The sequence below is a fragment of the Electrophorus electricus genome, chromosome 6 (assembly GCF_013358815.1).
Source record: "Electrophorus electricus isolate fEleEle1 chromosome 6, fEleEle1.pri, whole genome shotgun sequence".
NCBI classification, from domain to species: domain Eukaryota; kingdom Metazoa; phylum Chordata; class Actinopteri; order Gymnotiformes; family Gymnotidae; genus Electrophorus; species Electrophorus electricus.
This window is the reverse complement of record NC_049540.1, coordinates 13,305,799-13,357,668: the sequence shown is the minus strand read 5'-3', so window position 1 is coordinate 13,357,668 and position 51,870 is coordinate 13,305,799. Positions and strand designations below refer to the sequence as shown.

Sequence of the window (51,870 nt, the reverse complement as noted above, 5' to 3'; positions counted from 1 at the left end):
GTTATTGAGCTAGAGAGAAAACATAAATGGATACATAGATCACTGAGCTCACATGGATCAGCCCTGACACATCACGGCTAACCAAGCTGTGGTGGCGTTTTAAGAACCGAGAACGTCTGCTGTTCACAGAGCAGCTCAAGTCGAGCGCGGGGGTGTTTTAGCATCAAAGGGGATAAAATCTAAGCCTTCAGCTAATGTTGCGCAGACATTCTATGAACATTTTCAAAGCATTTCTGAAAAGTTAAACTGGATCAGATTTTTCAGTCAAAGGCATGGTAAGATGAACCTGAAGGTTGATTTTTTTTCTTAGCTAAAACATGACAGTTAAGGATGGATTCCAGAGTACCGAGTTAACATTCCACATAAAAACAAGTTAAATGTTGAATAGCACCCCTTTGGCCATTTGGCAAAATTATGTGTTTAGGAACTTCAAGTATGCTTGAAAAAACAAGTACAACTCATTATCTTAAAATGTTTATTACCATCGGTTAGATTCATGATGAGAACAATGAATGAGTGGCAAGATTTCAGTTTTTTGCCAACACACTGGAAAAAAAGTGTTTATACACATGTATAAACACACAAACGTCAGTATCCCCATACAGACATGCGTGTTTGTATACGTGTCATTTCATATGCATGGCACACAAATTATGATACAGATATACAAAAACAAATTAGGGCTTGTATCCATTTCTATGGGTTTAAATTCCTGATGATAAGCTGGAATCTCACTGCAAAGAATTGTGACCATGGTTGCCGACCCATATAAAACAATTGTCAGGCCTACTTCCTGTGTGCCATAAGGTATCTAATCATGATCAAACCTGATCTGACAGTGCCAGAACTCGAATGTCTACAGTTCCCCCTTTTCTTTATATTTTAAAGTTCTTCTTGTAGACTCCTGCGTCACATCTGTACTTAACAAGTACAAACATTATTCTGCATCTGGTGGGGTTTGTGTGTGCCTCTGAGATGATCACTTGAATTTATTTTTAGTTTTCTTCCACAAAGTAGCTTAAATGTGAATCAAGAAAAGTCAGGGAAGGTCATATTCTCTTTGATCAGCATGAAAGGTTGTCATTTTTAAAACCGCAAGAGTTACTGTTATCTAGTACCACAGATAGAGTCCTCTCAAAACTCCACACTATCTTTACCTCTTTACAACATTGCTGGAATTTTACCATGTAGTTCTAGAACAAAGAAACCATTTCTCCATTCACAAGTTGTGTCTCTGCAGGTCCAGTAAATTCACCCAGCACTGAAGGAGCAAAAATGTCCAATCAGTGGCTCCAAATTCTAGGAATGCTACCAACTGTTTGGCTGTTTATAGTGGTATAAGGTTTGTTAGTAACAACAACAACAAAAAATCTATAGAAATTTACAAAAAAAAAAAAAAAAAAAGAGAAAAAATGCAAAAGAGCAAGCAAAAACAAAAATACCCCCTCAAAAAACAACAAAAATCACACCAACTTGTCTGAGAGACTGGCAGGAGAGCAATCATTTGGTCAAATGGCAGCCAGGCTGTCAATCAAGAGGAGCAAGAGGACATGACTGGATGCTCAACAGGAGAGGGGAGTGGTACTCCAGAAGAAATTCCTGATGTCAGAACTCTAATTCAGTGATATGTGCTTACATTTTCAAATGCATCATTTGATTTTTGACTGCCATCATCCTCTTTTCTGTTGTTGGCACAGTGGCATGTCACAGATAACTCACAAAACGCACAGCTGAAAAAAGGAGCAGATAGGCCTGACCTTACTTATCCCAAACATGGTGATGGGTTTCAAAAATAAGGTGTATGTGTTTGTGTGGGGTTTGGTGTGAGGAGGGTACGGGGCCAAAAAGATGTAAAAAGAAAAGTCCTTCCCCTTTAAAAAGTTGTGGCATTGGTCTTTCAGAACCATTGCAGAAAGAATACGGGCTGCCACCCAATTCCGCTCTCTCACAGATCTGTACATTTTGAGTCTGCGATGCGTCCTTTTACGAATTTTCCCAAGTCCAAAAGGGCTTGTTATCGATTTCATTAGTAAATGTACATATAGATACATCTCTTAAGGTTTAGCGCCGCTAGACTCCCTGGGGTTGTTGCTTGTGGTGTTTTGCGGCTCGACAGTTCAGTGGCGTGTGCGGCTGGACCACCGGGACCGCTCGGGCTGCTAGCAGCACTTCTTCTTGCGCTTGCTGTTCTTGCTGAGCTTCACCACCTCGCTCTGCTGCTGCTGCTTGGCCACAGACTCTTTCCTTGCCTTCAGAACCAGCTCAGTAATGCAGTTGAACATCTGAGGAGGGTTGAAAAATGAAACCCCCCCCCCCCCCCCACACACACACACACACACACACACAGGAGGGTGGGTGGGGGAATAAAAGATTAGAGGCACAGCTCTGAGAGAAAACACATTCTGGCAAAATCTGTGCATGTGCCACAAACACTTGTGAGAGAAATTTGTGAGAGAAATGTTTACAACGGCTTGCATCACTGCTTCCTTTTTTTTGGTGAGAAGGCTGCAAAAAGTGGTTCAATACTTCTTGTCTCTCATCATCTCAGCTTTGGACATGACCTTGCACTGGCCTACTCTATTCAGCCACAACATGTCATACAGATTAGGGTTTAACTCAAAATTCCAACTGAAAACTTGCAACTATGTCTCAGTTAGGCAAGGTAAATTGTGGGGGGGAAAAAAAAAAGAAAAAAAAGAAATGTTTTTATGGTGGTAAACATCTTCGTGTCTCATGTTTTAGCACACATCTTCCAAGCTGTCTTGGGCCCAGCCTCTAACACACCTCCAACAACATGCTTTAGGCTTAAGCCCGACTTGTGGCTCCCTCAGCACTGCATGATTGGCTGTCGCTGCTACCCATACAGTACAAACACAGCAGTTTTTCTGCTTACTTACATCTTCCACGTTGATGTTCTCCTTGGCACTGGTTTCAAACAGCTGGATGCCCATCTGCTCGGCGAACTTCTGCGCGTCGTTCGTCTCCACCACCTTTGAGCCAGGGTCGTCGTTCTTATTGCCCACTGTGCCATAACGAGTAGGGAGCCGTTAACAGAGCTCTGAACACCAATAGTGATGGCGATTAGCAAAAGGAAAGAACGTCACGGTAATGTAAGGGAGAAAATAGCCGAAGCATTGTCACAGCAGGTAACTTGGGCGTTACGTGAATGTGTTTAGATTTAATTGTTTTCAATTTTAACATTTCTCACACACCCAACAAGCAGACACATTACATGATGGTTAAAGTCAGAGAGTCCATGAAAATTACATTTTAAAATATTTTCCTGTATGTATGCCAGCCCAGAAAGTAAGGAGCAGAAGCAGTTACCTAATATTCGACAAACATCGTCACAGTTCTGGTTGATTTCATGAAGCCACCTTTTGACATTTACAAATGACTCTGCACTGGTGACATCATAAACCACTATCACCCCATGTGTGCCTCGGTAGTACCTGCAGAGAAACAATTAAACATATGCTGATTCTCTCCAGTGATACTTTTATCCCAGATTACAACCTCCAAAAATGTATTTCATCTTTGACTCATTCATGCATGTGTTTAATGAGCACATCCTTGGAAAACACAGTTCAATCACAATTTAAACAACCACCAGGTAATGCAGAGATTACCAGAATGTTCTATAATAAGTAGAATATCACAGTCATGTGCTACAATGATCCAGAGGAGTAGGAAGAACTGATACTGAAAAAATCCACCACTTCATTCTGATGTGATTGGACTACTCTCAGGTTGTTGAGTGGAACAGAGTGTGGTGGAGGGAAAGGCATAGTGACCGGCAGCATCACTTCCTGTGACCAATTCCACACACAGGAAGTGGCCTCTAGTGACAACCCAAAAAAGCCTACAGAACTCCACTGGTTTCTGTGTGAAACGGCAACTTTGTTGTTTACTTCACAAACACTAAGAAAACATATTTGATCCTGCCTCATTTACACAGCCTGTCACTTTTGGAATGAAGAGAGGAATGTGCTCCAGTATGTTTTGGCCATGTCAGCAAACTCTGTCTGAGGCTAGTACTTCTTCCTTGACGCATCGAGACAGAGACAGGCTGCAGAATGGTGGGGACTGAAATCTACTTACTTTAATGAGAAACCACACTACTGCACTCTTGCATACCAGCAGGGCTCTCCCAAAGCTAGCCTCTGTCCACCTCAATCAGCTGTGTGTTTTTCGCTAAAGCGTTTAGTGTATTTGTTGCTGCTTGAAAGTCCAAGAGGGAAAACAAAAACAGCAGCACATGTCAACTTAAACTATGTCAACAAGATCCAAACCCTCCTCAGCTGCACAGGGTCTTGGATTATCCAACTATGGCCCCTTTAATCATATGGTTGGTATATCTCTATCCAAAAAACTGATCATCAGATCATAATGACAATTTCTGTAGTTGTGTGGTCAAAACAATTTCCCAACACAGAAACGTGTTTAGAAAAATAAAGCCATTACAAATTATAACCTTTAGTGTGGGGTGACTCATTACTTCAAGAATAAACACAACCTATGTGTTAAGATACATTAAGATAGGTTGTTATAACTGATACTGATCTGTCCGACACACAGAGAACCTGACCCCCCCCTTCTAATCCAGTCTGCAGGTGGATGCTTTTCAGGTCAAAGCTGGGAGTTTGGGTACACATTAAAAATACAACAAAGCTGACTAATTCCATTCCATTCTGTATTTTAAAGCTCCGATGATGGGGCAGACTAAAAGGAAGGTAGCTCAGACTTGCGGTTTTACTCTGTTAGTAGGAGGAAGTCAGACTACTTTGAACCTCAGTTCCCTCCATTTTCTTGCCTGACGAGATGATCACATAACATTTACCATGCTGAGCAAAGCCCATGTAAAGCACTGCATGCAACTCTGACAGAAGATGTCAGTTTTCAAACACAAGAACCTTTTAATGAACATCTAAAAGATAAGTTGAGGCATGTTCAACTACAAATGATTGTTCATTCGAAGATTCTTTAAACTGTTAAGAAGCATCAGTAATCAACACTGCTGTTCACAACAAACTAGCTTCTCTCATTCTTCCACAATCTCAAAAGTAAATAACCTGTTCATAAAAACAAGAACTCCATCTTTCAGCTTTATTTGCTCTGTAATGTGCACTCATAGGCTCCTCTCAACATGCACCCACACCTGCAACAGAGTGATTGCATCTGAGATGTTCAGTACAACGAGCTACACTTCACAAACCACCTCACAGACAGTTAATCTCAAGTTTGGCTTTCTTTTGGTGACTAAAACAAAAATGACTCGGAAGAAGTGACTCCCTTTGCTGTGTCCAGTCGACAGAGTGCGTTTCGAATTTGGAACAGAATAGAAAAGGGTGACATGTAAACATGAAACCGGCGGTAAAATGCCTGTTGGTGGTGTGGCTGGGAACTGAGGCGGGGCAGACTCACGTGGACGTGATTGTGCGGAACCTCTCCTGTCCCGCCGTGTCCCAGATCTGCAGCTTTACCTTTTCCCCATTTATCTCCACCGTGCGGATCTTGAAGTCCACACCGATGGTGGTAATGTAGCTGCCTGCAACACGCGCATAGTGACATACTCAGGCACAAAGCCACAGCTCGGCTGCTGGTGGGCATGTCAGCCCAACATCAGGATGACCAACAGTGGAAGTAAATTGTCATAATCTTAATACAAACTATATTTGTTTGAGTAATATACCACGAGACCTGACTAGTGTGTGCTTGCAAAGTGTTCCTAAGTAACTATTTGCACACTAGGCCATGCAATTAGTTACCTGTTGCTATTATTTACAGGATGCTGTTGGTTGCAAAAGAGGGGGCAATGAGCTGTCTTACCTGAAAATGTGTTGTCTGCAAACCTCAGTAGTAAGCTGCTTTTCCCCACACCTGTGGAAATAAGCCAAGGAAGGTGTTACAGGATATATATCAACAAACATCCCAAAGTAACACGTATTGGACTCAATGTCGTTCTGTATCGCACAGATAAACAAAGCTGGCGCACAGTAAAATCACTGACTTGCGTAAGGAAGCTAGGTAACGAAAAAAACAAGTTAACTCACTTTAACACTCAAGAGCCAACTTTTGCTAAAGAAATATAAGACAGACATTTCCAAATAAATTGCACTTTATGAACACTTTTAACCCGGACACTGACTATCTAGCCAGCCAGAAAGTTACAACGAAACAGGTACGGTAGCTATCAGCAATCTTTATTTCTTAGTGACTAAAATGTTAGCTAGTGTTACGTAAACATCTTAACGTTACAAGCAGTTGAACTGCACTGTACGTGGACATAGGCACAAGTGCTAACAATTGTGTCCAACGGCAATTTACACAGCTATGCCAGTTAGCTATGAAACTACACAATGAACAATAAACCGTTTCTCCTGAAAACTTGGTAAAAAACAAACAAACACAAAAACGTCTAAAGGCATACTGCATATACAAATTACCATCCATAGTTAGCTGTGAACAAAACTCAAACTAAGGTACCGGCGAATGTGTCTTAATAAATAAGCACTAGGAAACAGCAAGTACATTTGTTGCGCACCCATACCTTAAGCACAGGTGAGGTTCTAGCTATCTAGTGACCTTCCTGATTCCAGCATCAGACGGCGAACTGGTTATCACGCCCAGTCCGTCTATCTCGACGGTTTGCTTGCTAACTAACGTTAGCCAGCAAGCAAGACTGGGCAAGCGGTTAGCGCAGTTTTAAATTAGAACCATTTCGCTAGCTAGCGGTTAATAGGGTAGTTAAACTAGGACACCAGCGGTAGCTATAAAACAATCTCACAATACGTGAACCTGTCTGCCTAACCGAACAAAGATTCTCACAATACGTCCAACGTACGACTGACAATCGCACCAAATCGGCTCGGGGCTGGTCGGCCGCGGCCCGTTTCCGTCCGCGTCCCCGTCCTCGCTTACCGCTGTCCCCGATGATGAGCAATTTGAAGAGGTAATCGTAGTCTCGCGCCATGGCAGCGGTTGACAACTCTCCGTCTTTTCACCGTTTCCCGTGCCCAAATCTTTTATGTCCGGCGAACGACCGCGGAGATGTGGTATGCCAACGTCACCCTCCACCGGCTGAGAGGTAGCCGTCTTTCTCCTCGAACGTTTCCTCTTAGCCGGCGGGTTTTTTTTTTTGTTTTTTTTCCTTCTCCCCTCCAAGTTTGTCGTGTCAGATTCACAACCCGTCAAGGCGTCGGACGCTTCGCGCACAGGACGGCTAAGCTAGCGCTAACAAACCCCACCCACCCTGCGCAGGCGCAGCAGGAGACAATCCCGGGCATGGCGGGAATCCTGCGCTCACACCGGATATCTCCAAATTACTGAATTGACTGAACATCGCGCTTTTGGTAGGTCTCAAGTCTACCTTTCAAATTATTTCCATGAATAAATCGTTCTGGACAACGCTCCTCAACGTAGACTATGATAAAGGCTTAAATCGACTTATCAAAAATATGAAGCCAGTCACCATCACCACACACACACACACCAGTGGGTTCTCAGATCTTTATTGAGGTCAACAGGTTAGTTTTTCTGCAATTAAGACGCTTCTCTCCACCACTTAGTCGAAGAGGCCAAATCCCATGTCTTCATCCGACTCCTCAGACTCCTCCTTGGCTGGCTCAGCAGCTGCAGCAGGAGCTGCGGCAGCCTCCGCAGCAACGGTTGCAGCAGGTGCCACAGCTGCAGCGAAGGCAGAGGGGTCAGCCAGGAAGGCCTTCACCTGGAAGGGAGAAAGTGAAGAACTGAACAAAGTGGACTTCAGGGCCACCCCAGTTTTTGGTTCACATTTAAGAGGATGTTTTTTTTGAAAAACAAACAAACAAACAAACCCAAAAACCAATTATCCAAGAAACATTTAACCATAAGCACAGTTACATAAAAGGGTACAAAACACCAACCACATCCAAAAGAGATGGGGTGTAGACCAGTGCGTCTTCAGAAAATACAGGTGACACTAATGTCTGAGACCCAATATCCCCATCTGCCAGAGACTGGGATAAAAGGCAACAGGTTTCTCTCTGCAGGTTGAACAACAGAGCAGCACCACAGCAGCTGCTTTGTAACCTAGCCTGCAGGGGACGAGCCCCATCCCACAGCGGAACACGTTTTCACCTCATCAGCCAAGGGGAAGGAGTAGTCTGTCTCCACGGCAATGGCCAGCACCCTCTTGTATCCGTTGATGATGGAATGGGGGATGGAGGCCAGAGTGGGATAGCCAATCTGGAGGCAGACACTGGCAATGTTCCTTACCCCCTGAATGGGGAAAAAACAAACCAAAAAAAAAACCACACCACAGGCTTTAGGGCAATTCTGATATTGTATTATTTATTAACAGCTGTTCTACACATTACTTGTAAACCCCTATCTAGCACTGGATGTACTGTGCCATTTAGGAATGTGTGAAACCAAGCGTCCCTGTAAGCTGATGGGCGCAGGCAGACAGGGATAGTAAGAAACAAGTCAATTTGTGCAGGGGGAACGACAGAACAGCACGAACGCAGCTGATCCGTAACTTATCCTGCTAATTAACCAAGAACTGTGATGTCACTGCAATCTGGCCTGCTTGCTCACCTCCAGGAATCTCTTATGCAGGGCATCCTCTGTGATGTCCAGCACCTCAGGGCTGTAGACACTGCCGTTGTCGTAGACCTGCTGGATGAGCAGGCCATAGGAAAAGGGCGAGATGTTCAGCATGTTGAGCAGGGTAGCCTCACTGGCCCCCACCTTGTCTCCAGGTTTAATCAGCTGTACATCACTCTGAAAGGAGAGGACATGGGTTACATGTTAGAAAAGATGTGGGTCACATGCCATGTTTTTTTTTTAGCCTGAAACTGGCAGAACTAGGTCAATAGACAAAACTCACACAGAAACTGTCCACATCCTGCTTTCCTCCTTACCAAGATTTCAATGGTTCCTCTGGAGATCTTGGTGGTGATGCCAAGAGCCTGGAAGAACGAAGTCTTCTCAGGACCCAGACCGGTGTTCTGAGCGGGCACAGTCACCTCACAGGGGGCGATGGCACCAGCACGGGCAGCAGCTGGCACCTAACAGACAGAAGGACGGGGTTCCTGATGTGCAAGCAAGCAAGCCACAACACTCTTGCTTGGTAGGCAAAGGTACCTACACAAATGAGGAAGTGTGTGATGGATGAAGAGGCTTGCCTTATTGGCTAGTAGCAGGTCCCTGATCTCAGTCAGGTCCTCCTTGGTGAAGACAAAGCCAACATTTCCACGGATGTGGGGGAGCAGCCTGTGAAAGACAGCTGGTCAACACTCAAACATGTCCAGGAACGTACAAAAACACGTTCATACCGCAGTTCAGTGTCTGAAACCCAGCGTCCCTGCAAGTCGTGGGGCGCAGACAACCAGGGATAGAAAGGAACAGGTTGATTTGTGCAGGGGGAACGACAAACCAGCACTGCTTCAGCTGATCTGTAACTAATCCTGCACAGTATGCTTCTATAGTTCTTCAAAACAGACAGCTGTCACCATATAAAAGACCATAGCCATACTTTAACTTCCGTGTCATCCTAGTTATGGCACTCAATGGACATCTAGGTCCATACGCACTTCTCAAGAGCCGGGTTGTTCTCCAGGTGTCCACGAATAGCCTTCCGCATCATCGTGTTCTTGCCCATGAGCACGACTGCCTTGCCCCGCAGGGACAGACGAATGGTCTGCATCTGCTTGGAGCCGACATTGTCTGCGCCAACGATGAAGCACTTCGGGTAGTCATTCAGCAGTTGCTGTGAAAAAATGAGCATCGATTAGAAGATGCTCACTGAACACGGGGTAGGTGCGATTCACAGCCGAGAAGAACTGCCCGAGGCCGAGCGTCCCCGCCACCCGTGGAGTACTGACAGACGGATGGTAGAAAACACACCTGTGCAGGGGGACCGACAGTACACCACAGCCACATCTGATCTGCAACTTGTACTGCATTACACTAACCAGTCAATTCTTATTAGCATGTTATAATGTCCAAGCACCAAATAATGACGCTCCACATTTGATTTAACCTTGTTTATGTTTAGCACAAGCCAATTGCGAAGATATACAATCTGTAAAACCTGAAACGTTTGAAGGCGACATGCACTGTAAATATAAATTGCAAGTCATTCCCAGTGATCATGTCAGCATTTCTATTTAAAATAAAGCATTGGTATAACTGCCAAAACATTGACTTCTGTCACCAACTAATAAACTGAGTATGATAAGTGTACGTGACGATATATGGTCAAAACCATGTGGACACCCCTTCTAACAACTTAATGTAGGCACTGTGTTACACCTGTTGCTAATAGGTGTACATCAGACAGGCATGCAGCATCCAGACACACTGGCAGTAGAATGGGTCAAACTGAAGAGCTCAATGATTAGCTGTAACACCACAGGGTGCCACCTGTCAGTTTGTGAAGTGTTTGCTCTGGTCAACTGCAATTACTATTATTGTGAAATTAAAGAGCCCATGCAAACTCAATGTGCTGAAGCATGTAGTGCATAAAGATGGTAACCGTTTAGGTGATAGCATTTACATTTAAATTGCAATAACCTAGCTGTCTAGCTCATGTCTACGATTTACATCAACATAGCGAGGTCGGTTGCGTTTCCTGCTAGGTGGTACCTGGTCCGACATTTGATACGTATTTAAGACGTCACTTACAATGATTTTCAAGAAGTAGTTGGACTTCCACGTGGCCCTGTCTTCCCTGGGCATCTTTGCAGTGCTACCAAGGATCGGGTAACAGCCGGTTTAAAGACAAGGTGAATATCTTGGGAGAGAAAAAACCATTATCATTAGTTTTGCAACGTTAGCTGTAATCAAGGACAACCTAATGCAAAAACACTCGATCTATATCCTGTCTCACAATGCTTGCCAACACTCGGTTAGCGTTATCCATTTAGCCAGCTAACGACCGAGACGTTTTCTGAGATGACCGACCAAAAAGAAACACCTATAGCTACACCGAGGAAAAACCCCCACTAATGATGGAAATCTAACTTTGCTAGATAACTAGGTGAATAATCAAAAGCCAGACACCCGGCCAATCCTGCAACACACTGAAAGAATCACATTTGGCAAGCAACATGGCGCGCGGAGGCCTTTCCTGGGCCGCTAGCTAGCAAACTAACTCAACATAAACACGATTGTACTTTCATCTAAAATCAATCCACTCCGAATCACGACGACTGAGACGTCTTTGTACATATTCTTTGTAGATGCGGTGAGTGGTAGTAGGGATATTGAGTTTCTGTCGAAAGGTGTCCTAGCACAAATCTCACCTCACGATAGGGACGCGTGAAAGAAAGAGGGCGCGTTATGCCACAGGTCGACGTTATAATGGAACAACGGTCCAATCACAACACTGCATTCCGAAGAGGCGTGTCCTTGGCCAGAACTGCCGGTGTCGTAACGCATCCTTGTGTCGTACTCGACCCTACAATCTGCCAAATTAAAACGAATCGCATAACTAGTTACACTGGCATCATAAACTAAACATTTAAATATATGCCGTCTATAGTCCGACAGGGGTACAAGCGGTTAAAAGTTCCCGTCTAGCCCTGGGATTCTACTGCCAAATCCACTATACTAAATATCAGATTATCATGAAGAGCTTCATTAGCTGCTCAAGTTTATTTTTAAGCTTTCGCTAGCTAACTAAAAATCCAGGGAAACGCAGGGAATTTACCAGGGAAACGCAGAAAAAAGCTCACAAGACACGAGGTCCTGGCAAACCGACACGCAGCTTTTACGTCAATTCCGCGCGACGTCCAAGTTTGTGCCACGTGGGAGGCAATTCCTTTAACGATGAGGTAAACAACCACATCGCGAGCCTTCTCTACCTCACAAACTGCCCGGTTTGCCTACTTTTTTTTGTATAAGGTCAAAGTTCAGTATAAGAGACGGATTGCGTTTGATCGGTGCTGTCCTCGGATCATGCCCCACGATCCTGATCCTCCTCCGGCGAAGAAGTTTAAGCCGGGGTCTCCTTTCTTCCGTCTCGATAAGAAGCCTGTAATGCTACTACCCAGGAAGGGAATCACTCAGCTACCGATAGACGTCCAGAGGAAACAGCTTCCAATTTACCAGGCAAAATCTCAGCTCATCAATCAGTTAAGACAGCTGCATAATGCCGTGTTAATAGGTAAGACGATTAATCAACATAAGATCAGCGAGCTTTCTAGTTAGCAATGCTACGGCAGAATGCAGACAGCGTATTGTTAAGCTTGTCCGCTAATCGTGCTTTTATCGCCGTTTCTCTTTACTAAATCTCCGTTTAACTCGGAATATTTATCTCTCGCATGTTAATTTGAAAACTGATTTGTATTCGACTCCTGTTGTCTGACTTGTTTTCTATACCTGTCAGGAGAGACGGGCTCTGGTAAAACAACGCAAATACCTCAGTATCTCTATGAAGCTGGAATTGGTCGCCAGGGCATCATTGCGGTCACACAGCCCCGCCGTGTGGCCGCGATATCACTGGCGGGCAGAGTTGCTGAGGAAAAGAAAAGTCAACTGGGAAAACTGGTGCGTTTTACTGTGTTTACATTAACATGGTTCTGTTACTACTATGCAAACATTTTAAGTTATTGCTATAATGATTGTCGTTAACTTTGTGTGTGTTGGGGGTTGGGTATTCTTGCCATTGTCGAACCTGATATGAAAACACAATTTCCCCTTTTGCTCAGGTGGGCTACACAGTGCGATTTGAGGATATGACCTCCTCAGAGACCAAGTTGAAGTTCATGACTGACGGCATGTTACTGAGAGAGGCGATAGTAGACCCTCTGCTGCTCCGCTACACCGTCGTGATCCTGGACGAGGCTCATGAGCGAACTATTCACACGGATGTCCTTTTTGGCGTGGTGAAAAGTGCTCAGCGCAAACGCAAAGAGCAGAATAAGATTCCTCTGAAGGTGAAAACTTAAAAAGGTTGACTAAACTACCCTCCACTGCCACAGTCCATATGCAACTATACTCTCTACTCCCCAGGTCCTTGTGATGTCTGCCACCATGGATGTGGACTTGTTCTCTCAGTATTTCAATAAGTCCCCTGTGCTGTACCTGGAAGGTCGACAGTACCCTATTCAGATCTACTATACCAAGCAGTCCCAGTCTGACTACCTGCAGGCAGCACTGGTTTCCATATTTCAAATCCACCAGGTTGGTGTCTCCAATCTGATAGAGGTGTTTAGGGGTGTGTGTGTCTGTGTATTTGTGTGCACATGCTGTTTACATGCTGTAGTTTGAGATCACTTATATTTCCCTTAGAGCTGAAACATTTGACCTTTGTCCGGGTTTTCCTGTTAAGACTGTATTTTAAACATGTTTGGTCCAAATAAGATAATTAACTAACTCATTTATTTATTTGGGGGGTAATTTAGTCATTGAAAACTGAACTTCAAAATCTAAAACCCATGCTTCACAACTTTTGACTAATTGCACGGTAGACAGACTCAACATGTTTGAATTAAGACCTGTTTTTTTTTCTAACAGTTGGCTTGATAGTTAGTCATAATGGATTTCTGCTTACGGGCTGTGTTCTGACACATTCAATTGGTGGTTCAGGAAGCCCCTCCTTCCCATGACATCCTGGTGTTCATGACTGGTCAGGAGGAGATTGAAGCGCTGGCTCGTACTTGCCGGGACATTGCCAAGCATCTCCCCGACACCTGTGGGCCAATGACAGTCATCCCCCTGTATGCCTCCCTCCCACCTGCCCAGCAGCTCAGGGTCTTTCAGCCTGCACCCAAGGTAGTTATGCAACACGACCTTTTGGATGATCTCTCACAGGTCCCCTATGGAAAAATGTTCAGAATTCACTTGTGTAATAAGTATATGTTGCCTGAATGGAGCGTGTTGGAGACAATTAGTTTTGAAGGTAAATAAGAAATGGTACAGTGCCCTTATGTTATATCTTATGGACTGTTCCAAAACACAGTATGTGGAAGATTTTTAAATACTCTAAAGCCAAAGTGGTACTTAGTTCTTGCATTCAAATGAAGCAGCATTAGTAGAAAAATTAATTATTCTCAATTATAAGGTCTAATTGATTCTTTCGAATTTATTTCTACAATTTGTTTAGTCGGAGCCTAAGTGCAAAAAAAAAGGTTCTGACAAGAAAATATTGCAGTCTAATCCCAAGTTGAGGGGCAAAATTCAGCACAATGAATGTTTTTCTGTTTTTTCCTGTAAATGTATTACCACTACTGCAGGCAGATTTACAGTTTAACATGTTTATTTGCCGTTTCCCTCAAGTTCTATGTTACAAGCTATTAGTCACATGGTTGAACACCTTCTGTCTGAATAGGAAGCAAAGCAAGACTTGGGAAGTAAAAAGCCTTCTTGAGCTTTTTGTTCTCATTATGATGTATTTCAAACCATATTTGGAATTCTTTTAATTATCATCGCATTTTTTCTCTGGATGACAGGGATGTAGGAAAGTCATCCTCTCAACAAACATTGCAGAGACATCCATAACCATCTCTGGTATCAAGTATGTCATTGACACTGGAATGGTTAAAGCCAAGCGCTTTAACCCAGGTAAGCATCCTGGTGTCCAGACAGTGGGGCTTTGCGTGTTAAAACAACAGTAGTTCATTGCATTGCAATCAAGTACAATGTTCTAGCGTTCCCTGATGATTTATTAAATTTAAGCTTGCTTTTGTTCATTCACTTACCAGACTGTCTTATCAAATTTATACTCTATACTCCAAAAATAATGGAAACCTAGGCAAGGTTTATTTATATAGCACCTTTATATATTTATATAGCACCTTTCATATACTGCAGTCACTCAAAGTGCTTTACAAATCAGAAAATGAGAAACAGATATGGGGGATTAAAAACAAAAAGGAAACATTGATTTCTTTTTCTATTTTTATTTAAAGAGAAATATAAAAGAGAAGTAAAAGCATTAGAACATACCTGAGATCTAGTACCCCAGAAAGGCTGTTGCAGAGACAGTTAAAAGACAAGACATGAAACCTAGAGATTACAGTGGTGTTATACCCATGTGACTTGCAGTAACAACATCCCAATAATATTAAGCAAGAACATACAGTCCCAGCAAGCACATGTGAGCCCTGACGCGTGCTGTGTTATTGTCAGACAGCGGTCTGGAGGTGCTGTCCGTGCAGAGGGTGTCCAAGGCACAGGCCTGGCAGAGAGCTGGCCGAGCCGGGAGAGAGGACTCGGGCTCGTGCTACCGCCTCTACACAGAGGAGGAATTTGACAACCTCGCCTCCATGACTGTGCCTGAAATACAACGGTAAAATGGATCAGAGTTGTGTTTTTATTTTTATATATATGCTTTCATACTTGCTTTGCTTGTTTCCCTCATTTTCTGACCATCACAGTTTTAAATGACTTTATGAGAATGGCCAGTAGTGTTGGTATTTTTGCATGAATTTCTGGGAAAGCTGTCGCAGTCTTGAAAGAGAAATAAAATAAGAGAAAGGTAATGTGATCAAATGGTTCAGCAGGTGGCTTGCTGCAAAGTATGAAACATGATCATCAGATTTCATCTGATCAGTGTGCCTTATGGGGTCTGCAGGTGTAACCTGGCTGGTGTGCTGCTGCAGCTGCTGGCTCTGGGCGTTCCTGACGTGTTAAACTTTGACTTCATGTCCAGGCCTTCTCCTGGTAAGAGTCCGATACCGATATGACATTTAATTCAGACTGTCTAAACAGTTATAATATTAGAATTGGCTTGGACCTACTTACAAAACATCCATTGTCCTCCTCGCCTTAAACTTTATTAATCACTTCATTGAGCAAATAAATAAATAATGATTCAGTCCTAGTTAATGTATCCATCAGCAATGTAGGTGTCTACTCAGAGGATTTGGTCAAAAACGGATCTCAATATAGCATTTATGAGACTTCAGAAATTAACACTGGGAAGGCTTTCTGAAGTAGGGACAATCTTTATTGGTGGAAGTACCGAGGCTTCTGACTGTGATTGGACAGAGTCGATGAGAACAGCAGTAGAGCAGCTGGACCTCCTTGGTGCTGTGGAGAGAAGGGGAGATCAGATCTCTCTCACTCCTCTGGGCAAGAAGATGGCCTGCTTCCCCCTGGAACCCCGCTTCGCAAAAGTAAGACAGAATCCCGCCCTTTGACTGTAGAAATGTTGCGCTTGGTGAGCTTTGCTCCTTGACTTTATTATTCTGTTGGTCATTTTCTCAGACCGAGATTTTCCTTGAACCTGTGATGTGGACAGGACTTTCAGTAAATCAGCACTGACATTACGATCTAGTTAGGCTCAGCCTAATCTGTGTACACAAAACCAGCCCCTTACGATGCAAATGTACCTGACTGCTTTCATTTATAAGGACCATGTTCACTATACAGGTTGTTTGAGACTGTGATTCCTCAGCAAAGAAAACAGCACTTTCAGTTGAACTAGGTGTTACTTCAGGGGGAAAAAGCAAAAAAAAAAAAAAAAATCCAGTCTGTACTAACAAACATTTCCTCTACATGTGATATAACCGTGGCTGTCTAATCGGTTGTCCTCGCTGTCTAGACTATCCTCGTCTCTCCGGAGTTCTCGTGTGCGGAGGAGGTTCTCACCATTGTCTCGCTGCTCTCCGTGGACTCCGTTCTCTACAACCCACCCGCCCGCCGAGATGAGGTAGTTGCCGTGCGGAGGAAGTTTGTCTCCAGCGAGGGAGACCACATAACCCTTCTCAACATCTACAGGGCCTTCAAGAAAGTCAGCGGGAACAAGGTAGGCAAAGCTCTTTCAACAAGAAATTTATGGAGCGAATCTTTGACTTTTCTCATGTAACTGTTGTGAATATATAAAAAAAAAAACAGCATTACCAAGCATTTTCTAAGGGTTCATTAAGTGTACATGGGCTTGGCTCTAGCTGCAGAGCACAAACAACTGTTGCATGTTCAGTTTTGAGAACTATAACATTTTTTTAATGTCATCATATGATCTTTTTATTATAATTTGCTTTTGACTTGGGAAGAGTGAATGTTACTGGTTTCTGCTCTTTGCTTCAGGAGTGGTGTAGGGAGAACTTCGTGAACAGCAGAAACATGGGCCTGGTGGCCGAGGTCCGCGCCCAGCTGAGGGACATTTGCATTAAGGTGCTGCTCATCAGGGCACTGCCACCTCAAACAGAACAAGAAACATGAGATTTTCGACTAGCCAGCTTTTATCCTTTTTTTTCCCCATTTGCAAGTATATCTTCTGATGAAGCTTAATGATGCTTTCATTCATCCCACAGCTGGGTCTGAAGCTGGAATCCTCACACTTGGAGCTAGCCAAGGTGCGCCGCTGCCTGGCTCACGGCATGTTTACCAACGCTGCCGAGCTGCAGCCTGACGGCACCTACGTGGCCCTGGACACCCACCATCCCGTGGCCATCCACCCATCCTCCGTCCTCTTTCAGGCCAAGCCGGCCTACGTCATCTTCAATGAGCTCCTTCACACCTCCCGGTGCTACATGAGGGACCTGTGCTTGGTGGACCCTGACTGGCTGCAGGAAGCCGCACCGGAGTACTTCCGCCGTAAACTCCACACCACCAAGAGCTAGTGGGGGGGCCCACTATAGGACTGCAATGCTACTGCTTGGTCAAACTTCGGAAAAAAAGGATATGTTGATATGGAACTCAAAACAGCTGATGTCATGATAATAGAGGATGGTTATTCTCACCACAGGAAACCTTGTTCTTGCTTCAGAAGCTTTTGGACTGTAAAGCCCAAATGCTGGAATGACCGAAAAGGATATTTGTTAAAAGAGGGGTAAATAGACAATTGGTTGATTGGGGGTTTAGAAATGAACAGAAGCATTTTGCTCTCCTTTGTACCAAGGACTCATTTGGCATGACCACAAAAGGCTGTGACTGTTTTGTGTAGTTAAGTGGTCTGTGCTTTCATAGCAGAAGCTGTTTTTGAAATGTATAACTCTTTCTACCTGAAAAACATGAACGATCCCTAAAGTTACTCTACAGACCCTAGTGTAGGTTTAGTTGGATGCACATTAGGTAAGCTTGGTTTGTCAGCGTTCGCATGTTTCTTTCAACCGCAATTCAGCCTCGGTTCATAGAAGCCATTTCTGGATCAGATTTGCCTTTGAGCCAATACCATAAAGCCAGTGTTGAGCCTTGTCCTAGATTAGTTCTCAATAGCCAGATTACAGACATATACAGGCAATACAGTTATTGTCCATTCTGTTTTTATAAAGAAGACATTTAAATGTTGCCCATCACACCTATTCAAGGCCAATGGCTGTTTCTAGCTGAATAGATAGAAAAACTTCCTTAATAATCACTAGCATTTTGTGGTCCTTTAAACAACCAACATGAACCCTGGCTCAGTTTAACATGGTTTTTATTGTGGGATGAAGAATGGTAAATGGTTTCTTTGCTTAAATTCTTATTACATGTTGTTGGGGAGAAGGTATATATTCATTTTTGACTGGAAAAAAAATTGTAACAGCTGTCTGACAACACAGTATTAGGTCTGTATTCCAGCCTCAGGCTGTGGTTATAATTTGGGCTTAGAAGATAATGTCAGTTTTAGAAACGCAGTTGGCTTTGCTCTTAGACTTTTATATGGCAAATGAGTGTTGAGGCCCAGCATGGCTGGCTGTGTTAACTATGCATGCCTTTCTGTAATATTTGTATACTACTCAAATCTAGACACCATAGACCTATATGGCAACACAGCCTACCTTCCACAGATTGTGGACTGTCATTGCACAAACCAGTGTACTTCTATACTATGCATGATGTATGATGAACATAATACAATGACTCAGGTTTCTACAGTACAGTGAATGTATCTCAAAAAAACACTTAGCATCATTCTAGGGACATTTCAAAATTTGTTGTGTTTAAAAAGAGCACGACCAAGGCGTGTTCTTAAGATTTACTGTGTAAACTACTTGCATCCGAAATACGATCACTTTACGGACATGCTTGAATTTTAAGAGATGGGTTTTTATTATTTATATTACTTAAATTTCTATTTTGAGTCATATTTGACTCTATTATGATGGGTTTCCCTTTCTTAGAAGCTCGTACTAAAATAGGCTACCACCAAGCAACCTGTATTCAGGCAAAACTAACCAACTGTATTATTAAAGCAACTTATTTAGGCTTTTCTTACTATGTTCCTGACTAAAGAGTTTCTTTTTCCACTTTTCTGTTAAAATTCCCCTACTTCCCTTTTCAGTGAGGAACGCTGGTAAGATTGCTTTTTTGAGAAGTGCATGAGTGGTTTGCTGAGGGGAAAACTTTTAAAATGTTGTGAAGCAGGCTGTGGTAACCTTTTTGTTTGTTTGTTTGTTTTTAAACTAAAACGGGAAAAATCCTTACTTGGGTAGTGCCTGCTTACTTCTGCTCAATCATGCTTTGAGTTATTTATGGTCCTACGAATTTGTCGAACAAAACGTTTCCATACCGTTTATATGAAAAATGTTGATTGCAATTTCTCAAGAAGTGATTAACTGTTGCTTTGGATTTTAAACCCGCAGAAGAGAGTGCCGTCATATGGCCTTGCACTCTGTATATAACCGTATACATAGCGTCATTGCCCCTGTGACAACAAGCTTGCCACTTCTGCGGCCCCCTAACTGAGGAGTAAGTCATCTCTGAACTATTTACGTCACCTTGGCGACCAAACCGCACACCCAAATAAAAGCGTTTTCTAGTCGGACGGAGGCGTTAGAAATAGGCTGGCCAATCAGAGCTCGGTTGCCATGGTTGCAAGCCAACCGAGATGAGCATCATGGTGGCAGAACAACTTTTGCTCGTGGCGGGATACGAAAACTCAAGTGACGAGCAGGACACCGACTATAAAGATGCATATGTTAACGAAAATAAACGGGGTACCGTAGCAGAAAACCCAGGATCCACGGTGAGTACCTTCGTAATGCGTAGCCACCGCTTTTAGTCGTTTTTTTACGCCCGGGAGGAACTACAAATTATTAGATAGCGGGCTTCCATATCTCTTAATGAAAATTTGTTTATATTTTGTTTCTTTTTAGCTAGCTGATGTTAGATAAAAATGGAGAAGTCTCCGCCACGCATTTATGAAAGAAGAGAAAAAGAATATAAAAGTTTAGAATGCGTCGAACTTGACGTAAACATTCCAATATGTTAATAAAAACCAAACGTAGCTAGCTAACCTAACTTGGTTCATGTTAATAGCGCCCTCCTCCCCGTTCAAATAGCACTGTCTCTGTGTGCATATCACCTTTACCGGTTTCTGTTGCTCAGTACTTACGTTTTCGATTTGGAGTTGTTGCATTTACAAAATAGATTGCCAAAGTTTACTGAGGCACGGAGGTGTTTGAAAAGGTAGAAATTGTCGATTTACTTCAGGTTCATCTGGGGTCCAAGTTCTCAGACGCAGAGTTGGAATAAGAGAGTCACAGTAGTTCAGTTATTTCAACAATGAAAACTGATCTTATTCATCCAAGGTAAATTACCAGTCAAGGTGGCTACTAACGTCTTTAGCGATACAAATCTTCGGAAGTCTCCAGCTGTATAAGGTTGGCATGGACCAACACTTCTTTTTCACTTAATTCAACTCCAGGGACAATTCAAGACATCCACAAGTTGAATCAAGTGCTGGAGCATATAAATATCGAATCGCCAAGTCATGTAGACCTAGAGGGCTAGAGTTTGACCCGGCAGTTATTCATGACTATAAGATGGGACCTCAATGCCAGCATGACAGTACAGCAATTTACTTTAATCACTGTAATTTAATGTTTTATTCTTAAAGTGAATTGGAAGGTTTAAAACACAAACACCATTTACACTACACCTAAGAACACTTATAAGAGCCAACATACAAACATTACAAGCTATTCATGTGCGCAGCTGCAATCTGACACTAGCGGATCTAATTCCGCCGAAATGCGGAATAGGTGCGATGAATCTTGTACTGAAAGGGCCGCGCTGAGTGACACTGGCACTGTGCTCTCTTTAGGTCAGGGAAGGCAAACGAACACTGGGACCACGACGCGGTTCTCACGTCATCTCCAGTCTCTGCTTTTTGGCTCTATAGATACATGACAAAAAGCAACCTGCAAACAAAACGTCTCAGTTTAAGCAATTAGCTGGCTATCTAACACAGACCAATTTGCAACATTAGCATACATTTTAAATGTCAGAGCTTGTTTTTAAAATGGCAGCTTCCACAGCAAAGGTGGAAGAACGCAACATGTCCTGGCATGTTGCAACAATGAGGAACAAAGACTAAACGCCCAACACGCTGTTTGCAATGTGTTATTCTCACCAAAACTCCATCTCTCAAGATGAAGAGCTTTTGCTTCTCTTGCGCTTCATTTCGCTGTTGTGATATTTTTCAACAATTTTTCTCTCGTGTCCCGCAGGGCAATGGCGATTTGTGTTTAATCCGATTTCTCTCTTAGTTCTTCCTTTTCCTCCAGCATGACAAGAATACTCGTTTAGGTTATAATACTCATATTCGTCGTAGTGCGACTCTTCAAACAAGGACAGCCTTTCAATGTCAGTAGTCATGTTTTCAGCTGAAATGTTGCAGTCCCCTTACACTAACAGCTCTTCGACGAAAACTCTGCTAATGTGAGTAAACAACAGCTGATGTCACGTAGTGTTCAGGAGCCTGTAAGTCACGTGGGTTCTCGTTGATTGGTTGGAGATTTGTCAGTATGCGTACTCCCACGTTCAACGCCTGTTTCTCCCATAGAAAATATATGGGCTTCATACAAAACCAAATCAGTAGTATAAATGAATCAAAAACATATTGTGACTATTAAAAGGTTTGTCCTTCAGTAGAGCATAAACTTTATAGTATAAACCCCACAACAGATTATTAAAACCTCGAAATGTTTAACTATGAAAACTGATGATTTCCACATGGTGGCGGTGTGGTCTTTCGGGAAAACAGAAAGGTCTTTGTGTGTGAGAAGTCTAAGAATTGTCTGTAGCTCAGTTTATTTCCCAATGCAATGTAAACATTTGACATAAAATATAATTAAAGGTAATCGAAACGTTACTTTGTTGCTCTTTATGTCAATAATGCATCTAAATATTGAAGTAGCCTTTGCCTTAGAAATGTAACATTTGTTAGGATTTGAGTGTTTAATCAGACGCGTCAAAACAATGTGGACTCTCTGGCAGGGACATAAAAACAAACCTTGAAACCTACTGGAAGCGAAGTATGATCCACCCGTTGGACGAAGAGTGGCAAGCCGGGGGACACGCCCCTAACCATGTGGACACGCCCCTAGCCGTGTGGATACGCCCCCAGCCTCGTGGACGCGCCGACGCTGTTCCACGTCGCCGCTCCTTCAGCCCCAATGGTAGGAGGCTGCGTCTGCGAGCAAGGCCGGGGAAAAATGGCGGCGCCCGTCTTGAGAGTGTCCACCCCTCGATGGGAGAGAATAGTCAGGCTCCTTGTTTGTCTATTAGGAATACTGCTATCCTTATATGCGTTTCACGTGGAAAGGGAAAAATCCAGGGATGGGAATTACCAGGCCATGTGCGACTTGAGCAACTCTATAAGCTGTTCCAAAGTCTTCACCTCCAGGTAAATGCAGTGCGGGTTGGCCACATCGAGGACTGGCTTAGCCAGCATAGTTGTGTCTTGTTGCGAGTTTTGCCACAGAGGGTATGCTCAAAGGGTCAGTTGTCCTGGACTACTGGATCTTAGCTAGCTGTCTGCAAGACGTGTTTTATTGGTAGGCTAATTTAATTGTCAAAGGAACAGTTGTGAACAGTAGCTAGCTGGATGGATGGATGGATGGATGGATGGCTAGCGAGCTTTTATTTTTCGGTAGCCCAGCGTCCCCGCTATGATTCAGTGTACAATGCAATATAGCAGTTAGCTCGCTAACCAACCAACTCAACTCGCACAAGAGGGATCTAGCGTTGCCTGTTAGTTAGAAGATATAGAAGTCTGTCAAAATAGCCTGGCGAACTAAAAGAGAAGTTAGCAAGCTATGCTTCCCCAGCTAGCTTCATAGCTACTGCCAACAGCATTCATTGTGTCGTTAGAGATACCCAGGTTATGCGTGCTGAAGAGATTTTTTATATTTGATTTCTGGTGATGTTTAGCTTATAACGTTGTTTTTGGTTTCACAATAACATTTAACTAGACGGCAAAATTGCATGTTTTATAGCTTGCAATTTAGCCCCCTTGCCAGCAAGAATAGCAAGCCCTCCACACCGTCTGGCAAGTAGCTAACGCTAGCTAGCAGCTGGCTGTACAGGTGCAGGTGTATTTTCAAAACCAGTTAACTAACTTTAGTTATTCTAGTAGTTAAATATGATGGAAATAAAACGATCTCAGTCTTCTTTTGTTTTTAGTTCACTCAGTCTTTATAAGACGCTGGATTTGACTGCGCTGAACAAAACGTAACCAGCCAGCTACCTTTCAAGCTGATTTGACTTTATAGCTGTTTTAAATACATGGTCTCCAAGAGTAGAAATTCATTTATATAATTTATCGTTATGTACCACGATCACTTTAAGTTGTGTTCAGCATAACACTGGTGTGTTTATTCATCACTGACGTGGACCTAGGTTGTAACTTCCAGGTCAAGATTAATGAGAGCTATCGGGCTTTGAGTTATGTTGGCGCTGTCATTTTTAGGTTTTGATCTATGTCTGTTTGTTTTATGAAGTAATTATTACATAAACACTTACATATACACAACTTGTACATTTTCTATTATGTGGTATTTGTGGATACATATGGCCTGAATTTTCAATAGCAGATTTCTATTTTTTTGATTCAAGCTCAGGTTGTTTTCAGTTATTAAAAACCCTGGGGAAATTAAGAGAGAAGGAGGTTTGTGCATAGAGAGGGAGTCATGAGATTCGACCTGCTGATGTTGTTTCTTAAATCACACGCAGACACATGCATGGAAGCAATTTGAAGAGGACATTGTACAAAGGAAAACTGAAAGAACTCTTGAATGAAAATAAAAATTAAATGAGCCATTTACATTCACTGCACACTGGCTTGCAGAGACCTAATGAACAGGGATATTTTATAGACCTTAAAATATTTTTCACCTGATAGTTTTGCTTGTATTCTGGACACCTACTCCTAGTTTTCCTGCTACCAGCATCTCAAAATGGGCCTGGTCAAAGACTGTAAGTCAAGTAGATGGGTGACAGTAGGGGACGTGATCGGTTTTTTTTTTTAGTTTTTTTTTTAACTTTCAGGCATCTTCTGGAGGTTTTCCTTTTCTTTTCTACTTTACTATGGATGGATTCTAATTCACTGCTCTAGTCTTCCCTCAGAGGAAATGCTTAAATGTCTGGGAAATAGCATGTCATGAAATAGCATGAAATACAGCTATCGCAATTGTCAGTTCATGGCGCGTCCCTAGCGAGAGACTAATATCGATATGGCACAGGTCTTTGATCGCTAGATTGTGATTTTTTTCTTTTCTCACTAAACAGATTTGAGGTTTGACTGCAACATTATTGAGGCAGCAGATCTGTGGTGGTGAAGTATGTAGGCCCTGATCCCCAGGGTCTTGAACTGCACTGCCGTGTGTGTATATACAAGCTTGTTGGGGAGATTGGCAAGCCTTTGCTGAACAGGTCTGTAGAATGTGTCTTGGTGGATGATGTCATTTGTTGCTGATGTAAAACCAGTTTGCGGTTTTGCTTACAAGAGCGAAAACCTTCTGTTACTAAATCATCACAAAGGACCAACGTCTCTTTGGAGTGCAGCTTACGTTTGCACATTACAAATGGCATATATTTAACATGTATATGTGGCAAGCTTTGTTGGTTTACAACCCTTTTTGTATTGGCACGATTGAGCCAACATCAGGTCTTCTGGAAACTTTAGACGACTATTTACTGCAATGTATTGCAGTTTCTGCTGTTAGACAGTTGCTGAATTTTGATGGGCTTTATAATGTACTAGCTGGAGACTCATTCTCTCATCTGTAACAGGGTTGTAATTGGCTGTTGTCTAAACGATGTCAAGCATCTTAAAATACTTTCATCCTAGTTTCTTTAATTAAGGCATTTTGATCATTTCACATTGCTTTGACATTTTGAGCAGTTTGCATCTCTTTAATAATATACAATGCAAATGTGTCACTGTTCTACAGTGCGAAAGAAAGTAATTGTCCAAAACAGACAAAAACAGGACATGGTGATGAGGACAGATGGGGGGTAGCAATACAAGAAGACAAGGTAGAAACAAAGGTACTGTAAGCACTCAGGATTAAAAGGGACAGTTATTTTCCTTGCCTTCAAACCCACACCAGAGAGAGTTGGTGGGCTGTTTGAGTTCGGAAATGGAGCTGTCATTAACTTGGTAGGTTCTTTATGTAGGCTATCAGTATTTATGATTGCACATTAAAGTACAAGGGCCAGTGGGATTTAACGACCTGCCAGTACTAAAATTGTCGATGGTATTAATTTGATACGGTTGTCTGTGCAGGATGTTACTGTTCCTGATTACCAACTGCGTTCTGAAAATAATTAGCCAGATATGTTATTGGTGCCCACTTTGTGCAACCCCTGCTCAGGTTTAGAACTGGGATGCAGGTTTAGAACTGGGACTGGTTAGGCCTATCTTACTGTCTTAGGTCTGTCTGACAGCAGAAGGGCTGACTGCAGGGCTCTCAGGCCATCCGGTTGAACTGTGAGGATTTGGAGTTCGCTCGTAAGAGCAAAGGCCATCTTTGTGAATGCAGTGGCGTAATTACCTGGCAGGGGAACCCTGTATTGGTTACGTCACTCACATCTGCCCTGGGTGGAACCCTTCTGTAACTCTCAGACTGTAGTGCAGATGAAGTGCTCGTAGTACCATAGAAACTCAATGGCCATTAACAATAGAAGCAGTAGTAGCAGTGGGGCAGTGGTAGCTCGGTGGTTAAGGTACTTGACTTGTAATTAGAACGTTGCCAGTTCAAGCCCCACCACTGCCAAGTTGCCACTGTTGGGCCTCTGAGCAATTGGCTTACCCCTCAATTGCTCAAGTTGTGTTCAGTCATAATTCTAAGTCGCTTTGGATAAAAGCCCCAAATAAATGCAGTTAAATGTAAGTATAATGCTCTTGTGTGCTGAATGCAATGCAGCTCAGTTGTTTAAGCGTTGTGTTTCTGTCGATTTCGCTTAAGAAACTTTTCTTTTTGTAATTTACTGAGGTAAAAATGTAAGGTCTCCTATAATGTTGTTGGGGTTAGAGGTGTTCTTTGTGTTGCCAGCGGAGGAAATCCATGGTCTGTTGCGTGACTGAATGTTTTGTCTTGTTGCACATTCTCTCTCCTTTTCAGTTGAAGCAAGGCTTCCTCTTTAGCGCACTTTGTGATCCCCAGAGATGCATGGAGCAGCCATTTGGGCTAACTTTAAGATCACCCGTGTTGAAGCAATTTCTCCACTCTAAACTGCCATGTTTCTCTCTCTGTCTCTCCCTCTTTCTTCTGTCTACCTCTCCGCAGATGGGGTCGAGGATTCGGATTGTTGGGATCCATCTTTGGTAACGACAGTGCAATAAACCAGCCAAACAGTGTCTACGGACTTTTCTTTTATGTCTTTCAGCTGTTATTGGGTAAGGACTTGACCGTGGCTGCTGATAACTAACGTTCCTGCATATCTGACTTTTCAGGCACGTGTCCAAGGCCGGATAGTCCTGATCCTTAGAACCAAAGCAAGGAAATCGAGCTGATGAAAGGGAACTAAGGTTTGGATTTGGGCCTGACATGGTCATCCTAAGGGATTAAGCACTCTACTAAAGGGATCCTAGCATGCGCAGTTAGTTTTGGTTCATTTCCTGCCATTGAGCTAATTCAGAAATGATTAGAGTGAACAGCAGTGTCTGTTACCAAAAGTAGGACAGAAGTACCACTCATGGAAGGCTCATGCACAAAAGCAAGTTTAATTACACTAGCCATGTGATAAGGTTGTTCCAGAGAAAAGGTAAAATTGTGCAGTTGGCTCCAATTTCTATATAGATGGCATCTAATGTCATGAAGCTGTCTTTGAGTGTGAACATCACAGCGGGCTTTAATAGAGATGTGTTCCTGCTGGGCAGAACAAGAATGATACCACAAATGAAGCGTTTTATGGAAATGGTGACTTTAATGTCCTGGAATAGCATAGATGGCACCATGGGGGGGGGGTGCGTGTGCGTGATTGCTGACTCAACCTCTCCCACATGTAGTGTTGGCCAGCTGATCAGCCCACAGGTCCCATGGACCTTGCGTCTCTAACACAGAACACAATTATCTTTTTCTTCTGTGGCTGAGTTGGACTAACACTACAACGATCACAATCAGTCCGATTAACACAAGCAGCACTTTGTCCTATATTTGCGCTGACAAAGTTTAGGAGCATTATGAAGAGGACATAATGACTTATTTTATCTTCAGTGAGTCATGGTTGGAGAATACTGTGGCAGTAAAATCAGGGAGTAGAGTTTGTGTGGCGTGCTTTTCGCCCGTGTTTTGCTTTGTGATGCCTGTTACGCCGCACTGCATTACTGGTTTCCATGGTCGAACATGATAAGGTTGTTTGCACACTTGATCAACTGATTGCCTCTTAAGAACATTATTGACAATCTGTTCTCATATTGTAAGCAAACTGAGTTATGCATATAGGGAAACTTGAGTAAATGATTATTTTTGAATCACCCACTTTTAGGCTACAGTATGTACTGTCTGCATTTAGAAAACAAATGTCACATTAAAGCTTTTCCTCTCATGCTCCTTTATATCCCCTTGCTGCATTAAAGAAGGAGATTAATCTTATTTCCTGTGAATATAAAATATTTATAATTCTGTTATACTCCCTTGTTTCAGTAGTCCTTTGTCTGCCCTTGGTGCCATTTCGTGTGTGTGTGTGTACGCACGCACTGTATCTGTCCCTCTTTCTCCCGTAATGAAATTTCACGACTATGAATAGCACGGCTTTAGCAGAACATGCAATGAGTGTCCTCCATTCTGGAGCACAGGCCTCCTTATGGCGGGGGAGGGGCCGAGAGGGGAGAGGTCACGGCTCCATGCCTTCCTCTGCTCAGATCCTATCAGGTGCGAGGTAGAGCATCTCGGCAGTCTTTTGCTGCAGAAGTTTAACTAGAACTGGACTCAAGGCCAGGCATCTCAAGTCATCTGAAGCAGATGGCTTTTAATACGTCTGCCTCTGGATTGTTGCTCATAAGTCTGAGGAGTTCCATAAGTAAGATCAACTGATTCACATGTAATGTATGAGACAAAACGAGATTTGGTGATTGTGTTTATAGCTCTTCCCAACTTGTGTGTGTGTGTGTGTGTGCGTGCTCGTGCGTAGGTATGACAGTGAGTGCAATGGCCGCCCTGATCCTCATGACGACATCGATCGTCTCGGTGATGGGCTCACTTTACCTGGCCTACATCCTCTACTTCGTCTTGAAGGACTTCTGCGTCATCTGCATCAGCACATATGCACTGAACTTCATTCTCCTCGTCCTCAACTACAAGCGACTGGTGTACTTGAATGAGGCCTGGAAGCAGCAGCTCCCAGCAAAGCAGGACTGAAAAAGAAGAAGAAGAAAAAATAAGGGTGAAATGAAACAAACGAGACAAGAAATGTGACCTCCAAACGTTTGACTTGCCACCGGGAGACTTTGCTTCCAAACAAATGTTTATTCTGCCCTCTACGTCGAAATCAAATTGTGGAAGAAAGAAAACAACTTGACAATTTAAAATCCTAAGGGCCACAGTTCACACGTTCATTCGCATATATAGGAAGGAAGGATTGTAAACGGGGGGTGGGGGGGGAGGAACACACGCACATTCGCTTTTGCTTTTTCTTCATTGGTGTCCCGTGTTTCCCCTGAAAAGAATGAGCCCAGACTGGGCCAACGGATAAGAGAATCCAAAGGAAGACCACGGAAGCAAACGTGCTGCCGAAAAGACAACAGCTGCACCGCGAAGGGAAGAGAGAAAAGGCGGGAACAGGAGGCATAGCGGAGGCGTCCGACTTTAAAATGGTGCTTACTTGAATTGGGCTGGAAAGTCTTGTTCTTGTCGACCTGAGCTGTACACTGAACTTGATTATAGGCTTTCGTAAGAATAAAAGAGCATGGTCACGAGGTTTATGTACACTTACAGAAATGATTCCATTAAAAGACATGAAAAGGGGTAAACACCATTAAGACAAAAAATAAATTGTTATTTTTTATGTTTACAGTATGTTTTTTTTTGTTGTTGTTGTTGTTTGTTTTCTCTTTGAAGAGGACCACTAATTTTAAAATCTGGGTGAATGTGAGATGTTTGCGTGTAGATCAGTTTTATTAGATCACCCACAGACTTTTTTTTTTTTTTTTTTTTTGGTTTAGTTTTGTTGTACAGTTGTGGAGATGGCAGCTGTGTGTAATGTTACCGGGCTAGTTTGTGTCCAGACAGTCCTGAAGGAAACAAAAAAACACTGTTCTCAAGTTAGGACTAAGTGTAGCACCACCACCTCATACATGTAAGAACAAAAAGAGGTGGCATTGTTGTTATTATTATTATTATTATTATTATTATTATTACTGGGTTTTTTTTCCCAGTTGAGAGAAGCATCTTTTCATCTCAGAGCTGTGCTGTACATCTGCAGCAAGCACTCACCTTCCAGTTTTGGCTGCTGTTGGTGGTTTTGTGGGCACCAAGTACAGCTACTCCAACGTTATCATGATAATTTATTTAACTTCTGAGTACCTCAGAATCTTGGGTCAGGTTCAGCGTTTTATTTGGGAAATTGTCCCTTGACTGTGTTCACGGTAACGTGTCCCTGCATCCTGCTAAGACGCCTTGTCAGACAAACACCTTTTCTGTTCTCTTTTTGTAAATACGCTTGTATGTGAACATTCCCGATCAGACAGTAACATTCACTAGAGAATAATGTGCCTAAAATATGGATTACATTGTTTGTGAGGTTTTTTTTTTTGTCCTATACTCAAAGTGTGCTGTGCTTAAAGTATTTTCTCTCTTCCTGTTTCTTGAACATTTACTGTGATTTTCCAACCCGTTGCTTTTTCCCACTGAGTGTTCAGAATAGTCAGCACTCAGTCAGCACCTGCCTTTTTGAGCCTGCTCCCAGCAGACTTGCGGGAGGCTCTTGTATGACGACCCATGTGCTTAAAAAAGCAGTCCCAGATCCCCGTGATCGTGTAGGAGATGGGCATATAATTTATTGTCTTTAAAACCACCCTCTTCACATTTTACTAATAGTGATCCATCACTTTATTACAGTCCATTATACCCAGGCACTCAGTTCAATGGGTTCTGTCTTGGATGTGAAACTACATCACCCAGCATTCTCTTCTGCACTAAGCCACTGCCTCTCAGTATTACCCCTCAGTAGGTCTCGCAATACAAAGCCCTTAGGATTGCCTTTTGTGGAGCGCAGAAAGGCAGAGCCACACCGTTGCTGGCTGACCCTTCTTTCTGATTTGGGAACACAGTGTGTCTCTTCTGTTAGCGATGTGAGCAAACCATGTTTGGGAGCAAAGTACAGCCTGTGGTTTAGATTTTGTCTGTGTGTATGGTCTTGGTAGTGCTGTTTAAATGAATGCTTGTTAAAGCTTTTTTTTCCCTACATCTGCTCTGTGATGTCCATGTTACTGATCATGCTATTTCTTCTCTCCCTTTTCATTCAGTCAGAACAAATCTATAATAGTCCTGCAGTCAGACAAAAAAGTACTTCATAAAGGGGAGAAGTTTCATTCTGACAAAGTGTAAGGAAGGCCTAGCCTCAACACACACACGCACACACAGGCCAGATTTCCGTCAGTGAAAGTTTCAGTCCTTTGGAGGATTTATAAGTAGTTATGTGTGTATTGTTGGCATGGTCATAGCTTAGGTCAACAGATAAAGCAGAGCCCTGGCCTATCACAAACCATTTGTTTAGAAATGGATATGAAACCAAGCCAGTTTCTAATGCATATCATATATAGCCTTGGGCTATGGAGCGGGCTTGAGTTTACCTCAATCACAATGGCTCGAGTGTTGGAGATCTTTTGGGATAGTAAGTGTAACGTGTTGCCCTTGCTAACGTAGAATATCTAGTTCCACTGATAAGGTTTTTTGAGAAAAAGGATTCTTGATGGCCTTGTCTTGTGTTTGTGCTGATCTTGGTGGTCTTGGTATGTGAGAATTTTTACATCCTTGAAACATGTGCGCACACCCAAACAAAAACATTGTTAATCCAAGCAAGTCATATAAAGACCTAGAAGCATCTTTAAATTGTCCACAAATCAGTTGTGTAAGTGCAGCTGAGTGTAATTAGAGCCATCTACTTGCATCGTGTATAAGCCTTGTGTGTTTTCCCCCCAGAGTTGTATGGTCTTCTGAGTTCGTGCTAGTCAAACATGTATGACATTCTCAGTCATGCCGTTTATATCGTTCAAACATTAGTAGGGGATCTGCATTCCTAATGCATAGTTCTGTCCAGTTCTGATGACATTAAAGAAAGTCATATGGAATGCCCCAAAAATAAGGTCAGAGGGGGAAAGGCTGTATCCCAATCATACGCCACTAAAAGTGCCTTCTGTTTGTCCACTGGGCCTTCAGTAGATTAGACTCAACTGTACAGGCTTGACTTATCCAAAGACAGGTTACAATAATTTGCATGTTATGCCTGCCTTCCTGAGGGCCAATTAAGAAAGAGACTGGTGATCCTTTGACATTACATTACATGTAACATTACATCCTTTTTTGGATGCTGAGAGTTAGCATTCACCCCACCATTTAAAACCATACACAGTGCACTGTACCCATCCCTATCTCAAGAGGAAAAAACCCCAACCCCCCCCCCCCCCCCCCCCAAAAAAAACCTTGCTTCTATGCTTTTTTAACCCCCCCCCCCCCCAATCAAATGCCATTCTTTTGGTTCAGCCCTTTAGACTTCGTGCTTATTTTTCTCTCTGGTTAGGATAGTTTAGGATTATTTAGGATATTTTCACGTCTGGCTTCATGAAACAGTAAAGAGCTGGGGCTGATACAGGATAAGAAGCATCCTGTCCATGTATTATATTCATTAGTATATGACAAGGAAACAGACCGCAGATAAGTGCTTTTTTACTTCAAGACGTCTGATAAATTCATCCCTGTGTCTGAGAGAACCTGACAATGTAACGGTTCAATGTCCTGGTAAAGCCCCACACTTTCAGAGTGTGACTAGTGGGTTCTCTCTTTAATTTCCTTCTGTAACTGATGGGGGCATGACAAAGCCCTGTTTAGTTGTATAGACTGTTAACATTCATGCATATTTCAGTACATATAAAAACATGACAGTGTTGGATGGATGAATTGAGGAATTCTATGTCAGTAATTCTTTTCAAAAAATATTTTGGGGGTTTTTGTGGAGGAAAACTGTTTAGGTTGCTACTGTATTTGCCAAATATACGTTTTAAGTAAAAAAACAACAACAAAGAAGCTGTATTTTCTTACAGGGAACAGTGTTACAATGAATGATACAAGAACGCAAGAAAAAATCCGGATGAAATTGCTTGTCTGGAAACCAGCCCGGAGTACATATACCACAGAGCAGTACAAACCGTGTTATTGTTGTGTGGAATTGGTCTACCATTAAAACATTCCCTCAAATATGGCTTCTCTTCTGACCCCTCCTTTTGACTGTTGGTTTTTCCCTTCTATTTAATAGGTGATTTGGAATAAGTTGCCACAACCCAGATCCGTTTGTAAACGTTTTCATACGAGGCCCCTTCTCTTCGCTAGATAAGAACACTATGCGCTAAAACATCAGTAGGACTCTTTTCCTACCAGGCATATATAAAATACTGGAGGTAAGCTTGGTACAGTATTACAGCACAATGCTTAGGACAAACAAGAATTAGATCTTTATTTTTAAAGTCCAAAACAGATGCATCAAGTTGTACAAAACATGTTGTACATTACAATTTTGTACAATAAGACACAAAACCCCTGTATATGTCCAAAGCTATTTATACCAAATTCATTGACTATGGTGTAAATCCTGTAACCGTATGTAGTTTTCAGTAGATCTGCCTACCACCATCAGTTTTACAGCCATTACCATGTAACTATGGAACCACGCAAGTCCTTGACACAGTGAAACAGCACTTAACATTGCAGAGGAAAACAGCGTTCGCCATACAGGCTGTCTGAACTGGTTCAACTAGAATGACAAACTGCAGTGAGTGAATGTGAGAAAACATAACAGTTGAGAATCAAATTAGGGGAAAACCTTATAAGCATTAGTAGGTCTTTCTATATATTTTTAAGCCTGAATTACCAGAGTAAATGTGAAACGGTGAGAAAAGATCTGTTTCAGTACACAGGTGAAATCAACATCATCTATTCCCCAAAATGTGTACGGCTCTATACAGAATTCTCGGCTTTAAAACTAACATGCAACGAACACTTTGCGTTTCTTCTGTTATTCTGTGTTTAAAACTAACAGCTCCAAGAACTTTTTTTTTTTTCCTTCAGGCTCTGAAAACTCGGTGATAGGAGATGGAATGCCAGAGATGTTTAGAATGTCTCAAACACAAAAGGATGCAAGGACATCACAGACAAGCTCCCTCATGCTCTCAAAACAAAGCGCGCCCCTGATAGGTCTCATACGTGTCCTGGTTTTGATGCTGGCCCCGGTACAGTTCCCCTCCCATCCTAGATGTCAACCTCAATGATTGTACCACAAACTACAAAGCTAGTCAAATCAGAAAGAGAAGCAAACCTCCACGAAAGGAGTTCACGACGCACGGCCCTTGTGCCATGATAATGAGTGAACCTGAGCTTGGCTCTACAAAGGCTGACGGACAGAACTGAGAAATGAGTACTGGGAATGGAGGTTTCCTCTGGATTTTCCTTTAGCTGTATTACAATGGGGCAGAAAGGTGTCTACCTTTGTAAAAAAAAAAAAAAAAAAAAGCCTGTTTTCAATAAGGGGCACATACTGAGAACGTGCAAGATGTGCTATTTAAAAGCAGCCCTAAATGTGTTAGTAGTGTTGTAACCTTCCCTGTAGCACGCACAGCCCTCCAGCATTCTGATCAGGCATTTGAGCTGTTGCGCTCAGAAAAAGATTGTCCCTGAATTCAAAACAAAATTAAAAACAGAATTAACAGCAGCCAAAAGTGTCATTTAAAAATTGGTCCTTATTAAAGAATAGTTTGATGAAAAATCACATTTAGAGTGATTTTTAAACCAAAAAGAGTTGATCTGCTAAGACAACTGTCTGTCATCTCAATTTTGTTTCTGTAGTTTTGCACTGGAGCCTTGAGACTAAACATATCCAATAAAAGTAGCATACACCCTCCACTATGGAGCCCTCAAGAGGCCATGAAAGGAATATATATTTATTAGGGTGCACAATGTACTAAATTGTGCATACAAGTTAAATATGGTCAAGAAATACTAAATCGAGGTTACAAAAATCACAAAACCCACACCTGCTTCACTTTATTCATGCACTCATTTGATGTATTTCAAGTTCTCAAATGAATTAAATTTAAATTTAAATAAAAGATTTTTTCATCACAAAACAAAAGATGAAATTAACTTGGACATTTGTACTTTGATTTGTGCAGCATCAAGAAACCAGGCGATTATATACACATAAGAAGAGTGCAGAATGTTTACATGTGAAATGCAGTCTCAGTGACATTTGCCATTTGGGAAGTGAACAAAGTGGGTGTGTGGAGGAGCTGGAATGATGTAAACAGTATAAATGTACTGATTTTAAATGTGGGTTTTCATACAGACAAGTAAGGCATGCATGAATTTTCAATGCAGTAGACGTAGTGGATGTGTTGTCAGACGGATGGCTATGTTTGATGATTTCGCAGTGCATTGGGTTTTCTCAGCCACAAACCAGAAAATCTTTTCAGTTTGTCAATAAGTAACATGCCGCAGTTCAAGGATGACCGTCACGCGCTTTGCACGATGGCGGGCATAAGTATTTCCTTATAGCTACGTTAGCACTGTAGCTACATTATAAACCTCAAGAAGTAAAATTCGGACATCAAACAAGTCTTGGCAGATCAAGTCCATCTGGCGTGATGTGTAAATTGTTCACGTAACCATTCTTTTATTTCACGCACAGAAGGCACAAGGTGGATTTTTAACAGATTCGGTTTGCACTGTTCACACTTCTAGCCCGCTAGGTAGCGAGACTCACTGGCAGGGGTACTTTGCCCATGTGGGCAGAACACCTGTCTCATTGGCTATCCTCCAGTAGCGCTCTCTCAGGAGGAAGGCCCCTGTTTTGGGTTGGCGCTGACGAGTGAACATTCCCTTCTTGTTACCCACCACCCGAGTAATGCCTGCAGGGAGAGAATGGGGTTACAAATAAGCATCTCCTTCGTGGTTGATCAGTCACCCGTTATACATGTTGGCTAGCGATTAATGTGTGTGTCCCTTTCAGCTGTAGTAACTCGATACTCGTGTTCAGTGAGCAGGTGGACAAAAATGCAGAGTGCACAGTCTCAACTATTCCATGGTAAGAGGGACTTAATGACTCGAGAAACAGGAGATGTTCTATATTTGGTTTGACTCCTTTTAGACTGGACTGTAATTTTCATCAACCTTGTCAAAATTGAAAAGGTAAATGTGAGCAAAATTCTTAGATGTTTAGACTTCTAGGAAAGATTTGAAAAGTCTGAATTGACAGAAGTGGTTTAAAAAGTCCTGTTTATGAGAAAAAAAACTGATGATTAATATGGTAATGACTGAATTTAAGCCTTTATGTGAAGTTTTAATAAGTCATGTCATTCCCTTTTGTACTCTAACATACATGGGCACACCCATGCATCATGGAAAAGGCCACTTTCTCTCATACACATAAATACAGAATGTATAATCACGTATGATAAATAACTGGAATACCACCCTAGCTACATGCTTGTGTGTGTGTGTGAGTGAGTGAATGAGTGAGAGAGAGAGAGAGAGAGAGAGAGAGAGTGTGAGAGAGAGAGAGAGAGAGAGAGAGAGAGAGAGAGAGAGAGAGAGAGAGAGAGAGAGAGAGAGAGAGAGCGCGAGAGAAGTCCATTGTCATTTTGTGCTGGTTACTGTACAATTGTGTAATACCAATCTGCCTACAGGTTGGGTGTGTGCACATACACTGTCTACCATGACATTCCTATTCTGGAATTCTAACTTTGTTCACAGGATTTCCTTTCACTTTGTGTCTTACTTTTAACCAGCCTAGCTGGCCTTTCCACACTACATACAAGCCTCCACAGATTATGGTACTTATGGCTGAGAATGTAGTTAGTTTCCACTTAGCACTCCACTACCAAAACCATCTTTATTTCAAAGTGACACGCATTGGACCAGCCTGAAAAAGACTCATGCAGATCAGATTCAAGGCCAACATCTACTCTAAATAGGTCTAGTCTAAAAATAACTTTCCATAATAAATCCCCACGGACAATTTAAGACTAGGTTTAATCTGGGCTAAGACTAAGTTTAATCTGGGCCAGGACAATCAGACCAAAGTTCTATTTAAATTTAGCTTTATATTAAATACTCCAAACACACTGTCCTCTAATAAGCTTATGGAGTCAAGCTAGTGATTTAAGAGAGGTGGTAACATTGGAGAAAATGGCGATTTGCCATTCTGACCCTGAGCCGTCATGAAGTCAGCAAAGTTCCAGATGAGCTCTCCCACGACAAACTCCTTCCTCTTCTGGTCGAACACTTTGTGGTAGTTCTGTAGGACGGTCTTCTGGTACTCCTCAGTGAACATAGTCGGGGGATCCTGTATGGGAAGTGTAAGTGTGCAGTTTAACATGCTAACAGGGTAGGCCCGACCTAGCCCTACTGTGCACGGTCCTGGTGCTGGACGTGGAACATTTGGGCACAATAGAGGAGGCTGAGGGCAACACTAAGAGTTTTGCGTATTTGGCACAATTTTTACAAACACTGCAGTACTGATATTATAAATTTTGACTACAAGTTCCACTCCAAAACAATGTTGTGGCCATCAGCCTACGAAGCAAAAGAAACAGAAATGGAAATTTCTTGTCTGTAGGATAGGGGGAGACCTACTTACACTGTGCAGTCCAGGCACGGCGTCTGCCCCATACTCGCTTTGTATAATGGGTTTCTGGTACTTTCTGTACCAATCATCAAACTGACTGTGAAGCTGGATGGAGATGACCTCCAGGTGGCCAGGGTCATGGTACCAGGAGAAGTAGCTGTTCACACAGATGACGTCTACGTAGGGAGCCTGAGAGAGAGAGAGAGAGAGAGAGAGAGAGAGAGAGAGAGAGAGAGAGAGAGAGAGAGAGAGAGAGAGAGAGAGAGAGAGAGAGAGAGAGAGAGAGAGAGAGAGAGAGAGAGAGAGAGAGAGAGAGAGAGCGAGCGAGAGAGAGAACAAAGGCCCCCACTTAAACCATTTCCCCAAAACACTCCTTTAGGAATCGGACCATTTTAAACCTTTCAAGCATCTGTACAAACCCAGTAGGTAATTTAAGGAAGTGTATACTTCAATGTGCATGCTTCAAACTGCTGAGTGCTGAAGTTGCTGAGAATTCCTAAATATGTTGTAACCTTACGCGTTGCTGAAATACCCGAGACTGGGGTGAGCTCGTGTTGAGGTTACAAGAGCTCTGGTGTGTGTGTGTGTGTGTGTGTGTGTGTGTGTAATGAAAAGCTCTGAACAACAATAGTCATTGTTCTGCAACAACAAATGTGTCCAAAGTGACACATGGCATTCAGAAAGGCTTCAATACGTTTGGGAAAAGGGGAAAAAAAAACTATTCATTTACACACTGAACACACACACAGTGCTAAAGCACACAAAAAACACACGGCCGCATACACAAAGAGGAAAAGCAAACACTGTGCATGCCGTTAGATTACGTAATGTTACAGTTATAGACCCACAATGGCAATGCTTCCCTGTAGGACAGAAACGGTTCCAGCCACACAGTGCTAATACACTCATTCAAGTCCGAGTGTTTCCGAGATGAATTCCTGAGACGACGTCTGCGCAGGCGCTGCAAATAGGTCATGGTCTAGTCTGAAAAGGGTCCTGATTTACAGGAAAGACTTCAGGACCTCCTGAGCCCTGGAAAACTCACGCAGCGGCACAAGGAAGTGAACAATGGGCCTGCTGGCAAAGCCAGCGATCAGATCGTCATCTGATGCGTCCACAGAGTAAACCCCCAGCAGACTGACTCCAAATATTGCTCCTGATTAAACCGTGACTATTGGTGCACTGAGGAAGGTGTGACGCAATGCAAAGCCTATGTCTTCCATGATAAGAGATTAATGTTTAGGCCCTGACCATAAAATACTCTGCAGCTGTGCTTATAATATAGACCGCAAAAGCTACAAAAGTTATTGTGAGAATGAAATGGTAAATGTTCCTAAATCATTTGAACAGTTTAAAAGCTGAAAAGTAAACAACATGTTAAATGTAATGCTGTGCACTTCAGTGAAGTGAGACTCACCCCTTGGTCTCTGGAATAGTTACTGTCTGTAATGAATGTCACAGGTCTTGAATCCAGAGACTTTGTATGAGATATAAGCTGCCTGGAAAAATAAAGAAAGAAGCTGAGAACAAAAACAGGTTATAACACATTTACACTGTGGTCCCTTGAAGAAAGTTCAGATTCAAAATTTATCTGAAAAGCTTAAATATGAAAATGAATGAATAGCTTTCCGTAACAAAACTATATAAAACGCAAACACGTAATTGATTCAGAACAGAAGGGATGGATATGAATGCTGTGGGATTTGTTTGATGCTGTTTGTAAGATTGGCGAAGCATGACCCGTGTTCCTCTGAAACACACGTGAAACGCCAGCCTGGTGTTTAATTGTCTGTTTCTCATGCCAGCTCTGGAGTACGAGTGAAGATGCAGTCGTTCAAAATGACACGGATTTTTGTGAGCACGGCCAGTTTGGTCACACGTGGGACTGTAGCTAGTAAAGGAGGCCGAGTCCTCTGTGGTGTCATGTGACTCCGTTATTTGTGTCATGTGATTCTGTTATTTGTGTTCCACCCCTTTTGTGTGAACAATAGGCTTCATTTTTGATGAGTGCATTATACCTGAGTGCATTCCTACAGTCAGTGAACCCAAACAAGTCCAGGACTACACACCTCCTACACCTGACATACCACTTTCAAATCTGGCAGTGCAAACCACATAGGAAAACAAGTACCTGACTGAACACGTATCTGACTAGAATAAGTGCTATTAGGTAGCCACAAACCTTTTCTTATACCATTTAGTGTATAAAAGGTCTGGGACATGACTGCCCTCTGTAGACTGTTCACTGCTCATTCCCTGGCATGTGTTTGTGGTGAAACATTCTTAATCTTCCAATGAAATGTGGGTGTTAAGGGTAGACCTTTCCTTGTTAGGTGTTAAGGGGAGACCTTTCTTTGTTACGTGTGTGCATGCAGCAAATGGGAGTCTGTGTCCAACTACCATTTCCTCAGATTTGGTTCAACATTATTCAGTTAGACAGCGCTCTCTTTGTAGTGTGCATGTGTGTCTTTTGTTTTCTTACTTGAAATAGGGGCCTGCTGGAGGCATCTCAGCAGCCGGCTCATTGGCCACAGACCACATGACCACAGAGGGGTGGTTTTTATCCCGCCTCACCAACTCCTCCATGACAACGAGGTGATGGTCCAGGGAGATTGGGTCAAAGCTGCGTCTGAAGAGTGTGCACGCACGCACGCACGCACGCACGCACGCACGCACGCACAGACAGACAGACAGACAGACAGACAGACAGACAGACAGACAGACAGACAGACAGACAGACAGACAGACAGACAGACAGACAGACAGACAGACAGACAGACAGACAGACAGACAGACAGACAGACAGACAGACAGACAGACAGACAGACAGACAGACAGACAGACAGACAAAATCAGATACCCTTGAAAAATCCATTTATGGTCAGTCAGCCTTAAAAGCCAAATGGTTCACAAATACACAGTCAAAATATAGTTATATACACTGCAGTACATATATGATGCCATACATGTCTGAGTACACTTTAGCCAACAGTAAGCATAACAATCAGAATTCAGATCATTAATAACCTGCACAGATGCAAGCAAAGAGGAAAATTAGGACCATAACCAAGCATTAAGCTGGCCACTGATTTAAAGAGCTTAGTCTACTGTAGTTGTAAAAATGGCTTTCAAGCATACATGTCTTTGATGCCCACTCCTGGGCACTCGTCTATGACCACGATGCCAAGGCGGTCGGCCACGTCCAGGATCTCCTCAGCATACGGGTAGTGGCTGGTGCGGAAAGAGTTGGCACCCATCCACTTCAGCAGGTTGAAATCTTTCACGATGAGAGGCCAATCAAAACCTTTCCCTCGAATCTATGGCACAAGTGCAAATGTTTACGCTCGAGGCTGTCCAGAGAAAGAGGCAGTCATCCTTTCCCCCTCTTGTTGGCAGAAGCATAGCCATAGACCCATTTTAACATCTTATTCTCCATGTTAAAAACAAAGGTAAACACACAATGTCATGAGGAACTGGCACTAGGCATCTCAGTAGGTTGCAGGCCAGTTGCCTGCGATCACCTGATGGGTCTTTCACAGCAGCTCTGCTGCTCCCTGCTAGTACTCACGTCCGAGTCCTCGTGCTTGTTGACTCCGTGGAAGTAGAAGGGCTTGCTGTTGATGAGGAACTTGGACTCGGTGACGTTCACGGTGCGAACGCCCACTGGCAGTGCATAACTGTCCTTGTCTCCGCTTTCAGCTGTGAGCTGAACCTGAGGGGGACCAGGGTCCAAACCAATCAGGCATCTGAGAGTAAAAGTGCTGACACTAAGCCACCATTACTCTGAATGTTTGTATATAGGCCAAGAACATCAAAGAACAAATACAGAGAACCACACATTTTAAACGTTATTTATAAATCATCTTTGCTTGGCAAAATTGTTCTGGCAGTGATGCAGCTAATGTTTAAATAAACATAACACAGAGGTCATCAATCGTTCAGTGCCCCCAAAAGTCCAAGTTTGATTGGGACTGGGTTTAAACCATGTCCGAGAAACTGCTGTGTCAGGTTGTGCAGCATGGAACGTGCAACCCCCCCCCCCCCCCTTTTTTTTTTTTTTAACTCCGCCAACACAAACAGCATACATTCACCCTCACCTCCATTGAGTACAGGTAGCCTGGGTTGTCATGCATCAGGTAAGGCCACCACAGGTTGACCTCTGCCACTTTGAGAATGCCCGTGGTTCCGTTAGCAGTGGCCACACATCGCCCGTCTTTACCCACGAGCGCCACCTTCACAGTGGGCCGGTCGCTGCCCACCACAGCCACGCTGTAATTCACAATCCCTGCAACACATCATAAAACCACTGACTGTGCTGACCTTCACTGGGGGTGTGAGACAGGCAGTGGCAGAGCTCAAATGTCACAGTTCTGGCATATTGAAACGGATTTTAAAAAAGGGCAGTTTTATGGAACCCGCTTAGATATTGTTTTTTGGTTTTTTGCCACTTATGAAAACACGCTGACATGAAGAAAAGTAGTCTGTCACCTGTACTGTCCAAAAAGGTAGTTTGCACTGTGATGTCATCGATGTACGCCTCTGGAGTCGTGTAGAGTAAGACCGATCGGTGAATGCCTGCATAGTTGAAGAAATCAAAGTTGATGTTTTGAACGAAGTAGCCTGGTGGGTACCTGTTATCAAAAGGAAAGAAAGAGGTCAACACAGAATATTTATTAATGAAGAGATCAACATGGAATATTTATTAATGAAGAGGGCAACACAGAGTCTTTATTAACAAATAGGTCATCATGGAGCTTTTATTAACGAGGAGGTCGACTCGGAGCTGAGGTAATAAGACCGTTTACAGGGAAAAGAGGTTTAACATTGCATTAGACATATTAATAACAGAAGACATAAGGGAGTATAGAGATTCTGTGTCCTTTCAGAATGATTTGCGTACAGGGCAGAGGCCTCTGTAGGCTTCTGCAAAGGATCCTGGGTAGCCTTTGGTAGACCTCACGGTAAGATATGTGACCTCTCCACCAGGCTCAGGACCCTATAGAAAAACAATCTTCTTTAGGCTAAAGTCAAGAGATGTCTTCTCTTGTGAATGTGGTGGTAACAGGTTCCAACTGGTGTGGGTATTGAGTATCAGTTTGCATATGTTGATTAATGTATAGTTTGGATATGGTGATGGTGAATGCAAACACTAATGTGTAAAAGAAGGTGGGGTGAATACATAATCACTTCTGAGAAATGTATAAAAATGTGGGTTCTTTGTTTTGATTGTTAGACATTCTCTTGAGTAAGAGGTCGACACACAGTCTTTATTATTGAAGAGGTCATCACAGCCTTTATTAATGAAAACGTCATCATGGAGCTTTTATTAACGAAGCTCTTGGGAACGGCAGCTTTACCAGTGGGCCGTACTGCAATCAATTGCTCCTGCAATCTCAGCATCCTCAGGATAAATATATCCACATGCCATTCTGCTTAACAAATGGAATCTTTTTTTCATTCACATCCATATATGTTTTGTTGTTGTTTGGTTTAGAAAAATCATCATAAGCAAATTAGAATATGTAAACAAAATATTAATTTGTCACAAAATTGGTAAGTGAAACACAAATATAACTTACATGTCCAGCCTTTGGCAAATGCTCTTACCCAGAGTGACACACACGGTCATGTGAAACACAAAGTACAGTCTCCTTGCATACTATGGTTTTATATATCAGGACATAAAAATTTTTTTTTTTTTAAATCACCTGCTCCTTAGCAGGAAGAAACTTAAGAAACTCAACCTTGGATGAACAACACATGACAAATCACAATGTCATTACTTAAAAAACAAAACAAAACAACTAGGCCAAAATGTTGAAACATGTTTCACACAATGTTTCTACACCCATACTGCTTCTGTAGGAATGAAGAGGGTCAGCAGCAGCCAGGTGCCCTTGATTAACTGATCAGTGAGTGGGCAGAAGCTGTGGCAGTTTGCTGGACTGGAGTGTTTAGATGCGTGTTAACACAAGTCTATAAGGAGAAAAGACTTCAGCAATGACCTTAGGGAAGCCTAAAGGTGCCTATCAATCTCGACTCCAGATTGAACAATTTGAACTCCATCATTCTACAGTGAGAAAGATGATTCACAAGTGGAAACAGAAACTCACCCCAAAGTCAGACTGTGCAATGCTCAGAAAAATTGCACCCACACAGACACACACACACACACACACACAACAGACCTCAGTTAGCATACTACACGTTCAAGTACGGCTTGTTTGGGAGGCTTGCCAGGAGAAAGCCTATTCTTTGTAAAAAAAGAAAAAAAAAGAAAAAAAAAAGAACATGGCAGCACAAACTAAGTTTGCAAAGTTGCATCTGGACAAACCACACGACTTGTGAAACAATGTCCTTTGGACAGACGAGAACAAAGTGGAGCTGTTTGGCAGAAACCAGAAACAGCATATCAGCAAAGACCTCATAATTGTCAAGGACAGTGAAGGATGGGTGGTGATTTGGGCTTGTTTTGCAGCCACAGGACCAAGAGGTATTCCAGAAAGCAGGTTCAGCATCTAATCCAGATTTGTTAACTCGGGAGTTAGTAGAACAAATATCAGAACATCAGCTAAATCTGGAACTCCCAAAACTGCCTAGAGAATTAATTGAAAAATTTTGATTTCTTTCACTAATGTACAATTTCAGCCAAGTCTTTTAAACATTCCTCCATTACATTTCACATAATTGACTACAGGATCATGGATTCTCCCTCCGTTTAGCTACAAATTGTATGCATTGGTATTGTTGGTTTCTTAACACCACTTTTAAGAGTGTGACGTACATAATTTAGGACATGTATTTTTGATGTTGTTTCATCGTTCGATGTGGGGCAGTGGTAGCTCAGTGGTTAGGGTACTTGACAAACAGAAGGTTGCCAGTTCAAGCTCCACCACTGCCAAGTTGCCTCTGTTGTGCCCCTGAGCAAGGCTGTTAACACTCAGTTGCTCATGTTGTATTCAGTCATAATTCTAAGTTGCTCTGGATAAAAGTGTCAGCTAAATGCTGTAAATGCCTATTTTAATGTATATTAAGAAAGTCGGCCACGTGGCTTGGCAAGTGTAACACTATGAATCTTACCATGACACTTTTATTTCATGTAGCCTGCATAGACCCACATTCCTATTGCTCATTCAGTAGTAAATGCATGTGACTTGATCTTTCCATAAAACTAAAGTGCAGGCAATTACAAAACATACTTGCATTTCAAGGCTTTATTTCACAATGTACTTGCTTTCTCCACTATCAATAATTAATAATACTTAGAAATCGTAATCAAGAGCCTAATGATTGGCTGTGATGCGTTATAGTTCCAACAACAGACAGAGGGTACCCCTAACCCCTGCCAGATGTCTCACGATGCCACCTTCTGACCCTGCTAGTCTTGTCCACTGCAGGACAAGAGACAGGACTAAGATAGAAATGTAGCCCAGGTCAAGTTCCAGTGCCCTGGGTAAACTGAGTTGTCACCACTGAGAAGGCAGGACATTTTATTATGGTTTGTTTGGTACAACAGACACCCTGCCATACCACACAATGATCCATAGGAAGAAACCATGGCAGAGATTATCACGTCCCTAAACACCACTGGCATAAAATGTACTTCTCACTTAATGTTCAAAACCATCACCGTACCCCCACATAAGTTCGAAGGTGGCAGTAAAGACATTACTAAAAAAGGGGAAAAACAGGTTTTGTTTCATGTCATGCAAATATTTACTCTTCCAACCACTACGCGAAAGGTCTGTAAAAAACATATTACTCTGGCTTGTTTCTTACACATTAACATTTTTCACATATGCTACCTTTCATGCACTTACAACTTTGTACACATGTAGATCTTACGTAACTTGATGTAAGACTCAACTGAAATGCTGTGGTGGGACCTTAAGAGAGCTTTGTATAAACAAACGCCCACAAACATCAATGAACTGAAGCAACATTTTAAAGAAGAATGGGCCACAATTCCTCCAGAATCATGTGAGAGACCGATAGTCACACAGAAAATGATTACTTCAAGTTATTTCTGCTAATGGTAGTTCTACAAGCCATTGGTTCATGGGGTGTGCTTAATTTTTCACACATGGCTTCTCCATTTTTTGCTTCATTTTTGTTAATGACACATTGGAATCTTGTGTATTGTTGTTCATCTGAGGTTGTATTTATGTTTTAAAACCTCCTAAGGACCAGATGATTTGTGTCTTGATATGTAAAACCAAAGAATTCAAAAAGAGTGTACTTTGTTTTTCACAGGACTATTTCTCATTATATCTCATATAATTGAAAATTGCATTCTTTACACTCACAACTTTTACGAGCTAGATTAATTATTTAGCGCTATATGGGGTCTATTAATTAAATGCTCTTAAACAGGTCTTACTTGCTGTGGTCAGTCATGTACTGGATTGTTCCTGGTGGAAGAGTGTTCAGACTCAGAGTGTTGTTGACAGCGATGGTAATTCGACATGGAATGCCCGCATCTTTCCGGATCACTGCGCCAACCTCCGCCTCAAAAGGAAGATGGCCGCCCTCATGCTCGGTCACCAACACTCCATTCACCCACTGTGAGCATGGGAAAGAGGGGATGTGAATTGGAGTCTTCTTGAGTTCGCTTTTAAATCATATTCCAGGCATAATAGACTTGTAGGGAGAAAATCAACCCCACATAACCTAAGTGTGCTCCTACTGGAGTGTAAATTTTCAGGTTAATATTCTCTGCTAGATGAATATGAAGTCTGTGTTGCTCAGAAAAAAACCCCAAACATCTGCTGTACTTACAACCACTGAATAATAGTAAGCACTTCTGCTGTACTTACAACCACTGAATAATAGTGAGCACTTCTGCTGTACTTACAACCACTGAATAATAGTGAGCACTTCTGCTGTACTTACAACCACTGAATAATAGTGAGCACTTCTGCTGTACTTACAACCACTGAATAATAGTGAGCACTTCCAACCCTGAGCACAATTCTAGTGCTCTGGTCCTGGAGCCAGCGCATGGGCACCCACACTTCCCTTTCATACCACACCCAGCCAATGAAATCCCGCATCTGAGCATCCTGAGGGACGTCGTTGAAGCTGGAGGGTACAGGCATGTCAATCACAGGACCTGTCTGACAGGAAGACAAAGCAACGGGAAGTTGCAACATACACGGAGCAGCTTCACCGCTCTGTCACACTACGACTTTGGCCCTGCATGCTCTGGACTGCAGTTCCTTAAATAAGACACTGGCATTGTCGAGTAGACCGTTTTCTTAGAGTTCCCTGCCAGTGACACCGCTACGTGAAAACATTTCCATGACAGATCTGGCAGTATAGCTATAAATGTCAATACTTCCAAGTATGGCAAATGTCTACGACACCCCTACATAGATGTCTGTCATGGTTTTTAGCTACATAACGTGGCTTTTATTTGGTATCTAGATGCGAAACTAAAACCAGTTTAGTAGCGAGCTAGAGTTTAGAAATCAAAGAAATGTGGAGGGCATGGCTAAGTAGCTAACTTAGCTAGCTAGCTAACATATTCACGCCCAAAATGCATGCAAGCTGGCTGTTCATCCTGAGTATGTAACGTTATTACCTCTGATAACGGTCTTTTGAACCAGGCTTTCTCGAAACCCGCGTTCCTGTTCTGAGAAAAGTCTGCCCTGAAGGTCCAGAGCCCATTAAGTTCCTTTATCTCTCGTGTGGGAGACTCCCGCGGAAAGAGCATTCCAGCGTGCAGGCAATGGCACCATGTCCATACAACAGTCAGGCACGTAAAGTTTACCAGCCACATACTGAAACGGCGTCCTCACAGTGGTCCAAAAAGCAACGCCAGTCCGCTCTGAGTCCCAGCTGCAGCGTTCCTTCCTTCCGCTACAGTCACGTGTCATGTGCATCACATGATCTCCCGGCTGTTTTGCCGGGAGCTTTGGCAGCTTCCACTTACTCCCTATAGCAAATATACCGCGAAACGCCAGAGGGCGCCCGAGAGTCCTCAATAAGTGCGGGCCAATGGAGCGAAAAACAACAAAAAAAGAAAATTAAAATAATTTTTGAACGAGTGGAACTTTCTTTAATTTTGTAAAATATAGAATTTCTGCTACTGTGCGCTGAATGTGCGCTGTGAGCTGGCACTGGCGTAACTAAAATGCTAGCGTCCTACTGCTGTAGAATAATGTAAATATACAGGTAAGTGTTATTTTCTATTTTAGTGTAATTCATACTTCTACAAAATTAAAGGAAGTGGAGAGAAACTATTTAAATGTTTCCTTTTTAGCTCCTTTCTCCCACATTCATTTTGAAGTCGTGGGCGCCTCTTGCCTCTGGCAAACTCGGAATACACTACAGAGTGATAGTTCTCTCTGCAAATTCTCGGACATAGCTAACCCAACTAACTGTTTCTGCTACTTGAAATGAGCAACAGCCACTGGAAAGTCATGTGAGCTTTCTGTCAAAAATAAATAGATGTTTAAAAATAAAATAAATGTTTAAAAATTAAAACTAATCTAGTTTGGACTGGCACTAGTTTGAGATTGCAATTCCTTCTCACAGTTTGTGGATGGATGGGATGTATAATTGTAAACAATTTTTAAGAGATTTGTTTAGCAATTTCTTAATCCTGTTAGTTTTATTTATCTGTTTTCTGCTTCAAAATGTGCTTTAACTTGTTTGTTTGTTTTTTCTTAACTGTTTCTCCATAAAATATTGTAGCCTAACAGTTCGTCACTAGGGGGCGACATATACTGTCTATATGTAATGTACTTTTGTTTTCTCAGGTAAATCTTCCTTCCTCACTTGTGCCGTTCATCTCTGGACGGTCTAACATCGCTGGTGAAGTATTTCTCCCAAGCAGACAGCCCATACCACATACGTCCGGATGCTGAAGACACACCTGAAATTCTCTATTACACTAATGCTTACACAGATAAATAACACCCAACTAGTAAGACATCAACAAAAGCCTGTCTCAAAACATCTCATACGAGGTGGACATGGTTGATAAATGAATTAATAAATGAAGTCACACTTATATACCAAAGAAATCATGCTTGGCCAGCATTATGGCAAACACTTATTTCCATCACCCTATACTTTGTGAGCCGAATTATTTAAGCCATCTATAATGACCAAATAAATCAGACACTCTTCACAGTAATTTACTAATAATATCTACTTGGACTAGATCTGAGACTCAGCACTGTGAGAGGCTCTACAGAATTAAATAAATACAGCAAGCGCATATCAGTGGCTAGGGACAAATTTTAAGATATGTATTTTCTATTGTGAAATTATACACGATGCAGTCCTATTTGTTGTTTTCTTTGTCTTTTATTTCTGGTTCATACAAATTTTCAAAAAGGAGATTTATCATGGTTTTCAAGGCTTAAACAACTGGCCCAATGTAGTGTGTTTCAGCCCAGTGAGAACCTGCAGAGGACGGTTAAATTTGTAAGCACTGATGTTACCAGCAGCTTTGTGTTATGTCATTGCTTTTAAACTATGGGAAGCAACAATTTTAATAAGGAATGGGTTGAATAACAGCAGACCCATCCTTTAAAAGGGCATAAACCAGTACTGACTTATTAATTATGCATTGATTATGTTTGCACTGCCCTCAAGACTCAGCACGCAAGGTTCGGCTCATTTAAATTACATGTAAAGGAAGTCTTGAGTTTTATAGGGGAGGGACAGGCTGCCGCAGGGGCTGGTGTCATGTTAAACCAACTTGGAGGCATTAAAATTGAATGGGTGACATCCCCAAGAAAGAATGAGTAGGCTAGGAGATGCAGCAGCACAAAGGAGGCACAGTTATTTGTGACCCCCCCCCAGCATCGATCCAGCTTCCTCCTCTCTTCCTCCATCTTCTGCCGTAGCCCTGAGATTGGGACACTTTTAGTCACAGGTGAGTGGTGATTTCCTGTTTTGTTTGTTTGTTTGTTTGTTTGTTTGTTTGTTTGTTTTGTTTGGTAGTGGGGGCAAAATGAAGAGAAGGCAAAAGTTGTGTGCACCCTGCCTTTACTTGTATATTTGAAATGTACTCTGGACTTACACAGATGCTGCACCTTGTTAAGATCTGCTCTGTGCCCATATCAAATCAACCTTACTGATGCCAGGTATTGCTTCACCAAGTAGAACAGCGTTGAGTGAAAATGTAGTTCTGATGTGAAAGCTGTAACAGTCCTGCAGAGATTGCGACAGAGCATTCCACAGTTTTGGTGTTGCAACACTAAATTCCCTGTCATCTGCTGAAGACAGCATGGTAGGTACAGAGAGCAGATCTCAGGTCCCAGAGTGTGAGAAGGGTTATAAAGATGAAGAATGTGAGAAAGAGGATTTTATATTTAATATGAGAAGAAATGGGTAATCAGTGTCAGTGACGAAGAACAGGATTAGTGTGTATCAGAACTCTGTATGTATCAGATCTCTGTATGTATCAGAACTCTGTATGTATCAGATCTCTGTATGTATCAGATCTCTGTGTATCAGATCTCTGTATGTATCAGAACTCTGTGTGTATCAGATCTCTGTATGTTTCAGATCTCTGTATGTTTCAGATCTCTGTATGTTTCAGATCTCTGTATGTATCAGAACTCTGTGTGTATCAGATCTCTGTATGTATCAGATCTCTGTATGTTTCAGATCCCTGTATGCCTGTATGTATCAGAACTCTGTGTATATCAGATCTCTGTATCAGAATGTATCAGAATTCTAGCAGCAGAGTTTTGAATTTAGCAGAAAGTTCAATAAAGAGAGAATTACAAGCTATGGCCTTAAGGAATGCTTTTGTAAATAAAATGTTCTGTCAGGAAGCTAATTAATATAGGGTCTTGGTACTGGCACTTGGCAAACAAAGGCTTTAATTTGATTAATTTAGTAGCATATGGGCTCAGGAAATCCTACCACAGAGATGGCCAGCACTGAGAACAGAACCTTTTAACCGTCGTCATCCGAGGGACATCTGTGCAATGCTGGATGTGGCGTAAAAGGAGCATATATTCTCCATCCTGTAAATTTACCCTTGCAAAAATGACATTGAACAGTATTACAACCAGCACTTCCATACATGTATGCAGGCAGTGTTGTGCTGAAGGTCCCATGACTCATGTTTGCATTAGACAGAGTAGTATGCATCATCAAGAACTAAAAACTAAACCGCATGGTGGTTTCTGGCATGGTTGAGAGTTGCTTTTATGGGGAAAGGGCATAGCAAGATACATCATTCTACTTCTTGGTTTGATCACGTTTTTTAGGCTTCTCATTCATGATCTGGGCTGGGTTTCCCAAAAGCTTTACCGAAGAAAAGATCACCTTTAAACTGTAGAGCGAGTATTACACTGAAAACTCTCTCTCATTTAAGATCTTCTTAACGCTGTGGTTGTTTTGGGGAATGGAGCCTCTGTCTTTTTTAAGGGCAGTCTTGCTTGTTGTTTTTTCGTGTACCACGTTTGAATGTAAGTGTTATATGTGAGGTATAAAAAAAGCTGTTGCCTGGGAAACCCTGCCCATTACAAGGGAGTGAGAATGTAACGGGTGTCTCTCAGGCAGATGTGCACAGCGTGTGATGTAATGAGTTGCAGACTACAATTTCATCTTTATCAAAACAAATCAGAAGGATCTGCCCTGTTCTTTTTGTTTTAACAAGCTGAAGTGTCGTTTCTTCACCGAACTTTTTACATTTAGATTGGGCTCTGTACAGCCTACATGTATTTATAGGTGTACATAAGTCGCATTACTCATGAGAGATATTTGTTATCTATTACATGTACAATACGAATATGATAGCAGTACTGCATCTTTGGAAGTGATAAAACACATTAGCGCTTGCTTATCATTTTAAAAATATTTTTGTTCTTTGTCCGTACACTTAACAAACGTAAACTGGTGTGCAAAATGTTTTTCATTTTATCTTTCTTTGTTTTGTTGTTGTTGTTCTGATGTCGCTGACCTTAGCTAAAATCAGCGTTCACATCTGCCTATAATTTTGCCCATCGTAGGAGAAACGTTGCGACTTGCCTCTGAGCCGTGGGAAGAGTGAAAGGAAAAAGAAACATCTGAAGTTCGCTCAGTTCGTCCCTGATTGAGTTCTGTTTGTCTTCATTGTTAGAGCAGATTTTGTGTAACCATGAAACTCCTCATCACACGTTTTGCCAAAGAATCTGGTTGTGTTTATACAGCCAGAGGGCAGGTTCCAGTGTCTTATATAATCCTTTACACAGGAGCTCCGTGCTCGGAGTCTACGGCATTAACCCCATCCGTGTGTCCCCAATTTTGCTGCAGCTTCACCTGATTAACCTTTTAGACTCTCGCATGTTCAAATCGAGCAGCGAGGTTCATTCACAAAATTACAACAATGTTGCAGAGCAGTTTGTTTCAAGCCTCTTTCTCTTTGGTGGATATTTTGTAAATGCAAATGTTATGGTGAGCTAGTTTAAATGCACTATGGTATCTAGACAGTAGAACTGTCATGTCTCAGGTTATTAAAATAAGCAGTGCTCATAATCAGTGCCAGGTCCGTCCTGGTGGTGTGGCCGCGACTGCTGCGTTTAGCCTTGGGAAGTGGGAGGCGAGGTTATCTTCAGCTCAGCACCACAGCTAGAGCAAGCAGAACCTGTGCTGAAGGAGCAGCAAAAGTCAGTCAACAACTCCTCCACATGCCTGTGCAGGCAGAGCTCAAAGCACTGGCTTAACACTGTCCGTTTATGACTCATCATGAGCACGGGTGCGCGCACGTGTGTGTGTGTGTGTGTGTGTGTGTGTGTGTGTGCGTGTGTTATTGTGCAAAACAAAGACATACAGAGGAAGGGGGACCACCTGAGTACGACTGCCAGGGTGCCCTGTCCTAGAGCATCCCAGCCAGGTTCCAGCTGGTGCCAGATTGTTGGCATGGGTGCAGATGTTTGCCGA

At 42.4% G+C, this 51,870-nt stretch overlaps 5 protein-coding genes and 1 non-coding gene across 7 annotated transcripts; 2 read left to right on the top strand and 4 right to left on the bottom strand.

Annotated features, from left to right (window-relative positions):
* Positions 1 to 461: 461 nt before the first annotated feature.
* LOC113577580 (ras-related protein Rab-35) lies at positions 462 to 7,232 on the bottom strand. Its single transcript, XM_027010307.2, has 6 exons — positions 6,922 to 7,232; positions 5,830 to 5,880; positions 5,425 to 5,548; positions 3,328 to 3,452; positions 2,898 to 3,022; positions 462 to 2,282 (listed from the first exon to the last, which is right to left on the bottom strand). Exons 1-6 carry the CDS (start codon positions 6,971 to 6,973, stop codon positions 2,160 to 2,162), a joined length of 600 nt encoding a protein of 199 aa, XP_026866108.1. The 5' UTR covers positions 6,974 to 7,232; the 3' UTR covers positions 462 to 2,159.
* A 263-nt stretch (positions 7,233 to 7,495) lies between these two features.
* Positions 7,496 to 11,392, bottom strand: rplp0 (ribosomal protein, large, P0). Its single transcript, XM_027010264.2, has 8 exons — positions 11,289 to 11,392; positions 10,669 to 10,777; positions 9,576 to 9,751; positions 9,168 to 9,255; positions 8,904 to 9,050; positions 8,578 to 8,763; positions 8,119 to 8,259; positions 7,496 to 7,726 (listed from the first exon to the last, which is right to left on the bottom strand). Exons 2-8 carry the CDS (start codon positions 10,720 to 10,722, stop codon positions 7,565 to 7,567), a joined length of 954 nt encoding a protein of 317 aa, XP_026866065.2. The 5' UTR covers positions 10,723 to 10,777; positions 11,289 to 11,392; the 3' UTR covers positions 7,496 to 7,564.
* Positions 8,402 to 8,530, bottom strand: LOC113577597. The gene has a single exon (XR_003410655.2). It is a non-coding gene; the product is annotated as a small nucleolar RNA SNORA63 (small nucleolar RNA).
* Positions 11,393 to 11,705: 313 nt separating the features above from the next.
* dhx33 (DEAH (Asp-Glu-Ala-His) box polypeptide 33) lies at positions 11,706 to 21,059 on the top strand. Its single transcript, XM_027010263.2, has 12 exons — positions 11,706 to 12,151; positions 12,374 to 12,534; positions 12,696 to 12,923; positions 13,000 to 13,170; positions 13,576 to 13,761; positions 14,439 to 14,550; positions 15,118 to 15,277; positions 15,563 to 15,651; positions 15,979 to 16,106; positions 16,535 to 16,738; positions 17,020 to 17,106; positions 17,247 to 21,059. Exons 1-12 carry the CDS (start codon positions 11,944 to 11,946, stop codon positions 17,553 to 17,555), a joined length of 2,043 nt encoding a protein of 680 aa, XP_026866064.2. The 5' UTR covers positions 11,706 to 11,943; the 3' UTR covers positions 17,556 to 21,059.
* Positions 21,060 to 22,287: 1,228 nt separating this feature from the next.
* On the top strand, positions 22,288 to 31,769 carry vkorc1l1 (vitamin K epoxide reductase complex, subunit 1-like 1). Its single transcript, XM_027010265.2, has 3 exons — positions 22,288 to 22,546; positions 26,433 to 26,542; positions 28,279 to 31,769. Exons 1-3 carry the CDS (start codon positions 22,317 to 22,319, stop codon positions 28,503 to 28,505), a joined length of 567 nt encoding a protein of 188 aa, XP_026866066.1. The 5' UTR covers positions 22,288 to 22,316; the 3' UTR covers positions 28,506 to 31,769.
* A 1,020-nt stretch (positions 31,770 to 32,789) lies between these two features.
* gusb (glucuronidase, beta) lies at positions 32,790 to 46,844 on the bottom strand. Of its 2 annotated transcripts, XM_027010261.2 has the most exons (12): positions 46,562 to 46,844; positions 45,909 to 46,094; positions 45,359 to 45,540; positions 41,467 to 41,609; positions 41,076 to 41,263; positions 40,547 to 40,690; positions 40,117 to 40,295; positions 39,461 to 39,607; positions 38,396 to 38,477; positions 36,991 to 37,167; positions 36,561 to 36,696; positions 32,790 to 35,260 (listed from the first exon to the last, which is right to left on the bottom strand). In XM_027010261.2, the coding sequence occupies exons 1-12, from the start codon at positions 46,757 to 46,759 to the stop codon at positions 35,112 to 35,114; spliced, it is 1,911 nt and encodes a 636-aa protein (XP_026866062.2). In that variant the 5' UTR covers positions 46,760 to 46,844; the 3' UTR covers positions 32,790 to 35,111. The 2 variants fall into 2 exon arrangements, with proteins under 2 accessions (XP_026866062.2, XP_026866063.2); XM_027010262.2 differs by lacking the exons at positions 45,909 to 46,094; positions 46,562 to 46,844 and adding an exon at positions 45,795 to 45,814.
* Between the last annotated feature and the right edge of the window lie 5,026 nt (positions 46,845 to 51,870).

Excerpts from the sequence above, each read along its gene's own strand:
- LOC113577580 (XM_027010307.2), bottom strand. The coding sequence starts at position 6,973 with ATGGCGCGAGACTACGATTACCTCTTCAAATTGCTCATCATCGGGGAC. Across the intron at positions 5,549-5,829 it reads TGCAGACAACACATTTTCAG|GCAGCTACATTACCACCATC; the intron begins GTAAGACAGCTC and ends CGCGTGTTGCAG. Across the intron at positions 2,283-2,897 it reads AGAACATCAACGTGGAAGAT|ATGTTCAACTGCATTACTGA; the intron begins GTAAGTAAGCAG and ends AACCCTCCTCAG.
- rplp0 (XM_027010264.2), bottom strand. The coding sequence starts at position 10,722 with ATGCCCAGGGAAGACAGGGCCACGTGGAAGTCCAACTACTTCTTGAAA. Across the intron at positions 8,764-8,903 it reads GAGGAACCATTGAAATCTTG|AGTGATGTACAGCTGATTAA; the intron begins GTAAGGAGGAAA and ends CTCTCCTTTCAG. Across the intron at positions 7,727-8,118 it reads CCTTCCCCTTGGCTGATGAG|GTGAAGGCCTTCCTGGCTGA; the intron begins GTGAAAACGTGT and ends TCTCCCTTCCAG.
- dhx33 (XM_027010263.2), top strand. The coding sequence starts at position 11,944 with ATGCCCCACGATCCTGATCCTCCTCCGGCGAAGAAGTTTAAGCCGGGG. Across the intron at positions 15,652-15,978 it reads CATGTCCAGGCCTTCTCCTG|AGTCGATGAGAACAGCAGTA; the intron begins GTAAGAGTCCGA and ends GTGATTGGACAG. Across the intron at positions 16,739-17,019 it reads AGAAAGTCAGCGGGAACAAG|GAGTGGTGTAGGGAGAACTT; the intron begins GTAGGCAAAGCT and ends TCTTTGCTTCAG.
- vkorc1l1 (XM_027010265.2), top strand. The coding sequence starts at position 22,317 with ATGGTAGGAGGCTGCGTCTGCGAGCAAGGCCGGGGAAAAATGGCGGCG. Across the intron at positions 22,547-26,432 it reads TCCAAAGTCTTCACCTCCAG|ATGGGGTCGAGGATTCGGAT; the intron begins GTAAATGCAGTG and ends ACCTCTCCGCAG. Across the intron at positions 26,543-28,278 it reads TGTCTTTCAGCTGTTATTGG|GTATGACAGTGAGTGCAATG; the intron begins GTAAGGACTTGA and ends GCTCGTGCGTAG.
- gusb (XM_027010261.2), bottom strand. The coding sequence starts at position 46,759 with ATGTGGCTGGTAAACTTTACGTGCCTGACTGTTGTATGGACATGGTGC. Across the intron at positions 45,541-45,908 it reads CTCACTATTATTCAGTGGTT|TGGGTGAATGGAGTGTTGGT; the intron begins GTAAGTACAGCA and ends CCATGCTCACAG. Across the intron at positions 38,478-39,460 it reads CCAGCAGGCCCCTATTTCAA|GCAGCTTATATCTCATACAA; the intron begins GTAAGAAAACAA and ends TTATTTTTCCAG.